The 72,089-nt window shown below is 36.2% G+C and overlaps 1 protein-coding gene and 1 long non-coding RNA gene across 4 annotated transcripts; one reads left to right on the forward strand and one right to left on the reverse strand.

Annotated features, from left to right (window-relative positions):
- Positions 1-45,417: 45,417 nt before the first annotated feature.
- LOC144340860 (uncharacterized) lies at positions 45,418-47,340 on the reverse strand. Its single transcript, XR_013417356.1, has 4 exons — positions 47,142-47,340; positions 46,460-46,621; positions 46,205-46,358; positions 45,418-45,997 (listed from the first exon to the last, which is right to left on the reverse strand). It is a non-coding gene; the product is annotated as an uncharacterized LOC144340860 (long non-coding RNA).
- Positions 45,993-55,258, forward strand: NPY2R (neuropeptide Y receptor Y2). Of its 3 annotated transcripts, none has more exons than XM_028847921.2 (2): positions 45,993-47,250; positions 51,983-55,258. In XM_028847921.2, the coding sequence occupies exon 2, from the start codon at positions 52,031-52,033 to the stop codon at positions 53,174-53,176; it is 1,146 nt and encodes a 381-aa protein (XP_028703754.1). In that variant the 5' UTR covers positions 45,993-47,250; positions 51,983-52,030; the 3' UTR covers positions 53,177-55,258.
- The last annotated feature ends 16,831 nt before the right edge of the window (positions 55,259-72,089 follow it).

A 72,089-nucleotide genomic window follows, 5' to 3' on the forward strand; every position in this document is an offset into this window, starting at 1 on the left:
AGATTTAAGGGTACAAGTGGTTTTTGGTCACAGGGGTAAATGGTATAGTGGGAATTCTGGGCTTCTGGTGTACCCATCACCCAAATAGTGTACATTGTACCCCATAGGTAATTTCTCACCCCTCACCCCCGTCATCATCCCCACTAGGGTTGAGAGCCAACTTCATATGGTTCTATGACATGCAGCTTGCTTTAGTAAAACCAGGATTAGGAGCACTTGCTGTATATGAGGCAGATCCAGCCAATCAATATTTATAATGCTGTTGTCATTGTGTATGTGTGTTTAAAATGTGTCTTTTCATTAAATTCCTTTTTTCTCTGAGGACAAATAAGTTAATCACACAACAGGAGTAGAAAAAAATCAATTGTCATTGATTTGGCATAGTCCAAATATTGCTGTCTGGCATAGTCCAGGTCAATTCAGCATTTCCCTCACAATTCTGATTTCCAATTTAATTAGAAAAAAATACTCTTTAGGGTGAACATTGCAAATATTAAATTTCAAATTGTTTTTATTGTTTGTGACTTTATTTTTTCGTGTAGTACCCTTTGTGTGTGTTTGTGTGTGTGTGTATTATATATTTCTTTATGTGTATATATACATTTTATTTTATTTATATATATATATATATATTTCCTTAAATGATTTTTAAAAGTACAGATTTTATTTTCTTCATTCTGCTCTAGAAACTGGCAAGCTTGAATAACATGTTTAGGGGGAAAAAAGCAATTAGAGACTAAATGTAAAGATGCTCTAGACTCAAAAGGGGTTAGGTCCTAGTTCTTCACTCACTAACTTTGTGAGTTGAGGTGGTTATCTACATTTTTGGACTCTAGTCAACCTGATGGATTGACTGGGTTCTCCACCAACACCTATAAAATGGCCTATCACTCATTCTCATCCTCCTTCCTCTCACACAACAGTTTTTAATCTTTAGTTCTCCACCAACACTATAAAATGGCCTATCACTCATACTCATCCTCCTTTCTCTCACACAATATTTTTAATCTTTAAAAAGTTACATGTAGTCTGTGCAGAGAGAGGTAATATCATTACAAGAACTAGAGAGTTTATAGTAAATTTAAAAAAGAGTTAAGACAGGAAAAAAGAGATTAAATTTCTGACTGATTTATATTTTCCCCTAAATCTAAATAAGGAAAAGTACCAACTTCTTGACCTTTGAAGGGAGAGTGTGCCCTGTGACCACTTTCCTTATTCCTGTCCTCACACCCTGCCTTAAGTTCATGTTCTTTCTCCAACAATCCCTCCTTCTTAAATCTCTTTGATCTTGTCTTAAGCTTCTTTTCACTGCAAAGTTCTACTTTTCCCCACAACAGTGGTTCTAAGTCACTCACTCCATCATAATGCACCATGAGTCAAGCGGAATCAGGAACAGCACAAGACTTTAGCCCCACGGTCTCTAAGCTTTGCAGAAAACTAAGGTGGAGTGGGGATAGTCAGCAGATGGTTGTGGGAAGGGGATTTGTTCTGTCCCATGAGCAAATAGTGGCACGGGTTCTCAAATCTAAATGTCTTTTAGTGCTACTCTCAGTGTGTGCTCTCCTAAGGAAGGATAACCATTTATATTTTTTTTCCCTGGGGGAAGCATGGAAAAACCCATATGATAAGAAAATTTAGCAATATCTTTCCCACTGTTGTGCAGAAAAAATGGTTTTCTTTTTTTGGATTTTTCTTTTTTTTCCCCCCCTTTTTGGCAGGGGGAAAGTGACAAGGGGAGGAGGAAGGGTGCTGCAGGAACTGGAGACTTCGACAGCTGCTGTCTTTGTGGCTCTGGGAAGGGTTTCAGTTTTAATTACATTGTTAGAATTCAGAATCTTTTTCTCATAGAAAGCAAGGAGTTTGAATATGGTACTTTTAGCTACTTAAATGTAAGTTTGGTATAGTTATTAATTAAGACTACAACTATACAGTATTTTGCGGTCTGTAAATCCTGTTTTAGAATACATTCAAGGTTTTTGAGTGGTTAGAGAGATCTTTATGTTGTTCAGATTATACTTTTTCATCAATTTAGTGGCTATTACTGCATTTTAGGATAGAACATATTTAAATGCCAAATAAGGCTGTATATGGTTGAAAGTCTATGCAATATAAATATCTTAAGTAAAAATTAACAACCTTGTAATTTTTTTTCTATAATTATACCATTTGATTATTGGCTTCCAATTGGAAAATGTAAATTCTAATGACAAGAAGCATTATGAAAAGTACAGAGAAATATTTTATAATAATAAACAGTTCCACTCATCAGGTATCTAAAACATATTCAATTTGTATGAACCTAATAACTTGAGCTTAAACTATAAGTCAAAATGTGACTGAACTAAGGGAAAAAATGTACATCCAAATTCCTGTTGGAGATTTTGACACATTTGTCTCAGTTCCTGATGCAGTAAGCAAGGAAAAAAAAATGGAAAAGGGTTTTTTCAAATAGGAAAAAATAGCCAGGATTATGGTTAAATTTGGTGGTACAAGGGGACTTTTGGTATTCTAGTAATGTTGTATGTGTAGACATCAGTGATGATTACCAGAGCTATCACCAATTTGTGATAATTCATTGAGTTGTACCACTAAAATTGATGCTTTTTAATAGACGTTTTCATTTGATTAAAAATTAATCTTTCAAAACAGAGAAGCGTCACCTCCCAAATCCCCCTTCTCCTACCTACATTTTCTTAGATAGATACATGTATTTTGGGTTTTTTTTTGTATACTGTATAGGAAGAAACTAACATTCATTGACTGTATGCTGTACACCTAGAGGCATGAACTGCACCTTGTTTTCCTCTAGTCAAAAGTATTTGGACTCCAAATATAAATTTTGAAAGGGAAAGGAATCTGTACCTGTAATCATCTCCTCACATCTCAGTGTGAAAAATAATTTGGAGAAAAAAACAAAAGTTGGTGAGTAAATAGCATGTTTGTTCATAGAAACAAATAGAAAGTTAAGTAGCAAAATCACAACCTCAAAAGCTTTAGTAAAAATAAGAAATGTAATCTTCATTAGCCCATAAAGTAATCAAAATTAAATGTGAATTAAGATTTCTACAATTGGCAATAACAATTATTATAGCAATATAATGATTATATTATAATATTAGCTATTAAGAATATATTAACAAAATAAAAATGCAGCCACATATGATTAATACAGTGCATTGCATATAGTAAACGTTCAAATATTAACAATATAATAGATAATATATTTGAACATTTATTATGCATCATGCACTGTGTTAATCATACGTGGGTGCATAATAATATTACCACAGACTTAGAGGCTTAAAAAAGCAAACATGTATTATCTCAGTTTCTGGGGATCAGACTCTAGGCATAGCTTAACTGGATTTTTTGCTTCAGGGTCTCCCAAAGCCATAATCAAGGTGTCAGCTGGGATTGCAGTCTCATCTGAGGATCAACTGGGGAAGAATTTGCTTCCAAGCTCATATGGTTTTTGGCATTGTTCAGTTCCTCATAGGCTGCCAAAAGGAGGACCTTAGTTTCTTGCCGGCTGCTGGCTAGATGCCATCCTTAGTTGCCATGTGGGCTTCCCCAACATGGCTGCTTGCTTCCTCAAGGGCAGCAAAAGAGAGAGAGAGAGTCTCCTCCCAAGATGGATATTATGATCTCATGCAATGTAATCATTTATATGTAATCGCATGTACTTCATTGCCTCGACTAGCCAGAGGCAAGACATAGGCCCTACCTATACTAAATGGAAATACATGATACAAAGCCATGAATACCTTGTTAGGGATTATGAGGGCTACATTGGAGTCTGTCCTTCACATGCACAATACACATTTACATGGTTTATCTCATATATTGCCCACAATAGTTCTAGGAGGTAAGTACCAAAAATGCTTCTATTTTACAGATGAGAAACTCTGGTCACAGAAAGGTTAAATTACTTGTTCATTAATATATACTGGATTGTGTTTCAAGGCGGGACATGTAGAAATTGAGGTTATTTGCCTTTATTGGGTTATGGCTTATTATTTTATAATTAATAAAAATGTTATAAAGAAGCAGATTGCAAAAAAGTAAAAATATTTTCCAGTATTATAGAAGAATCTACTTCAATGGATTATTAAAACACTTATTCCATATTATTCTTATGTATTTCAATAGGTAGCAAATCCCCTCTGGAGATTCAAAAAATATTGAACCTGAAATTACATTTTGTTAGGCTATTCCACTATGTTGATGAAAAGTACAGATTTCTAGTATTTTATTCATATGTTCATATTGGATGCTAGATTGCATATTTTAGTGATACTGTTCCACATATTGAAGATATATTTAAGCCCAGATATGGAACTTAATTAAAATTCTCATTAATCTGTTTCAGCATGATTTAGAAATATTTTTTTTTATCACATTTCTAAAAGGAAAATAAGAGGAAGAGAAGGAGAGAACTGATGTGACCCTAAACATTGTTAGTAATTAGCTGCAGGTGAGCTTTAAAGTGATATGGTGCCACATGTTGGTCACAGGGTTCACAAGTGACTTCTTACCATGTTCAACACAAAGAGCAGCAGCATGATGAGGCTACCGAGGCCACTTGTGGGTTGGGCAGCTGCACCATGCCTCACTGTTTTAAAGCAATGTGGAACCCGACTCCCTCCCGTCTGAGGTAAACAGGAGCAAGGCTCTTCTCTATGACAGAGATCAGCCACCAGAGCAGACATTTTCCATACATTTCCCAAAGCATAGCCGTAGAGCACAACTTTCACACAATTTTAATAGGTGTTCCATAAAATAAAGGGTATTATAGTCAAATGTGTTTGGGGAATATGAGAATGAGTGTAATTCGTTAAGTTTTCACACAGGGTTTCCCTGGAGATTTATGCTGTCCTGTACTGTAATAAAAGGGGTGTACTATAAAAAAATTCCTATAGTTCTTCAATCATTGAATGTGGCCAGAGTTTTCCTCTAAACACAGTTGGGAGAAATGTTCCTGGAATTAGAACCCTTTTATTGTAGTAAGTAATATATATTTTATATAATTTTTAAACATTCATTTGAAAATTTACTAGACGTGTTTCTAGTGAAGAGATTTCAGAAAGTCACAGTGTTGAGTCAGCACTGACAATTGCACAGCATTTCATTAGTGACAATGAACATGATAAGAATAGTGATGATGATTATTAATATTAATCAAGAGTTTGTGATGGATACTGTCGTAGGAATTTACATAGGTTATCCCATGTGATCATTTTATAGATAGGAAACTGTGATTAAGAAACTTGTCAATATCACTTAACTAGTAAACCACAGAACCATGATTTAAATCCGCACTGCTTGAGTCCAGGCAGAGAAGCTCCAAAACTACCAGCCACATGTGGCTAATGGAACATCTTAAACCCTTTATTTTATGGAATATCTATTAAAAGATGTGACTGGTTTAAAGTGAGATATTCTGTGAGATTTTGAAGACCTCGTATTAAAAAAAAAAAAAAGCCCTAAGTATCCCATAAATAATTTTTTTTAGTTACATACTTTGGAAGCACTTTTTGTACTATTAGTAGCTTTGTTATCCAGCATGAGTTCTGTGAATCATAAAATAAATAGCATAAAGTGAGGCCTTAGAGGAGTAGATAACACCTGTTTCAAAACACTCAACCTTACCACAGCACAGCACACTTTTGTGGATGGTTTCTAGTAGTTCGGCCAAATAATCAACAGCAAAGAGTGGTGACCTCTGTCTCTAATGCTAGCTTTCACTGCATAAGAGTATCCAGTGGCACTCAGAGCATGCGGAAGATATATGTTGACAGGGCGCAGTAGAAGATTTTCTGTTTAAATATTTATAGTAAAATATTTCGTAAATAAGTAGCACTACAAAACGTCAGCTCTATGCCAGGCAGTGAATAATAAATTATGTGTCATAGAAACTAAATCTTGGATTGGTTAAATAATTTACTTAAGCATAAACAGCAAGTAAAAAATAGAGCAAGGATTTAAACCCAGGCAATTACACCCAGGAAAATCTTCATCCAGTGCTTCTGATCCCTGGTACTCATTAGAATCACCTGGATAACTTTGAAAATGTATAAATATTTTGGCCACATATGAGATTAATTAAATCACAATCCCAGGAATTGGGTCTCAGGCTTATTTATTCATTTATTTGTTGTTTTTCACCATTGTTTATATCTCCATGATCAAAATTACCCCAATCAGAACATAATTTATCTGAGGTCCACTGGATTCTAAACATCTGTTACCCCTCACCACCAGCCCCAGCGAAAGCCTTCTTTCTGTCAGAATAAGATGTGTAAACCATGATCCCAGCTGGCCTTCTTAAATCTACTCCCTGCCTTTTCAACTCCACCCACATTATTTTAAATTTATTTTATCCTTTCTTTTTTTCTCTTTGCTTTTTAAATTTCATTAGGTTTTTGGAGAACAGGTGGTGTTTGGTTACGTGAGCAAGTTCTTTAGTGGTGATTTCTGAGATTTTGGTGCACCCATCCCCTGAGCAGTGTACACTGTACCTAATGTGTTGTCTTTTATCCCTCACTCCCCTCCCATCCTTTCTCCTAAGTTTCCAAAGTCCATTGTATCATTCTTATGCCTCTGAGTCCTCATATCTTAGCTCCCACTTATGAGTGAGAACATATGACGTTTGGCTTTCCATTCCTGAGTTGCTTCACTTAGAATAATGGTCTTCAACTCCACCCAAGTTGCTGCAAATATCATTTTTTTCCTTTTTATGGCTGAGTAGCATTCCATGGTGTGTACATATATATATACATTTTCTTTATCCACTTGTTGATTGATGGGCATTTGGGCTGATTCCATATTTTTGCAATTGTGAATTGTGCTGTTATAAACAGGCATGTGTAAATGACATTTTTTTCCTCTGGGTAGATACCCAGTAATGGGATTGCTGGATCAAGTGGTAGATCTACTTTTAGTTCTTTAAGGAAGCACTATACTATTTTCCACAGTGGTTGTACTAGTTTACATTCCCACTAGCAGTATAAAAGTGTCCCTTTTCACCACATCCATGACAACATCTATTATGTTTTGATTTTTTGATTATGACCATCATTGCAGCAGTAAGGTGGCATCACACTGTGGTTTTGATTTGCATTTCCTGCAGGCATTTTTAAAGCACTCCAGAGGATACTAATGTGCAATGAGGATGGAAAAGCATGGCTTTATGCCATATATTGTCTCACTTATACCACAAAATTTTGGTACACCTCCAAATTCTCTTAGCTATGTTCCTTTTTCTCTGTTTTTCTTTTTTCTTTTTTTCATGGTTAAGAAGGCATACAGATTACGTATTGAGGAACCATATTCATTCAGATAAAGCCACAGACACGAATTCTCATGGAAGCCTGTCAAACATAAACAGGTAATCCTTAAATGTGCTTTTCTCTTTTTTAAGCAGTATCTTTTTAGTTTTCATTAATTTGGTTTTACTTCCTTTGTGTTGCTTAAAAGAAAGATTTTATTTCTCCTGCAGTCTAAATTCATGCATGAAAATGTTTCTAGCTCCAGGGCTTATGTACTTTAATACATGATTTAATGCTTCAATAAATAGGCATTTAAACTGTTTAAATCATTTTGGGATTAAGTTCAACTTAATCATTTGTTCGAATGTCAGTATGAACTGCAGTTTTTGGACATCTGTAGGTGATTCATTTACTCCATTTCTGAGCATTAGATAACTGGAGTTTTCTGGCTTTCTGATCAGAGTTTTTGCATTGATCTTTTTCAGAAAGACTCTGGAATTATAACATGGAAATAATGAATTTCTGACTGCAATTGGTGTCCAAAAAGCTAAGAACCAAGTTTCCCTTAAGTAATTAGCTCCATATTCAAAAGAATTAAAGTGTATGTACCAGGTACGATTATAGGTACCTAAATGTTGTCTCATTTATTTCTCATAAATATTCTATTCACATTTGCCAAATGCTATGATTTCCATTGCAGTAAAATGGGTGAGAAGAAGGTCCCCTGGATGGTAAGTGACAGAGCTCAGATATTTGAACAAGGAAATTTGGCATATCATTGACTGAACTTTGTATATATATATATTAAATCCCTACTTTGAAATCTGTTTTAAGTATTTGGATCAGGATATATTTCACTCAGTAAACAGCCTAAGAAGATAACTTTTACTATATAAGGCATAAAGGAAGACTGTAGATTTAAAAATTACATTTTGGGAACTAAAATTATACATCCCCATTCTGGGAAGATAGTTCTCTTCCATCCCTAATAACTCTGAGACATAGCCATGATATAAAAGAATTTTGGGAACAAGTGTAAAAAGTCTGAAAGTACATTTGAGGAAGTGCAATTTGGAGAGTTCAGGAGAATATAAATTTTCTGATATAAATTTTCTGATATTCAGGCATTGCCATGATTCAAATAATTACTTTTGATAACATAAAAATTATTACACAATACTAAATTTGACCATACTCATTTTTATTCATTATGACTATTTTACTACAAGGATGTAAAATTGCACTTAATAAACCTGAGTTATTCTGAAACTATTCTCTAATAGATAGAAAATTTTAAAATCTTTAAAAACGGATTTGGATCTTAATCTTCTACATGAAAGGGAAAAGATAATTCATTTGTGAAGCCTGAGGACCCACCTTGCTCTTCTATCATAATTTTCCATAGTTAGTTTGAAAGGGTCTTGCACAAAATATGACTGAAACGTGAAGCAGCAATTTTAGTGTATCATTAAGACAAATTTCGCCAACCGAGTACCATTTGCAATAAAACAAGATTCAGTTTTGCCATTATGATTTCAAGGAGTATGAAGAAAGAAAAAGAAATGATGCAAGTTCAGTATAATCTGCCAAAGCATTTGTAAATAACACAGAGGAGATACAATCAGTAAAAATGCATGTATTTAAAGTTTTTAAAAGGAGAAGAGGAAATCAGGTCTACTTACCTGAACATCAGTTAAACCCCAATGAAGAAAGAAAGTTCTATCTGTACTCTCTGTATTAAAACCAACCTCACTTCTGCTGTCTGGTCGTGTTTTTCAATATCCAAATTTTAGGCTAGTCTTTAGTCCTGTTGTTTTTCTTGGTATTGCTATGAAAATGGAAAGATGATTTTGCTTTATGTGTAACCAGCAGATTTTAATGTTGATAAAAGCAGCTAGTTGCAATATTCATATAATAGTGATTTGTCAGTTTTTATGTATAATTTTTTCAAAAGCCTATTCTCAAGTGTAGTATCAAACAAAAATGACAAGATACTAATCTACTAGCTCATCTTTGCTCACATGTCTGAGAAAGTGATGTGTACTAATTTTCTCTTTGTTCCAAGTGATGGTGGTTAAACTCTGATCAGTTCAAGCAAAATATAAAAATAAAGAAAACAGAAAAGAAATAAAGAAAGAAGGAAAGAAAGAAAAGAAAAGAAAAGAAAAAAGAAAAAAAAGAGAGGGAGGGAGGGAGAGAAAGAGAATTTAATGGGTCGCACACACCTAAGAAGGGCCAAAGGTCATGCCATTGAAACGGGCCCAATTGTCCCATAGAACTGATATTTATGGGATTTTTTGAATCCCATAATCCCAAATTAACCTTCCTGATTTTAAAACTTGAAATGTACATCTGTCTCATCTGAGTTCCTACCTCAGGAAAACAAACTTCAGACAAAGAACTGAAACTTATCAGATCACCACATCCAGAAAATGAGATGTCAGACGTCTTATCCATCATGTTTGCTTCCTTACCCCCTCTAATTCCTGTTTTCCCTGCTCTAAAAACCTCCCAATTTTAGTAGGTTGGTGAGATGGATTTGAGACTGAATATCCCTTCTCTTGGCTGTAGCACCCTATTAAAGCCTTGTCTCAGTGATTGGAAGTCTTTGCAGTGAGCAGCAGGACCTAGTGAAGCTCTGGCATTTCGCTAACACCAGCAGCACTGCCTCTTTCCCTCCATCTCTCAGTCTCGCATTGAACTCTGTTGGCTTTCTTCTTGGGCAGGGTCTTTCTATGTGGTAGATGGCCACTGGCAGATCAAGGAATATAATGCTCCCATAGTGACCATACAGCTTTGTTTTCTCAGGATAGTACGGGGTTGTGCCCAATGTGTTAAACTATTAAAAGTTTCCCCTTTTCCTTTTAGAATTCTTCTGTTTACATGATAAATTAGGTGGTTATCCTGCCTGATAGCTGGTGCAGCCACCATGTTAGGATACATAAACACAACTTCAGTTTTGTGTCCCCACAGATCTTTACCATTTACTCAGCAAGGGTAGTTTCTTCTTCCCTTGTGTGGCGGTCTATTCATGCTGCTTTGGCAAACCTGCACATACTAGGTAACTTACAGACAATGGGAATTGATTTCTCACAGTTGTGATGGCTGTGAAGTCCAAGACCAATGCACTGGCAGATGTGGTATCTGGTGGGGACCCAGTGTCCCTTCCAAAATGGTGCCTTGTTGCCACATCCTCCAGAGGGGGTGAGCTCTACCTTCACATGGCAGAAGGGACAAAGCGGGAGGAGGATGAATACCGTGTTCCCATTGTGGGAAAGAAAAAAGGGACTAAGCTAGTTCCCTCCAGCCCTTTTTATCACATAATCACTTCCTAGAAGGCCCCACTTCTTAATACCACCAGAAGAGAAATTAAGTTTTAACACATGCATTTTGGAGAGGACACATTCAAACCATAAGATTCTGACACTGGTTCCCCAAATTCATATCCTTCTCACATACAAACTGCATTCATTCCATCCCAATAGTTCCAAAATCTTAACTCATTCCAGCATCCACTCAAAAGTGTTAAGTCCATGTTCTCACCTAAATGTCATCAAGTCAGAGATAGGTTAAACTCAAAGGTGTGTTTCACTCTGAGGCAAATTGCTCTTTAGCTGTTAATTTGTGAAATCAAACAATTTATATGCTCCCCAAATACAAATGGCTAGGCAGAAACAGGACCCACACTTCCATTCTAAAAGAGAGAAATAAGCCAGAAGAAAGGGTTAACAGATACCAAGTAAGTCCAAAACTCAACAAGGTGAACAACATTAACTTTTGAAGCTTGACAATAATATTTGACTCCATGTCCCACCTGTGGACACACTGGGGTGGAGGTTGGCCCCCCAGGCCCTGTGCAGTCCCAGAGCTCATGTTTCAGCTCTCACGCATTTAAGTCCCCTGCCTACAGTTTTCCCAGGCTGATGCAGCATGCTGGAGGCTCAATAGTTCTGGGAGTTCAGGCATAGCCCTGGTCCCATGGCTCCAATGGGCATTGCCCCAGTGGGGTGTCTTTGTGGTAGCCCCACCCCTGTGGTAGTTTTCTGCTGTGCTCTCTGAGGGATCCTTTGAAAGTTAGGTGAAGGCAGTCATGCCTCCCCAGCTTGTGCACCCTACACACCCATAGAGTTAGCACCACATGTATGCCATCAAAGTTTACAGCCTGTATCTTCCAGAGCAGCAGCCTTAGCCACACCTAGGTCTGCTTGAGCCACCACACCAAAAGCCCCTGCCTTTTATCACCACCACAGTGGGAGTTAAGTTTCACCATAAATTTTGGAGGGAACCTACCTTCAAACCATAGCACCTGGTTGGAAACTTACCTCGCATGGCATTTCTACTTACTCTGAAGTTATAAGCAGGTCTATGGTTCTGTGTAGTCACAAAACAGTCTAATTTTACTTATAAGAATACGTCTAGTCTAAGAATTTAATTGCTTGCTTTAAAGTTTCTTCAAATATTATTCCTCCCCTCCCACCAAGCTAAGGCCAGAGGTTGGCAGCTGCCTACCTTTGAAATACTGTGAGGTTATCTGCTCTTGTTCCTCATTCACACCTTTCCTTGTATCTTAACTACTGTTTTAAAACCACCAAGATGAATGTCAGGGGAAGATGGAGCTATGTCAGTTTAACACCTCTCCTGGAAGAGGCAGTACCCAAAAAGTGTGAGTTTCAAGGCAGCAAAAAAGTGGCAGTAAATATTTATCTTGTTATCAGTTTAACTACATGTTTGTTCAAGATTATTTTAATTCTTTTAATTTTATTGAGACATTTTATTGCTTAGCATATGCACTAGCTTGACATATGTTTCATGTACTTCTGAAAATATGTACATGAAGTTATAAAGTAAATTTTTATATAAATGTCAATGAGGAGGAATTCATTGATACTGCTGTTTAAGTCTTCTATAACATTTTGGTTTTCTGTCTACTTGTTCTGTAAGTACTGAGAGAAGAGGTTGAAATAGGTAACTATATTTGTGTATTTGTTTCTTTATCATTTTATTATTTGTTTTTTTCATATATTTTGAAAGTGATTTGAAGCATATGAAGTGTGTGTGCATTTAGAATTGTCAAATCTGGATAAGTAGAAACCTTCATCTTTATTAATGAAGTCCCCCTTTGTCTATGATAAAATTTCTTGTTCTGAAATCTGTGTTGTCTGATATTAGTTTTCATTAAACTTGGAAACCCTGCAGATATTTCTTCAAGTATTTTTGCTGTTTCTCCCTTTCCTCCTTTTGAAACTCCCATTGCCCAAATGTTAGACAACTTGATATTTCTTCACAGGTCACCGAGTAATTGTGTATAATTAGTCCTTTTTCGCCATATTCTTCATTTTTGCTAGTTTCTATTTCTTTATCTTTAAACTCACTATACTTCTTATTTCCTGCAAAGACCAATTTTCTGGTAATTTGATTTAGTGACATTTTTATTTTTTAGTACTGTATTTTTCATATCTCAAAGTTATCTTTTTCATACATGCCATTTTTTTCTCTTGATTATGAACATTAATGTTTCCAATGGCAATCCTGATAATATTCAACATAATTGGAATAGCTTTGTTAATGTTCTTGTGTGATAATTCTATTATATCTTTATTTCTGTGTTTATGTCTGTTATCTGATATTTTCTTGATTATGGGCCATATTTTCCTGCTTCATTGTATGTCTACTTATTTTTGACTGGATGCCAGATATTGTGGATTTTTCTTGTGTGTGCCAGATTGTATTGTATTCCTTTAAGTAATGTTGAAATTTTTGTGGCAAGCTGTCAAGTTACTTGAGGGACAGTTTGATTCATTTGAGTTTTTTTTTTTTTAAATTATACTTTAAGTTTTAGGGTACATGTGCACAACATGCAGGTTTGTTACATATGTATACATGTGCCATGTTGGTGTGCTGCACCCATTAATTTGTCATTTACATTAGGTATATCTCCTAATGCTATCCCTCCCCAATACCCCCTCCCCACAATATGAACTGGTGTGTGATGTTCCCCTTCCTGTGTCCAAGTGATCTCATTGTTCAATTCCCACCTTTAGTCAGAACATGCGGTATTTGGTTTTCTGTTCCTGCGATAGTTTGCTGAGAATGATGGTTTCCAGCTGCATCCATGTCCCTACAAAGGACACAAACTCATCCTTTTTTATGGCTGCATAGTATTCCATGGTGTATATGTGCCACATTTTGTTAATCCAGTCTGTCACGGATGGACATTTGGGTTGATTCCAAGTTTTTGCTATTGTGAATAGTGCCGCAATAAACATATGTGTGCATGTGTCTTTATAGCAGCATGATTTATAATCCTTTGGGTATATCCCCAGTAATGGGATGGCTGGGTCAAATGGTATTTCTAGTTCTAGATCCTTGAGGAATCGCCACACTGTTTTCCACAATGGTTGAACTAGTTTACAGTCCCACCAACAGTGTAAAAGTGTTCCTATTTCTCCACATCCTCTCCAGCACCTGTTGTTTCCTGATTTTTTAATGATTGCCATTCTAACTGGTGTGAGATGGTACCTCATTGTGGTTTTGATTTGCATTTCTCTGATGGCCAGTGATGATGAGCATTTTTTCATGTGTCTGTTGGCTATATGAATGACTTCTTTTGAGAAATGTCTGTTCATATGCTTTGCCACTTTTTGATGGGGTTGTTTTTTTCTTGTAAATTTGATTGAGTTCTTTATAGGTTCTGGATGTTAGCCCTTTGTCAGATGAGTAGATTGCAAAATTTTCTCCCATTCTGTAGGTTGCCTGTTCACTCTGATGGTAGTTTCTTTTGCTGTGCAGAAGCTCTTTAGTTTAATTAGATCCCATTTGTCAATTTTGGCTTTTGTTGCCGTTGCTTTTGGTGTTTTAGACATGAAGGAGTAAGGAAAGGATCCAGTTTCAACTTTCTACTTATGGCTAGCCAATTTTCCCAGCACCATTTATTAAATAGGGAATCTTTTCCCCATTTCTTGTTTTTGTCAGGTTTGTCAAAGATCAGATGGCTGTAGATGTGTGGTATTGTTTCTGAGGGCTCTGTTCTGTTCATTGGTCTATATCTCTGTTTTGGTACCAGTACCATGCTGTTTTGGTTACTGCAGCCTTGTACTAAAGTTTGAAGTCAGGTAGCGTGATGCCTCCAGCTTTGTTCTTTTGGCTTAGGATTGTCTTGGCAATGCGGGGGTCTTTTTTGATTCCATATGAACTTTAAAGCAGTTTTTTTTCCAATTCTGTGAAGAAAGTCATTGGTAGCTTAATGGGGATGGCATTGAATTTTTAAATTACCTTGGGCAGTATGGCCATTTTCACAATATTGATTCTTCCTATCCATGAGCATGGTATGTTCTTCCATTTGTTTGTGCCCTCTTTTATTTCACTGAGCAGTGGTTTGTAGTTCTCCTTGAAGAGGTCCTTTACATCCCTTGTAAGTTGGATTCCTAGGTATTTTATTCTCTTTGAAGCTATTTTGAATGGGAGTTCTTTCATGATTTGGCTCTCTGTTTGTCTGTTACTGGTGTATAAGAATGCTTGTGATTTTTGCACATAGATTTTGTATCCTGAGACTTTGCTGAAGTTGCTTATCAGCTTAAGGAGATTTTGGCCTGAGGCAATGGGATTTGCTAAATATACAATCATGTCATCTGCAAACAGGGACAATTTGACTTCTTCTTTTCCTAACCAAATACCCTTTATTTCTTTCTCTTGCCTGATTACCCTAGTCAGAACTTCCAACACTATGTTGAATAAGAGTGGTGAGAGAGGGCATCCCTGTCTTGTGCCAGTAAACTGGATCTTTTCCTTAATCCTTATATGAAAATTAATTCAAGATGGATTAGAGACTTAAATGTTAGACCTAAAACCATAAAAATCCTAGAAGAAAACCTAGGTAATACCATTCAGGACGTAGGCATGGGCAAGGACTTCATGTCTGAGGCTTGCTTTTAAAGCCTTTTAGAAGGCTTGTTTATAGTAGTCACTACCCTTGGGTTTATTTAGCCCCCACTTCTAAGATATGACCAATTTAGGATCTTCACTGACTGCCCTGTGTATACAGTGAATCTTTTCAACTCTGGTTAGTGGCAACTCATATATTTTCAGCCCCAGCATGAACTCTTGGGAGTTTTCTTCTTTAGCAACTGCTGTTTCCAAGGAATTTGTCTTTTGCTGGCTCATGCAATCTCACTTTTTGAATATACAAGTTGGTTTTTAGTCAAGACCCAACAGGACCCCATGCAGATTTTGTAGCTTTAACTGCAAAGTTTCCTCTTTTTTGATACTCTATCCCACAAATTCTAGACTGCTTGATCTGTCTAAGCTCTGGTCTCCATCTCCTCAAGTCAGTAAGACCAGTGGAGGAATCTCACTCTCTCTTCCATCATCTTGAAATTTTCTGCTGGAAGAAAGCTGATGAGATCATAGTGTTCATTTCAGTGGTTTGTCTGAGAGACAAGTCCCATAGTTTCTATTGTCTAGTATATAAAGATAGTTTTTTCTATATATAATTTTTTTTTCATTGCTTACAACAGAGGGGTGATTCCAGACACCATTACTTTCTTTTCCGATTTTTTTTCTTTTTCTTTATTTTTTCTTAAGATGGGGTCTTGCCATGTTGTCCAGGCTGTTCTTAAACTCCTAGGCTCAGGCAATCCTCCCGCCTTGGCCTCCCAAAGGGCCAGGATTACAGGCGTGAACTGCTGCACCTGGCCTGAAATTGTTACTTTCACATGGAAGCAAAAATGCTACCATCAGTAATTTTAAAAATAACATTCCTGCTATGAATTTTTTATTTTTTATAAACTTTAGATGTGTAGTTACAGAAAACTTTTTTCTTTTAACACAAAGAGTGCTAACATCCACTTGTCATGAAAATTTGCTTGAATGCAGTTCATTACACAGATGATTTCCTACATCTTTCCTCAACTTGAAACAATATGATTGCTCAGTGGAATACATGGAATTATTTTTTTAGATATTCTTTCATCATTATACTTCTTATACAAGTTGACATGATAATTTTTTACCAACTTGTATGGTTTACACATTTTGTGATTCTGTTATTTTGTAATAAACAATAGTTTTTATCCTTCTATTTTTTTCTAACATTCCAGGGAAAAATTGAGGTTTCGTAAGTCTTCCCTTAAATCTTGGAACTCTAATACATGTATTTGATGACTATTTTTTCTTTGTGAAGTCTTCCAATTAGGCTTCATGTTTTTTACAGTTTTTGTATTAGAGTAGGCATGTTAATAAGTGTCTATTTGTATGAGAAATAAGAACACCCAATTTTAAATATTGTCTTGATTATTGACATTTTTATTTACATTTGACATTTTAAAACATATTTATTATATATAAATAGATTATATGTGATAGTAATGTCTATACATTTGAACTGATGAAATTACGTTTTATTGGTGATTCAAGTAAAATAAGTAGTCTAAAATTCAGTGATGAGATTTTATCAAAATGGTGAGCAACTGTTAGTAAAGTTGAAGACATAAACAAATTATAGTTTTCCTTTCTTTGTATTACTAGAAAAGTCAGAATGATTGAAACTGTGCAAACATACTTTGTACTTTTTACATGACATGGAGGTCATTTCCAGGATCAGCTATAGGGTAATTGTAAGCTCTTCACATGCACAATTACCCAGTAGTGCATTCGAACGTTACATAGTACATGGATAACTTCTTATAGTGAGGAACTGCCCTGACACTTCAGGATATCTAGATTCTTTTGATCTCATTTACTAAATGATTGTGGTACCCTCCAATCCGCCCATCACTGTGGCTTCCGAAAAACCCTCACAAATTTCTGAAGCACAGAATTCAGGATGTTATTATCAGTGGTGTAAAATATTTAAAGAGTTAGAGAGAAATAAATGTTGGAATACATATAGAATATGCCAACCATTCATCTATCTCCTTAAGGATCTTCTGTAAAAGAGCATTAAAAAAACCCTTACTATGGTCTGAATGTGTCCCCTCAAAATTCATATATTGAAATCCTACCTTTAAAGGTGATGGTATTAAGAGGAGGAACTTTTGGGAGACGATTAGATCATAAATGAGATTAGTACCCTTATAAAACAGGTCTAAGGGAGTTTTTTGCCCCTTCCACCAAGAGAAGCCACAGTGAGTTGGTGTCACCTACACACCAGAAAGTGGGTCCTCACCAGACACTGAATCTGCTGGCACCTTCATCTTGGACTTCCTAGCCCCCCAGAACAGTGAGAAATAAAGTTTTGTTTTCTACAGACTACCCAGTTTATGGTGTTTTGTTTTGGTAACCAAAACAGACTAAGACGTTCCACACCAAGGCATTGACAAATACATTGGTGGGACTAGCACAAACTTCCTTAACACACATGGTAGTGGGTTTTCTTTGTAGAGGAAGGATGAATATGAACAGGTTGCCATTAAAATGGGCTCTCTGAATTCAATAGGGATGATGGAATGTCCCAATTGAAGGAATCCAAAAAAATACAACTTGACTGTCAGGTGCAAGGTGAGTGTGGTTTCCCCAGTAAGCAGTAGAACTAAAGGAATAAGCAGAATGGTTTGTTGCACAGAGAGAATAACTAAAGGCTAATTAATCATGGACTCCTTAAGACCAAAAGAGTTATCAACCATTTAAGTTATTATCTAAGTTACATTATATAACTCCTTGATTCCAACCACATTGCTCCATCGTACCCCTCACACCACCACCAAAACGAAAAGAAAACTGTGTATAATTTGAGTTAGTTACCATGTTTCTGGAGTCCACTGGTCTTAGTTGTATACATATTTATCCTCTTCAGAATTTAAGACAAATTGCACTAACTACCCCTAAAAGCAATATGCATCTGTCACTTGTGGGTGTCTTTGGATTTCAGAGGTAACACAAAACTGCATTTGGTCATGTTTCCCAAACTAATTTAGTGATAATTCAGAAATCTGAAATGGGGACCAGAGAAAGAAAAGTTTTGGTGGCTGCATCACGGAATACTGTAAGCTGATGTCACTCAGTTCTTTTGAGTCAACAGAGTGAATGATGTTTTAAGTGTCTGTGCTATGCAGAGCCTCTCCCAGGCCACAACAGGAGAGTCACAATGAAGTTCTCTTGGGTTTTAAAGCAAACTCCTCTTCATCGAAAAATATTATTTTAAAGTAATAGATTCTGACCAAGAATTATTATTCTTGGTTTTAAACAGGAACTTGGAAGATAGTAACCACGTGAACATGGACACAGGGAGAACATTCAACCCAAGCTCCTCATCATGAGCTGTTCTAGGTTTTGTTTGTTTGTTTGTTTGTTTTTTGAGATGGACTCTCACTGTTTCACCCAGGCTGGAGTGCAATGGTGAGATCTCAGCTCACTGCAACCTCCGCCTCCTGGGTTCAAGCGATTCTCATGCCTCAGCTTCCCAAGTAGCTGAGATTACAGGTGCCCATCACCATGCCCGGCTAATTTTTGTACTTTTGGTAGAGATGGGGTTTCACCATGTTGGCCAAGCTGGTTTCGAACTCCTGACCTCGGGCAATCCACCTGCCTTGGCCTCCCAAAGTGCTGGGATTACAAGTGTGAGCCACCAAGCCCGGCCGAGCTGTTCTAGTTTTATTAATCTGTTAAACCATAAGTTCAGGTATTCTTCGGAGCACTCCATCATCAAATAAATGTGTTAAAAGCAATTCTGTGGCCTGACCAAGTAATGAATATACAAGTTGTATAAGCAATCAACTCACACTCTCTCTGTGTGGTGCCTACTTTGCTAAACAAATGCCTCTATTTCAGAGCACATTTATGACCTCATAGGAGAGTTCCCTATGACCTCAGGGCTGAGGAGGAAATATAGGAGTTTTATTTCCAAATGACTTTGCATAATAATCTGGTTCCATCCAGAAATGAAATGCTGTCATTTTCAACAACTAAGGAAGACTTTAAGAGATAGCCTGGAAGGGAATACCCTCCAAGTTGAGCAGAACTTCAAGTGAAACATCTGTTTTTCACTGTTTGTTTGCTTGCTTGCTTGCTTGCTTGCTTTTCTGGAAGATGAGACGGCCAGAGGCATGGATCTACATACATTTATGGGCAATTTGTAACGATTTTGTTAAAAGGATTAGAGAAATGGGGATAAGGAGACTTGCAAGAAGAAGGCATCAGCAGATGTTTTACAAAGAGCCTAGAGTGTGAGAAAATGAGTGAACTATTGGAATCACTGGAATGCTTGCTCCAAGATAGAAAACATCCAGCAATTAGGTTGACAAGACCTTCTGCTCTGCAAAGTGGTTGCTTACTGGATTCACGAATAAAATGACAATAGTTGTAGGGATTACACATGGATTCAACAACATGGAATGCCATGCAAAACACTATACCCTCAAATCCCCTAACCAAATCCCAAACCTATATGCTAAGCAAATCAACAAGTCATTTACTTCACAGTGAAAATAACAACTATAAGTTCCATCCTTAGTGAACTCCATCCCCTCTCTTATTTAAAAATGTATCATTGTCACCCTTCTTCCTCCTGTCCCCCTTTAGAGTCAGAATCGGAGCTGTACACCCAGTTTAGGGATAATACCTCTCCTTTACTCTTGATGATATCTTGTTCCATTTTATTCAAGGCTTAGCTATTATTCCTTTTACCCTTTCTATAGGTCATTTTCAGGTACAGCGAAGTTCCATCTTATTTAAGAAGAACGATCTCTTGACACTGAACTCCACCTGTAGCCTCAAACAATATTTCTCCTTTCATGCCCAGATAAGTCCCTTGACAGTCTGGCCTACCCTGGTTGTCTCTACTTTCCCAACTTGCTTTTACCCTGAAAATCCAAAGTTCATCTTGTACCTATTCTTACTAGATTAGAAACATATAATATCGAGTAATTGTTAAACTCAGAGAAATAATTTCTACTTGGAAATGTTTTAAGGTATCTCACATTAGACTTTGAGAAGCCCATACTACTTGTATTTATTCCAAGGCTAAAAAACAAAGCTAAGTATACTCTCTCCACCCGTAAGTAAATTTGGGTCAATTTCTCAGTCCTAGAGATCCTCCAAAGTACACATTCTCTCTGCCAGGAATGACCTATGAAGCTGGGGCTCCCTGAGCCATAAAAAAGATCTGAGACCTATTTTCTTCCATTGACTTTGCAGGCAGTGGTTTCATATACCAAGTACAATCATTATTTCTTAGTGTTTTATTTGTCATATCTTAAAAACTGAGAATCATTCTCAAATATTGTGCTGCATGATAGCCTTTACTGCATAATTTATTTGTCTAATTTGTGTTTGGCAAAATGTAATACAAATTATTATTAAACGTATGCAACTAACCGTATTGCCATGAAAAGTAAGGGAAAGCAGTCAAAATATTTGTTTCTGAATTCTGTCAGTGAAAATCAGATACTATGGAAAAGATATATTCCATTTTATTTTTAAATACATAGTCAGCTAAATCAAAGACTAGACATAGATTAAGAATAAAGAAACATAGCTTCCACATATTTTCCTTGAAAGACAAAATCTTTGAAAAAATATCAATATTCCCAATAAATAAACAAAATTAAATGTCCCTTCTCAGTTTATTTAGTCCTATGCAGTTAATGTTTGTTCCACTGGATCCTGGGTCAGCCCTCTGCTTTCATGAAGTCATCTGCCTCTGGACTCAAAAGAGCCCCAGAAATCCTGACTCAGTTCCCTGGCACAATTTCGAAGATACACAAGGCAAGTCTGCCTGGGAATCCGTGTGCAAGAGTTTATTCTTTGAATTATCCATTATTAAGAGTTTCTATTACAGTCCCTTCCTTGAGACTCTGAGACTGTTCTTGGCCAAAAGCAAAAATTCTGGTCTGAGTTAATAGCAGGGTTATAAGCCTCAAAGTAAAGCTTATAACTGCAGATGAGACAGACTAGTATAGTTAATTTATTGCAATAACCAGCAATATTGGAATGAGAAAGAGTAAAAATCCTGTTAGGTACAACTATATATACATATTACATATATACATATACATATATATATATATATATATATATATTTTTTTTTTTTTTTTTTTTTTTTTTTCTGAGACGGATTCTCACTCTGTTGCCCAGGCTGGAGTACAATGGCATGATCTCAGCTCACTGCAAACTCCACCTCCCAGTTTCAAACGATTCTCCTGCCTCAGCCTCCCGAGTAGATGGGGCTGCAGGCGCCTGCCACCATGCATGGCTAATTTTTGTATTTTTAGTAGAGACGGAGTTTCACCATATTGGCCAGGCTGGTCTCAAACTCCTGATGTTGTGATCTGCCTGCCTCGGCCTCCTAAAGTGATGGGATTGCAGGTGTGAGCCACTGTACCCGGCCAACATATATTTTTAATAAAAATTCCTTCAATCTTTCCTCAAACATAAAGACATATTATGATAGTGAGGTCATTAAAACACCTCCAAGGTCTTCCAGTCTATTCTGTAGTCCCTGAAAAATTTATAGTAGCAACAATTTACCTGTACAAAATTATCCTTTGATTTAACATTTTTCCCCATGGAGTTCTTATAATACTGTTAGTACCAATTAAGAAATATGGAGCATAAAAAAACTAGTTATTTCTATGTCCCTCTCTTCATAATGCAAATAAATAATTTTTTGACTCCCTGGAGAATATCTCTAAGTTAGTTTTAAATATTAAAGAAATGCTTTTTTGTTTTGTTTTGTTTTTGTTTTCGTTTTGTAAATGGAGGATCTAATTTTGGCACAACAAAAAATCAAACAAGTTTTTGAAAGTTTCTTGTCATTTGATTAAGAGAGAATCATGTGTGCCTGGTGAATAATAACTGCCTATCTATTTAATCAGTGTGGATTATAGTTTTTTAAGTAAGCATAAAAGAGAGTCACACCATCTATTGCAAGAAATATTTGCTTTTTAAGAGGTGAGTGAAATGTGTCTTCTTTTGTTTTGTAAATAAAGGACATGATAAAACACATACATCATTTTTACACCTCCGAAAAGTGAAAAGAGCAACAGTACACATTCATTAACAAGAACCAAAGTATCGCCACTCTGTAACATACCATGACTAAGAATCAAAGTGACATGTGTTAACAACTACGCCTTATGATCAAGGTGTCAGTGTTCTTTCCTACTTAAAAATTATCCAGGGATCCAAAGATTATTTACTAACTAGACTTAATATTAGTCCAAGTTTATACAGTTAATTAAGAATCTTGGATGTCATGTTTTAAACTAACACATTAGAAAACATGATTCTGCCTATATAAAACAATTTGTCAGACTTGTAACTCAATTTAGTTTAACACAACTTTATATTAACCATAATGATAAATCATATTTTAGGTTATTTGATTAGTAAAGCAGTGTAAGAAATTTAGTAAGTTCAGATGAACTAGTGTCAACTAATGTGAAAAACACAAATCTGAAAATCACATCAAGAAAAAGCCATATAGCTGTGTGCATTTATTTTTTGTTTATATTTTTAAATTGACAAATTAAAATTGTATAGATTTATGGTGTACAACATATTTTAATACATGTTTGCATTGTGGATTGGCTAAATCAAGCCAATTAACATATGAATTACCTGATATGCTTGCTATTTTTTGGTGTGTATGGCAAGAACACTGAAAATCTACTCTCTTAATAATTTTCAGGTGTGCAATATAATGTTAGTAACTAAACTCATCATGATACACAGTAGATCTTTAAAATGTATTCCTACTAACTGAAATTTTGTGTCCTTTGACCAACATCCTCCTGACCACTCCCAGCCTTGGTAACCACTGTTTTACTCCCTGTTTCTATTAGTTCAAATATAGCTGTGTTTTTAAATCAAACTCATTCAAGTAATGTGATTTATCTAAGAATTTACCTGGACTGTGTAAACTTCGATTCTTATATAAAAATATTTCTTGGCTATCAGTAAAAAGGAAAAAATTCCTTAAAAGTCTAACACATATAAGTATGAAAAGTTCAGCTTCTTTATTTTCTACAATTTTGGAGAAATATGAGATTTATGTTATTCTTATTATTCTCTATGAAGTAATTAGAACAGAGCTCCTTTAATTAGAGGAACTTCAAAATCTAATTAATTGGAACCTAATGGAAGTAGGAAATAGTTTATACTGATGCAACAGACAAAGGTTTTTCTCAGTTACAGATGTGCAGGCATACAACTTGCAACTCCACTCTCAGCTGTGGGTAAATTAATCACAGAAACTCACTACGCCAGACCTCAGAGAGAGGTCCTGCTTTCTAGTGGCCACAGAATGATTCCTTAATTGATCTGTGTGCACAGATAGAACAAAATATTAAGAAAGTAAGCTCTCTACTATTTAGCATGCGACAGGAATAGATCCCCATCATCTTGGCAGGAATCACCCAAAGGTCAAATCGTAAGACTGGTTTTATGGTCATTGTTGCCATTATTGAGGAATAGCATTTTCTATGTGCAAATGGAATGAGACTCTAAGAAAGACAAGAACCAAAAACACAAAGAAACAAACCGGTAGATATAAAACTTAGAGAACTGGAGAGTCAGCAAAGATCAAGTTTGATTGCTACTTCAGGAGCAGCATGAAAAAGAGAGAGAGAGAGAGAGAGAAAGAGAGAGTCTTGCCCTTAGGCAGTGCAGTTTAATTGGCTTCATTAAATGAATTCACTTGGGCATCTTGGCAGTGCCTCCCAAAGAAAATTCTCAAAATGTAAAAATAAAATAAAAGCAGGATTCATACAAATACAAACAGCATGTGTCAAATATTTTCTTCATTTTATTGAGGAAAGAGTGAAATGGTAAGGTGAGTTCAGAAACTCTTCATGGCTCTGGTCATTAGTAGTTAATTTCATTGCAAATAAGATTGCCAGTGTAGTTGCAAAAAATGTTTAATGTCATATGGAAAAATAAGCCACTACCTTTATCTTTTCCACTGAAAAGAAATTGCAACTACAGTGGACAAAAATACGTAAGTTAGTATGTAACCTAAATCTAGGACCTTTAATCCATTGTCAACAGTGAGCAGAATGAAGAACTTTCTCCTAGATAATGAAATAAACCTTTGGTGGGCCTGGCAAACGATGCTTCTGAATATCATTGAAAAGACATGCCATCCACTTTTTTTAAGGCCTTATTCCAACGTTGTAAATATTTTCACATAACACACCCCGTAGGCACTTTGACTACAACAGATCTAAAACTAAAACCATGATTATTTTTCAAAATATGTTTCTCCTTTTTACTTCCTCTTTTGGTTAGTGGCTTCACTATACATTCAATGACCATGTACAAAGCTTGATAATCAGGCTGTCTCCTCCCTAACCTCATTCCCCACACAAAAGAATCACCTGTTCTATATACATTATATCCCCACATCCCTCCCTCCCACAAAACATTTACATTGCTACCAAAATGTTCTTACTAAATCTCAAAGTTTTTGAGATCTTCTCTCTAAGCTTAATCCTTGTCAAATTTTTGCATCCTAACGTCTCTGATTCGGTGTTTTCAGACTTCTGTGTGCATCAGAATCACATGAGGCGCATTGTCTGTAGACTCTAAGGTGGTTCCTGATTTCCCCTGTCTCCCAGTATTCAAGCCCTTGTATAAATTCTGCATCTTGAGTATAGACACTACGTGAATTGCTTCAAAACAGTAGAAAGTGGCAAAGGTGATGGGAGGTCTCTTCCATGATTGTGTTATATACGAGTATAACTTTCCTCTTACTAGCAGATTCTTTCCCTTGCTGACTTTAATGAGGTAAACCTCCACTTAGAGAGACCTATGTGACAAGGGACAGAAGAAGTTTCCAGGCAACAGCTAGCAAGGAGATGAAGCTCTCAGTCTGACAACCCACAAGAAACTGAATCCTGCTAGCAGCCATCTGACCTTAGAAGCTGATCCTTTCCCGGTCAAACCTCAGATGGGACCCCATATTTGTCCAACATATTGACTGTAGCCTTGTGAGATATCCTGAAGTAGAAGACCTGGATAAACCATGTCCTAATTCCAGAAACTCTGAGACAACAAGTGCTTGTTTTGGCTGCAAAATTTGTGGTGTGTTTTATGTAGTAATAAATAACTAATAAGGGAACTTTTAAAAAATATAGATTTTCAGGCCTCTTTAAATGTGGAATGGGGACCTGAAATCTGCAGAGCTTTTTTAAGGCTCTTCATGTAATTCTAATGTTACAATATGCCTGATTTGTGAATCATTGTTGTAAGCCACATCCCTCCCTCCCACAAAACTTTTACATTGCTACCAGAATGTTCTTACTAAATCTCAAAAATGACCACACTTTTTGTGTGCTTTCAACCTCTCAATGACTATACATTATCAATACAATAATGCAACTAGCTGGCATAGAGTACACCACCTTCAATTACGCAGATACTATGAACCTCCTCAGTATAATCTTTCATCGTTTCACCAAAGGCATCCTATACTATACGGAGCCGGTCCCCGTGTCAGCACTAAACTACATCTCCATGAATTGGCCAGAGTGTTTCCTCTGCTTAGAATTCCTGTCCTCTGTCTTAGCCCCCATCTGTTTGTATCTAGTAGATACAAATAAAATGTTAAATCTTCTGTGAATCATATGTGTATCATAGGACTTATCACCTTGTGACATAATTATTTTTTAAAATGTATCTCTTGTCCACTAGATGGTGGACTTTTGCATGGGCTAGACTCAAACTTATGAATCTTTTAGAGTAGCATTGTTAGAAGTTATATATCTATCGCATGCATAGAGCAAAATTCATACCACAAAGTTATTGTTCAGTATAATATAAAATGAATAAAAAATGTGTTCAGCCCTAATTGCTTATAAAATGCCATATATACCATCTTGCAGGGGTCCTACTTCTATGTTTCCTAATTCAATTTTTTATAAATCTAATAATATAGGCGGCTTTCATTATTTATGGGAATTCTTCAGTAATTACATTGGAAAGCGAAGAATCCTTTTGAGAGCATGTTACAATGTTCCTTTTGCATATCCTTACTCTTCCTTTTCTTTAAGTTATATTGAGATGTTTGTCTTTTAAAGTTCATCTTTATTCAGTGATATCAAATTATTCATTTGAACAAATGCTTTTCTCTCTCTGGAAGTCACTGAATGTACATCAGGGCTAATGCTTAGATTTTCAAATCCTGGGAGAAAGAAAATGCAGCTCAGGCCCACACATAAATAGACATTTAAATGTTTTTAAAACCAGTGCAATGACTCTGCAAGAATTGCATGGGCAACATTTGAATTTGAGTAAAATTTTAAAAATCTACGTTTCACATTAAATAAAAGGTATACCTTTCTCATGCTCTTATAACTGCTAGGGAAAATGCTAAGATTAAAGAATGACTCTATTAGTTGAGAGTGAGTTAGATACCCGTTTTCAAGTATTGTATCATTTCCTTGGAAAGGTCAAGAATATAGCTATTTAGAGTTTTGAGTTTTTAAGAACGGAGTATAGAAAACATATTTTGTAATCAAAAAGTAGATTAAATAAATGATCAACCACTCAAAAGAAAACAGGCAACACAGTTTCACAACCACCTTTCTCTTATTTTTGGCTTTCTCCAGCCTCCACTTCCTACACTACATTAGTGAGTAAGGGACAGATAGAGTAAAATAAAAGGAGGATGTTCATTATATATTCTTGTTCTGTTCTCGAGTACTGTCATGTTTTAAATTAAATACTTGAAATGTACATTTTCTGTACAAATAGCAAATGCAGTTTAAGAACTGGGACAAAATACATGACAAGAATTAGCTCAGAAGTTCATTCAATGATGTAAACCAGAATTGCCAAATATCAATAGCAATTTACCTTGAATTTACCTGGGTGCACATTCAGAACTTTAGTGTATGAGGTTATGTCTATATTGGTCAAATGAAAAGGCAGGCGATTCAATATCCACACATCTTTCTTACTCAGGGGAAAATAAGCAAATTTGTAGTTTTTCTATGTTGGCTCTCTCACTGTTACACAAAAAAGCATTTAAATGATTACTGTTTGTGTTTCTCACTATATGTTTCCCATTCACACACTTAATTATATTTTCAGAATTTAAATTTCATTTGTCAAAAAATAACTATGGTTTTTTAATTATCACAGAATTTTATTGCTGGAAGAGAGTTTTAAAGTTATCTATTTCATTGTTTCGCAACTAGATAATTACATGTTCAACTGGTAAAAATAAAGTGCCTTTGTGTTTTTGGAAACCCCTAAACTAAGGGAGCAGAGAAGAGGCAGAATAGAAAGAGGTAAAGAAGAGAATGGAGATGCATTCCCCTGAAGGCTGTGGGTAAAGAAAAAGACACAGGCCCTCAATACTTTGCTGAGTGGATCTTTGTTTGGTTAATGCGAACCTAGATCCACATCTCATTTTCAGGTGAAGTGAGGACCATAAAATCTCATATTCTTTGTCCAATAGGAAGTACAAAAGCACAGGCATTTCCTAGCCAAGCAAGCTTGCCACCTTACCACCTAAATGTAATGCTCATAATCTTGGCACTATAGCCTAACCGGAAGACTTTTCTTTCTTTCTCTTTGCACTTTTCTAAACTTATGTGAAAACTTTCCCATTTTTTTCAGATGTCTGGCAAATGCATAGTGAGGTACACTGAACTACCATACAGCTAGATGGCAAAACACATTTCACATTAATGTTTTCTACTTCTAATGGGAAAATAAAATTTATTAGAGGTAGATACTTATGTTTTCTCCTTTCGTAACTAAGTGGCAAACACTTATTCATCTTTTTTTTTTTTTTTTTTTTTTTTGAGACGGAGTCTCGCTCTGCCGCCCAGGCTGGAGTGCAGTGGCCGGATCTCAGCACGCTGCAGGCTCCGCCTCCCGGGTTTACCCCATTCTTGTGCCTCAGCCTCCCAAGTAGCTGGGACTACAGGCGCCCGCCTCGTCGCCTGGCTAGTTTTTTGTATTTTTTAGTAGAGACGGGGTTTCACCGTATTAGCCAGGATGGTCTCGATCTCCTGACCTCGTGATCTGCCCGTCTCGGCCTCCCAAAGTGCTGGGATTACAGGCTTGAGCCACTGCGCTCGGCCTATTCATCTTTCAACCATTGCCTGAACTTCATCTCTACATTCTCAGTTTTCCCAGAGAAAATTAACCATTCATTTTACTTTGCTGGACTAAAATTTATGGCTTGTGGACTTTCTAATGTTGCATTTATAACATTGCAACTTATTTTTCACTTGTCAACACTTTACCTAGACTTTAAGCCTTTTGGAGCAAGAACTGTCATTCTTATTTCAGGGACTGGTAAAGTGGCTGTCACATACTGCATACTCTATAAATATTTTATTTTAAAAGGTTGTTTGATTATTTGTAGGGCAATATGGATTCTAGAAATCATTTATGTTTGATGAATTTTAAAGTCACCACTTTATACATCACTTTATGCAAAATATCATTCTCTGAGTGAGTTTTCTGGTGATACTTTCATCTTATCTTTCTGTGTTCCAGTATTTATAGCATTTTTCTGTAAGGAAGGGGCATCAGTGTTCTCTCAAGTCCATTTGCTTTAATCCTGAAACTGCAAAGTAATTCTGGATCACGCGTACTGTCTTTCAATACAGGATTATTATAGTATTCAAGACAGCTGCAAGAGATGAATGCCCTTGCTTTGTTTTGTAAGCTGACCTGTTGATGTAACCTGTGGTTTTATATTTAAGAAGGCATAAACAGTTTGCAATTTTGTATCTGTTAGAACCAACTCCAAGAGGTTGGCAAATAGAAAATAATTTCTGTTTGAAATATGTCACCTGTCTGATTTGAGGTGAGGATATATTAGTGAAGACATTGTGAAAAAAAATCCTGGTAGCTTGCTTATGACCATTCTAATCATTCCACGGGATAATTTGTAATGCTCAATTTACGTTCTTGATCTAGGTATTTATGATAATTTTTTTAAAATCAAAAAGAGTCCATTTTCACTCTGCATAATATGTGATTTTCTATAGACATATCTTGTTCTTAATAAATATATTTAATATCTCACACACAGTTTTAAAATTTTCAAAATTAATTGTTTAATAGTTTTCAATTTCTACACTCTATCATTGGTTCAAATACCCAACAATGAGTAACCAAGAGTTTAGTAAATGTAACTTGAAAATACACAAGACTTCAAGAGAGGCACCACTCTTATGACTAAAATTATTGTGAGAATAAACCATTTTCTCAGCTCCAAACCTCAGGACAGCTGGTGTTTTCTAGACCCAGTCTCTGGAAGTGAGGAAGAAGAGAAGGAATCATTGCTGTGTAAGCTGTAGAAGGACAAGGCCCAGCGCTGCCTGTTGTGGGTAATAACCCATTTAGATTTCCATTCACCTGGAATATCTTTTCTGGTATGAGTGTCCATTTTAAGTAGGCAAGAATGCAGTAGTAAGGGAGGCCACAATAGTTTTAAAGAAATCTGGTGTTTGAGAGTAAAGATATTATGAGAAGGGATTATAGGATCAAGCAAAGGTATTTAGCTGAAAACTGATGAATAGAGGAAGGAAGCAAGATGTCCATTGGATAATAATAACAAGTATTTTTAAAGAGCTTACTCTGAGCCATATGTGGAACTCTTTAATCCTAGAGACTCTACATATACTGTCCCATAGAATCTTTACAACAGCTTTATAGGTTCAATACTATTACCCCTCTTTCACAGATAAGGAATATGAAGCCCAGAGAACTTGTCCAAGTAATCTGCCCAGAAGCCTAATGGCTAATGGGTGGCCTAACAAATATTTAAATCCAAGCAGGCTAAGTCCTCAGCCCATTTACACATGATCATGAGGCCACAGCTATCTCTGTTAGATGTGTGAGCCATTATTTATCCAAGGTGCAAGCAGAAATTAACTTCAGAAATAAGGGCTCACCTGAGAAATGGGATTCAAGGAGAAATGGAAGGATTTGTGTCCTTGAGTCAAAGGGAAATCTACTTTCCTTAGATGGTGGGGTGGATAACTTGTACCTAGAAAAGGAGGTGAAAGCAAGAAGGAGAGACTTGTTCAGTATTCTCTCTAAGAGATGTGAGGTCCACCTAGGCATGGCACTGATGGAACAGAGACTAGGACATTAAGAGGGATGAATTGTTCATGCCTCCATAGTTTTACCTGTTAATAGGAGGAATATTTGGGACATTCACTACCTTTTCCTACCTCTCTAGTACATACAAATATGTGAGAAACATTTATCGACATCTGTGTTTAAGAGGCACCATGCTAGATGCTGATGATACAGTGGTGGATGAAACAAAACAAGGAACCAAACGCAGATGAAACAAACACAGAACCTGTCTCATGTTCTCAAGGTCTAGCTGGGAAATAGGTATTCATCAAGGTGTAAAATAATCATATAAAAATGTGAAATTGAAAGTGCTACAAGTGTCAAAGAGAGACACACAGGGCTAAGAGCTCTCTGATAAGGAAATTTAACCTGCTTAGCATATTAATGGACTGTTTCTCTAGGGAAGTGAGTCTCTGACTTTTTAAAAAATATACATACACTGTTTGTCAACTGTACCTCGACAAAGCTAGAAAAATGGAAGTAAATGGCACATATTTTCTTTCATGCAAGATAAATAATTCCTAGAGGTGTACTGTACAGCATAGTCTTTATAGGAAATAATATTGTTTTATATATTTTTTTCTTTTTTAAGTTTCATTTTAGGTTCAGGAGGTACATATGCAGATTTGTTTCATGGGTAAACTTCATGTTGCTGGGGTTTGGTGTACAAATCATTTCATCACCCAGGCAGTCAGCATAGTACAGGTAGTTTGTTGACTCTCACCCTCCTGTCACCCTCCATCCTCAAGTAGGCCCCAGTGTGTTTTGTCTCCTTCTTTGTGTCCATGTGTACTCAATGTTTAGCTCCCACTTGTAAGTGAGAAGATGCAGTATTTGGCTCTCTGTACCTGCATTAATTTACTTAGGAGAATGGACTCCAGCTACATTCACTGCTACAAAGGACATGATTACATTCTTTTTTATGGCTGTGTAGCATTCCATGGTGCATATGTACCACATTTTCTTTATCCACCACTAATGGGCATCTTGGTTGATTCCATATCTTTGCTATTGTGAGTAGTGCTGCAATAAACGCATAAATACATGTGTCTCTTTGGTAGACAATTTATATTCCTTTGAGTATATACCCAGTAATGAGATTTCTGGCTGAATGGCAGTTTTGTTTTAAGTTCTTTGAGAAATCTCCATACTGCTTTCCACAGTGGCTGAATCAATTTACATTTCCACCATCAGTATATAAGCATTCCCTTTGCTCTGCAACCTTTGCAGCTCCTGCTATTTTCTGACTTTTTTGTAATAGCCTTTCTGACTCATGTGAGATGGTATCTCATTGTGGTTTTGGTTTGTATTTCTCTGGTGATTAGTGATATTGGGAATTTTTTTCACATGTTTTTTGGTCACGTGTATGTCTTCTAACTACAAAGTTAATTAAGCAAAGAGATATATCTCCAACAATTTACAATGGACAACTTATAGCTACAAAGAATTGTATCAATGGAAACTAAATGTATTTTAACATTAAATCTGTACAAGCAACAGGAAATAAAGAACTCTGCAGCAACTTCTGAAGAACATAACATGTCAACCTGAATAATTTAGATTACATTCTCTCTCTCTCTCTCTCTCTCACTCTCACTCTCTCTCCCCTTCGTATGTATTTATCCCTTTATTTATTGGCCTATTCACAAGATATTCACCAATTAAGTGCTTCTTAAAAGTAGATATAAATGAAAAAATATTTGGGGAGTTTAATAATTGCAGATTGCGTCTCTCATGCCAAGAGATTCTTTGACCTTAGTGTCCGGGGCAGAGTCCGGGAATCTGCATTATTGTGAGGAACACCAGACAATTTTGATGAAGGGAGCCAAATCCTAGCACCACAGTTGAATAAATACAGCCGTAGTTTTTTTTTTATAATCTCTTCCATATTTGTATTTTATCCACTATGCTTATTTAAATATAATCTTAGTATTATAATATAACCTATATTTTATTCCATCTATTAATAGTACCCGCGTAGTGGTATATAATATAACATACAATCCACTTAACAGAAGGCAATATTTACATTTTCTGTATGCTTTCCCTGTTTCAGGTAAACTCAATTAGGTAATTTGAATCTCCAAACAAAACGATTTCTTTATCAAATTTAGATGTGCTAGCAGACCAAGAGCAAGATGAATGAACCAGTCAGAAGCTTTACTACAGCTATTTTTAAAAACTGCCATGAAATAGAAGAAGTCACAAAAAGATGCAAGAAGACAGTTGTTAGAAGATTATAAGATGGTATAACATTTGTTATTAGTTATTAGTGTTAAGAAAATAACTCAGTGATGATAAAGAAAGTGTAGAATGGATTCCAAAAAATGAAAGTTTTATTCAAGTGTCATCTACATGTTAAAGGATTAAATTGAAGGTCTTAGTAATTATTTTTAAGAATAAAAAAAATCATAAATGCATTGCCCTTGCGTGATAATACTTAGCAGATCTTGCTGCTAAAATCCAAAAATGTAACTAAACCAAAATTACACTCCTTTTACATCCTGGTCAGTGTCTAACATTTTATAGTTACAGCATTCTTCTCTCAGCTTCACTTTTTCTGCTTCATCTTTTTTTCCCCACTATGGGTTGCTGACACCTCAGCATGAATTACCTTAGAGGCTTTCCTGAGAGTAGGTTATCATGGAAGGAGGGAGAGGATAAAGCACTAAAAAGAAAATTCACATACTTTACCTTTTAAACTTTGAAAGAGTCATGAATGGTGGAAAGAAAGATGCTGAAGATAATGGCCAAATGCTAATATAATTATCTTGAACAGAATGATATAATCATGGGCTCAATGGGACTGAAATTGAGATTATAGATTGAAGTCAAGGCAGTATGGAATGGCAGGAGTGACTGAAAGTAACTAGGGCTCAGAAAGATGGTCCATGTCTTTTTGTGCATAGGATTTGAATTATGTCTGGAATTCTTTTGAGTAGTAGTTTGAATTAGAGAAGAGAAAAAGATAACCAAAAAGCATTTTAATAAGGGAATAGGGAAGACGTGCAGGTGCTTGAAGGAGAGAGTCATAGTCAAGAGTGGTGAAGCTGCAGTAACAGAATTTCCTGTGGTCCCGTGGTGCCTTCCAGATGTACCAAAGAGGACTCTCTGGGGCCAGGGGGGGATCCCATAATCTGTATACTTATAAAGTACCTCCAGTGATTCTTGTTCCAGGAAATCAGGGACCCTGAACAGAGGGACCAGCTGAAGCCACAGAAGAAGAACATAAATTGTGATTAATACTTTTATAATTTCTTACACCTGTCTTTACTGCAATCTCTGAACATAAATTGTGAAGATTTCATGGACATTATCACTTCCCCAATCAATACTCTTATAATTTCCTATCCCTGTCTTTACTTTAATCTCTTAATCCTGTCATCTTCATAAACCGAGGATGTATATCACCTCATGACCCTGTGATGATTGCATTACCTGCACAAATTGTTTGTAACGCATGTGTGTTTGAACAATATGAAATCTGGGCACCTTGAAAAGAGCAGGATAAGAGTGATTTTCAGGGAACAAGGGAGATAACCACAAGGTCTGACTGCCTGTGGGGCCAGGCAGAACAGAGTCATATTTCTCTTCTTACAGAAAGCGAATAGAAGAAAAATCACTGAATTCTTTTTCTCAGAATGGAATAGCCCTGGGAAAAGAATGCATTCCCAGGGGAAGGTCTTTAAAATGGCCGCTCTGGGAGTGTCTGTCTTATGCAGTTGAAGATAAGGGATGAAATATGCCCTGGTCTCCTGCAGCACCCTCAGGCTTGCTAGGATTAGGAAATTCCAGCCTGGCGAATTCTAGTCAGACTGGTTGTCTGCTCTCGAATCCTGTTTCCTGTTAAGATGTTTATCAATGACAATATGTGCCCAGTGGGACATGGACCTTCATCAGTAATTCTAGTTTTGCCCTGGCCTTGTGATCTCGCTCTGCCTCCCTGCCCTTGTGAGCTTTTATTGCCCTCTGAAGCATATGATCTCTGTGACCCACTCCCTATTCGTACCCCCCTCCCCTTTTGAAAAAAAACTTGCTGGTTTTGCAGCTCAATGGACTTCCGTCAGCAGACAGAACCTGCTGACGTGTGATGTCACCCCAGAGTACCAGCTGTAAAATTTCTCTCTTTTGTACTCTTTCTCTTTATTTCTCAGACCGGCCAACACTTAGGGAAAATAGAAAAGAACCTATGTTGAAATACGGGGGGCTGATTTCCCTGATAATTCTAATGTGGGCCTTCAGTTCAAAGGAGCTCATCTAGGCTATAGAGTTTGAGGGAAAGAATTGTGTGGATGAGACAGTAAAATTCTTATTCATTTTAAGAGATGTCATGAATTAAATAGCTAATAGGTTGAGTTCCACACTTCACTTTTCCAGAACTAGCTCTGTTAAAAGAAATTTTACTCTCTCTCTCTATATATATAATTTTAATTGCTCAAAATAATAAAGTTCATTTAGGAAAATTCAAAAAGAAAGATGAAGAAAGAATTAATATAGCACTCATGGCATAAATATAGTTAACTTTTGTATATATTTACTCTGCTTTTTTTCATTCTCATGTTTAAAAATATGTGATTATAATGTACATCCAACTTCATATCTTGCATTTAAAATAAATACTACTTTTGTGGTAAACATTTTTCATTTTATATCGTTTTTCAGTAATGAGTTTAGTAGTGATGTCATATTTGAATGACTATTAAATTATGTATAGGTATCATATTTCTGAATAAACCTAAGTTCACAAATGGGAGTGTAAACGTGCTTATAATTTATGCTATTGTGTGACTTCTCTACTTTTCCTTATGTGCCTGTATGTCCCTTCTCCCACTTCTTTCTTCCTTCCTTCTTTCCTGCCTGCTTTCCTTCCTTCTTACTTCCTTCCCTTCTTTCCTGACTGGGAGGAACTCTCTGTCATCCTTGCTAGAGTGGGATGAAGCAGAACAATTGAAAGAACTCCATAAAATACTGATGTATGCATGCTTGCACTTATGTACAAGTTTTTATTAAACCCTCTCTATAAGTGAAAAAAAAAAATAGCTTCCTCATAGTGACTTTCACTGAAAAACATCTTTGTGGGGTAGTCATATGTTAAGGAACTAACATGAATAGCTAAATTAAATTTATGTTTTATTCATATGTGAACAAAATATAATATTCATAGGCATGGTCTGAGAGCAAAAACTTCATGGTGTCCCCAGGCCAAAAGAAACACCTAAGACTACAACTTACTAAGTAGATATGCCCAGTTGAAAAACATACATATGAATTGAAGAAAACTGTATTATTTTATTCTTAAATAGACACAACTACATACTAATGAGATATATGTGTGCCTGGTGGGCTCTGTGCAACTTCTCATACCACTTCTACTCTCATTTCCTGGTCCTCACTGACTTTCCACATGGTAATTTCTTTTGATCACAGCAACTATTTCTTAAACTAAGCTTCATAAAAATATGTCATCAAAAGGTGTGCATCACAATTTCATACTGACCCTGTGAAATATCTCAAGCTCTACTTTGTGCAGTACCTAGTGGATATTAAATATTGGTATCTAACCAGTATTGAGCATGTCTGTGCTTTCCTCTGAAATGTCAAATACCCCATTAGCACTCATGTGAATTTGCTGTGGTGGCCTGGATTACATCAGGGCAAAACTGGGAACCATGCACTTAGCATCATCTGAAAATTTTAATATGTTCTACGTGTTTCATAGTTATGTGCCTGATGAAAGCATTAAATAGCATGAATATGAATAAATAACCCTTTTTCAATGGAGTCAAACCAAATACCAAATTAGTAAATTTCACAATTAGTCATATATAAATACATGTACATAAGATATATACAATTTTTAAAATTAAACAATTTCAAAAATTAAACAATATCCCTATGATATAAAGTACTACATATTTTTTATATATTTTATATATATATATATTTTTTTTTTTCATTTGGGGAAAGCTAAGTGATTTTACTGACTTTCAGAGTCAGATGCCCTTGTCAAATTTAATATATCCCTCTTATTTTACAGTGGAGAAATCCGAGGTTCAGATAGATTAAATGACACTTACAAATCACATAGCAGGTGAATCACATATTCAAGACAGTGCTCAGATCTTCCAAGACCAACTTCTATGCATTACTCAGCAATCAGGTCATGTATAGAGTACAGGGAGTTCTCCACAGTTCCTTCCTCCTGGGCTATGCTCCTCAATGAAGGTAGTGTTGAGAATGTGGCAGTTAAATATTGAAATTGGCTACCAGGAAACCTTGTGTTGTCTTCTTGCCTAGAGTTTTAACAAGTTTAAATGCCATTCAGTTAAAGAAAACAAATACAAGGTAAATCTACATAAACCTACAGTCTGGAAGTAGAAATTGCCTCTCGGTGTAACCTTTCCTTTTTGCAAATTGTTTATGTGTACTGAACACCATGTTCATCTAAGTGCACACATTGCAAATATCCCTTCTATTTTCATTGTGTGTTCTTACCTATTGGGCTTCTATTGGCAGATAAAATTTTAGATTTTGCAGTCTCTGGCTCTGATAATCACATTAACTGCAAGCCAAAGAGTAAAACTGTCATTGTGGAACTTTAGAGGCTGCCCTTCCTTTCCCAGAAAGTTGCTCTTTAATGCATGTATTGAACAAGCAAATAGCATCTAAAATATACTATAAGGCCCTAGGAATACAGCTAACAAGGGACATGAAAGACTTCTTCAAAGAGAAATACAAACTACTGTGCAAGGAAATGAGAGAACACAAACAAATGAAAAAACATTCCATCCTCACAGATAGAAAGAATCAATATCATTAAAATGGCCATACTGTCCAAAGTAATTTATAGATAAGATGCTATTCCCATCAAACTACTATTGATATTCTTCAGAGAATTAGAAAAAACTACTTTAAAATTTATATGGAACTGAAAAAGAGCCCATATAGCCAAGACTGTCCTAAGCAAAAAGAACAAAACTGGAGGCATCATACTACCTGATTTCAAACTATATACAAGGTTACAGTAACCAAAACAGTGTGGTACTGGTACCAAAACAGAAATATAGACCAATGGAACAGAACAGAGACCTCAGAAGTAACACGATAAATCTACAACCATCTGATCTTTGACAAACCAGACAAAAACAAGCTATGGGGAAAGGTTTCCTCATTTAATAAATGGTGCCAGGAAAACTGGCTAGCCATATGCAGAAAACTGAAACTGGACCCTTTCCTTGCACCTTATACAAAAATTAACTTAAGATGGATTAAAGACTTAAGTGTAAAACCCAAAACCATAAAAACCCTAGAGAAAATCTAAGCAGTACCATTAACAACACAGACATGGGCAAAGCCTTCCTGACTACAACACCAAAAGCAGTTCCAACAAAAGCCAAAATTGACAATAAACTGAAGAGCTTCTGCACAGCAAAATAAACTGCCATCAGAGTGAACAGGCAACTTATACAATGTGAGACAATTTTGCAATCTACCCATTTGACAAAGGTCTAATATTCATAATCTACAAAGAACTTAAATTTACAAGAAAAAACAAACAACCCCATCAAAAAGTGGGCAAAGGATGTGAACAGACACTTCTCAAAAGAAGACATTACGTGGTCAACAAACATATGGGGGAAAAAAAAGCTCAACATCACTGATCATTAAAGAAATGCAAATGAAAACCACAATGAGATACCATCTCATGTCAGTCAGATGGTGATTATTAAAAAGTCAAGAAAAAATAGATGCTGGAGAAGCTGTGGAAAAATACGAACGTTTTAACATGGTTGGTGGGAATGTAAATTAGTATCAAACATTGTGGAAGACAGTGTGGGGATTCCTCAAGGATCTAGAACCAGAAATACCATTTGACCCAGCAATCCCATTACTGGGTATATACTCAAAGGAATGTAAATCGTTCTACTTTAAAGACACATGTACATGTATGTTTACTGCTGCACTATTTACAATAGTAAAGACATGGAACCAACCCAAATGCCCATGAATGATAGACTAGATAAAGCAAATGTGGTACATATACATCATGGAATACTATGCAGCCATAAAAAGGGATGAAATCATGTCCTTTGCAGGTTCATGGATGAAGCTGGGAGCCATCATCCTCAGCAAACTAATGTAGGAACAGAAAATCAAACACTGCAGGTTCTCGCTCATAAGTGGGAGTTGAACAACGAGAACACATGGACACAGGGAGGGGAACAACACACACTAGGGCCAGTCGGTGGTTTGGGGGTGAGGGGAGGGAGATCATTAAGACAAATAGCTAATGCATGTGGGGCTTAAAACCTAGATGACGGGTTGATAGGTGCAGCAAATCATCACGGCATAAGTATACCTATGTAACAAACCTACACGTTCTGCACTTGTATCCTGGAACTTAAAGTAAAATAAAACAAAATAAAATAAAAAAAAATAAAATAAAAAACTACAAATGCAAAAAGTATATATACTATAAGGCAAAGGGATGGGTAATGATATTTCTCTTAGACTATCACCATTTTATTCCCTCCTTTGTATATACATGCCCTTTTCCCATTCACAGGTAGAGTATACTCCTCTTCCCCCTTTGTATATAATGTATCTTAGAGACTTGTTTCCCCAAAAGATCAGCAGGACAGATGCTCTGGGCTTTGGGAGGTCATAATAAGCCTTATAGTTTCTGCCTGGGTCACATAGAACACTCTTTTAGAAGCTTCTCTCTTTCGAAAGCTAAAATCCATGTAATAAGTCTAAATACTCTGAGATTGTCATGTGTAAACAGGGGGAAGCATGAGCCTCCAGGTACTATCACCAACTCAACCCAGGAGCCAGGACATGTGAGTCAAGTTACCATCACTCTTCAGTTGATGCCACATGGATCAGAGATGAACCGCCTAATTGGGCCTTTCCTGAACTTCTGATACACAAAAAACAACATAAAATAACTGTTTTAAGCCACTGAGTTTTGGGGTAGTTTGTTAGGTTGCAATAAGAAGGCAGAGTAAGATGATCGCATGCCCTCTTAATGTCACATTGGAGCATCATCTTAAGTCTGTAAAGGTCAGTTGACTTGCTAGGTTAAAGTGACCTATTTAGTTTGACTTATTGTGTGCCATATTGTCCAGCCTCATAAAGTTTGATGCAAACTTATAGAAAATTGTGATATTTTGTTTTTCCTAGCAGAGATGCAAATAATTTCTGCCTGGTGAAAAATATAAGTCCAAAAGTTATGACTTTATAGCACAGGAGGATATCTACCACTTTTGCATTAATGCATCAGTCTTACCCAGGATTCTTTCTTTCACTGACTATATATGCATTCACTTTTGGGATCCTACTTTGAATCAGCTTTGTTGTTGTGCAGGTTTTCTTTAATTTAATCAATTAAATAGATCTTTGACATATACTCACCATATATTTTGTTTGAGAATAATGTCCTTAACTTTGGAAACTATACTTTGACATATGTAAAAGATTGTTCTTCACTACTGGGTTCTACATTGACTCAGTATCACATATCCCAGTTAAATGCACTGGAGAAATATATTTCATAAAGAAGACAGTATCCCAATGCTGGTGAAAGCCAAGAAGTATTTCTATCTAGGTTTACAAAGGGTTGGGGGTACCTCCTCCATAAAGCATTTCTCTAATTCTTCCCATACACAAGATTCATTAAAAAAAGCAACAACAACAAATGGCCATTCCTCTTTGGGGTCTCAAAGCTTCTGTCAGAGTCCACTCACAAATTTCAATCTGTTCAGTGTATTTCTTTATTTAAAAACCTGTGTACCCTTAACAGACTAGAGACAATCAATAGCAGGTCTGTGTGCAATTCCTGACCAGTGTCTAGCATACAGCCTCAACAAAGATTTGTTTACAGGAGTGGTGGGTAGTAGAATCGTTTATGGATTTTATATAATTCTTTTGTATAATAAAAGAGTAACTCTTAGGCAGGAATCTAGACCCAACATGGTGGCGTTACCCGCGTAGCAGACCTTTTGTTAAAGACTCCCTTCACCCTTGTACACACCCGCAGACTTACATGCGTCAGAGTTCCGGCTGGGCAACCACACTCCCCCATCACCTGCAGCTCACCTGCATTCCACAAGTTCGTAAACAGTAGTTTCGGTTAACAGTTTCCAAAGACCCCTTCCTCGTGACCCTTACTCAACTCCTGCCCTAGTAGTTTCAAGACCCCCCAGACCCTGTTTGCACAACCAGCTTCCCTACCTCTCAGGCTATAAGAAGCCCCTACCCTCCTCCCTCAGCACGACTTCCTCCGCCCGCACCTTTGGACCAAGGAACCTCGCCTGCGAGTTCTAATGAAGGCTATTCTCACCGCCATTTGCCTTGTGTCTTCATTCCCGATTCGGCTCCAGCCTCAGTTTACCTTTACAGTAATGAGTCATGAATTAAATGCTACTTGCTTTATTCATTTCATGTTCTGAAATTTTTATTTTGAATAAGACATTTCACCATCTCCAAAACGCTATGTGAAAACCGTATATAAATCTTTGACTTCCCCTTTCTTGGGAGATATCAATAGTAGTTTAGCATGAGAAAGAGCTTTGATTTTACTTGTACTCTTTTGAAAAAAAAATTAAAACTTAAATTTGTTTTGAGTGTATGATTCAAAAATATGTATCAAATTATGTTTCTATATGCTACAAGGATAAACACTTATTAAATAAAATTGAAATTTCTAAAAGGGTGCATGTTTCCTCTTTAGCCATGGGTCTTCTGTGCATGTTTCAGATAATCAAATGAAAATTTGCATTGATTAAATTCTGAATTCCACTTAAAAATGTCCCTTCCTTTGTTCTTAGTTAAAATTCAAACTGTGAATCATTTGCATTTAAATACCCTTTTAGATTTGGTTCCTTACCAGTATCAATATCCATTTGGTTGATTGCTAAAAAGTAAAAATCTCAGCAACGTGCTGCATATGTTGCTTATAATCCTGCTTAATTGCTTTGAATCTGCAATTAAAAACTCAAAACAAAAATAAAAAGCCAAATCCAAAGAAATAAAAATCATAGCAAATGATATGCCCAATTTAGGAAGTAGCATACATTTTACTTTGAATGACTACTTGCTTTTCTTGAATAAGACACCTGCCTTATTCATATTGCATATGAACATTTTAAGAAATTTAGCCTACCAGATTTGTGAAGTTCACTATTTGATGACCATTTCTTGTCCATTCAAACTTTACTGGACCATTCACTACAAATGAAGGTCAGAGAAGGAAGTCAGTTTTTCATCAGAACAAACACAGTTAGATTTACTAGTTTTTCAGAAAATGGAGTTTTTTTAAAAAAAAAGACTACTTTAAAATAGTACATTTGTGTAGACTTTTTTATATGTGTATTTGATGCAGCCCCAATTATGTCTGTTCAGGTATTAACTCCTTCTGCTCCTTCTCCTCCCTGAAAGGAAAAGCAGGCATAGATCCAAACAGAAATATACGTATGACCTATTGAGAATCTATATTATAACCAAATGGCCATTAGGATATCTAAGTTTCATAATTTTTGCTACAAGGCAGTTATTGAAAGTTTAAATACTATTTCTATAAGAGGGACTTAATAAGCTTAAAAATAATCACTTAATGTATTGAGCATTTAAACAAAGCAAGACAATTAGTTTTAAATATGCTAAACAGCATAACTACGTGTTCACCTAGTTTGATTATTAATATTTCCTAACTAGGAACTTATTAGGCTTTGTTTGTTTAACCTAGGAAGTTAAGTACATGACTTTATTAGCTTCTCTGAGCTTTTCTTACATTACTGGAGTTAAGAGAATTCTTCCATTTGAGCTGGCTGTCCTCACTCTTTGGTCCTGTGCTCTTCTTCCCTTCCTCAAATTTCTTCCTTTTGGCCAGTAGCCTGATTTGTGGGTTTACTTCTTTTCTTCAGGAATCAGCTTCCACATTTCAGCCGAACTTCACTACTTTGTTCTGTCTGGGGTTTAAGTCAGGTTGATATGGCTTGAAAGTTATTCAATAATCTCTCAGGAAACCCTGATGTTAAGGTTGGAAAAAAAAAATAAAAAAATAAAAATAAAATAAAACAAAAAAGAAAACAAACTAGCTTTCTGGCAGAGTGAAACAAGGAAACCTTGGAATCCAAAGAAACTTACTCTCGTGTGCTTTTTTATTCTTCCTAATTGAGTTTCCCCATATCCAAAAAGTCACCACTTCAATCTTCCCCACCTGGGGTCACTGAAATTTTATACTGAACACTTTATGTAGACTCCATGTTACCTGAAGTATTTGCCTTTTCATGGAATAAGCTTCTTGGTTTTCCCATCATTCAATTTAACCTTTGTGGTTAAGGTTTATGTAATGTGAACTTGGCTTAAGGAAAAAATTGTAAAATGCCTCGCTCTTACTCCCTGCTGCATTTATGTGAAAGAAATAACTGGACAAGGGTACTGCAAATATATCCAAGATCATTTCTCATGGTTTTGTCCACAACAACAATAACTCATGAGAATATAATCATACAGTTTATGACTAGGCAACCATTAAAGGAAGGATGTTTATTTATATTAAGGAAATGGAAATATGTTTTTGACATATTTTTAAGCTTAAAAGTTGAGAAAGCAGGCTAAAGTTAATTAAAAGTAGAGATTTTCCACCAATATGCTGATGATGGTCATGCTGGATGATGAAAGTTTAGACTTTATACAGTCCACCACTTACGCTCCCTATGTGGCTACAGTTGTCATTCTGCATACTGGGGTGGGGGGTGGGGAGTGAAACGATTGGTTTCAGAAACCCTGCATATGCCAAAACCCAGGCATATTCATGTCTGGCAGTCGGCCCTGCAGAACCACATATATGAAAAATGGACCTTCTGTAAAGGCCATTTCACATCCGCAAACACTGTATTTTCCATTTGTGTTTGGTTGAAAAAGATCTGAGTATAAGTGGACCTGTGCAGTTCAAACTGTGTTGTTTGAGGGTAAACTATATTTAGTTTTACATTCAAATTAACTACAATTTAATACAATTTAAAATTTCAGTTCTTCCGTTGCACTAGCCACATGTGAAGTGCTCAATAGTCACATATATCCAGTGGCTACTGTACTGCACAGCACAGGTACAGAACATTTCCATTATTGCAGAAAGTTCTGTGGGACTGCATTGTTTGAGATAATGTCTATTTCTTCTTTGCTGTTTTTGTTTATTCTCACTTTTTACAATGATTATAAATAACTTTTATAATCAAAATAACAATGAAATTCTTTATACCCTGGGGGAAGCATCTTTGCTGTTAAAATGAAATTACACTGAAGGAAATCTACATCATGATTTTCTTTATCTAATAAGTATGTATCACAAGTGGTCCTCAATACTGATATTATTGAACTTTTTCTTTTGTAATGAAGAGCTTTTCTGAAATTTCATCCAGCTATCTAAAATATTTGGATTGTTCAGTTATTCAACAAATCCCTTACTGTAGAATTTCCTTGGGAATATCTATTCAACCAGATATGGAAAAGAACATTACTTATTTGGCAACTAATCTTTGGTTGTATTCCTCTTGTATTTCTGTGCATTGAGAAATGGTCAATGGGGTAGGGGAAATGGTAGTAGAAGTATGTTTTAAATATTTTAGGAGATTTGTCAAACATCAAATACTAATATCACAGGTTACAATATTGGAGGCCCAGGATGAGTCAGGCTGCTATCTATCTATCTATCTATCTATCTATCTATCTATCTATTATTTCTTATTTATTTTGGCCTGTCCACTAGGAGTTTTGAATTTTTAAAAATTAATTTTGCTTATTTAAAATTCAGAAGATTTTTAACAATATGGATTTTGCTTCTCTTAAAAATCAGATCTGACAATACTGAATCGAGATTTTTGCAGGCCAGCTGAGTGTAATCTGAGAAGCAATCTCCCCATTCAGCTATAGCATGTGCTTTTGTGCTCTTCAAGGTGTTATAGCAATCACCATTTTCCACAATCTCCTACAACCTAGCTTGCTGGTCCATTTATGTCATTGGCCCTAACCATGCAGGCATGTGAGTTTGAGTCTGTTCTCTATTTGAAGAGCAGTCACAGCACATATTCTGGTTAGAAATGGAATTTCCTGAGCAACTAAATGATTTGATACAAAAGAAATCAAGCATCAATAATCTTATCCTATTTCAATTTGGATTAATCGATATTTCACCACCAATTCCACAAACTCCCAATCTCCTGTCAGTGTCATAATTGGGTTTATGGACATTCATCACAGTGGTTTGTTGTTACTACAATACACAGGATATGCATGCACATTTAAGGATATTAATTAGACTGTGATGCACAAAAGTGTCATAAGCTAATTCCCACAGCTATCCTTGATAACATGATACACTATAAAGTGACTTTAATTTCAGTTTATCAGTTTCTCATCCAATTCTAAACTTTATTAAAGGACATTAATCATAGAGATCATTTACTCTTTCGAGGTTGCTGACTAGATGTCTGTGGAACTATATGAATCTACTAAGACAAATACACATCTATAAGGGAGTGAGACAAATAGTTGTTTATGGCTGCTAATATGCTTCTGAAAGGCAATTTCAAAGAAGATAAAAAATGTTTTGTGCAATCAATATCACTGAAATCAGTTGAATTTTCCAAAGCAAGTGCTCTGAAAGACAACACTCATCTGTTTTGCTGGATATTTGATTTGTTTGTGTGGTTGTTGTTTAAATCCATTTCTACTCTTTCAATAATATACCTTATTGGTATATAGTTCATTCTTCACCAGTGTAGATATATTAAGAAGAATGGACCCCGTCACATAGAACACATATTTGGGCAAAGAGTACTTTCTTAAGGAAAAAAAAAAAAAATCTACAAAAAGACTTTCAGTGGAACTGTGTAGAACACGTTGTATATTTCCAGTTCTGTTTACCTTTGTTTCTAGGTATTTGAAAAGCCTGGACTGCTTTGTTTTATAAACAATTCCTATACTCCTATGGGCATAATTCTATATTAACTGAAGATTAATCAGATTACACTGTAAAAATGCCTTACAGTTGCAATACTATTAGGGTGTGGAAAAACCCTGAAGGAATTGAAAATCCAATCCATTTGAGAGAAGCCTTTAATTAACATCTTGGAGAACATGTATTGCCTTTTTTTTTTTTTAACAGATAAATATATATTTTTTCCTTTTAAAGTAGCAGAATCTGATTTTTAGTCTAATCATTTAGGGGTATATTTCAGAGAAATTCCAAGCACACCAGCATAACCATCCTTATTTCAGAAATGCCAATGCATAGAGGAAAAGTAATGTGTGCAAAGCCTCCAAACAGGATGGTTAAGTAAAGACTTAGGTTATCAGTATCAGGCTTTGGTTTTTTAAATGTAGGTAGCTCTACTGCCTCCTCTAAAAACGAACAAAGGAAAGAGAGACTGGCTGCAAACTTTTAGAAGGAATGGCTTCGAATAGTGTTCCTGGGAGGAATCCCGAGGAAACAGACGCTGCTGCTCTGCTGATCGTCTCCACCATCCTGTTTTGCTCCTACCCACTAATTCAGCCTGGGAGACTCTGGGCATCAGCGGAAGGCTTCACCACAAGGAGACAGGAGCGAGTATTCCAGAGGCATGCGCTCCTGGTGGCAAGAGTGGCTTGGGTCAGGATCAAAGAGTGAAGGATCCAGAAGTCAGCTATCAGGAGAGAGAGAGATTGTGTTTTATTCGTGTCCCATAGCTTTCATATCCTATGTCTATCCTAGCTTTTGCCCTGAGCCAGAGCTCATAACACAGGTTCCTGGCTATCGAGTCTGAATCCGCACTACCCAACTTATAATCTGTCTGCAGACACCTGTTAGGGAAATTGCTGATCATGGGCAGCAGGATCTGAACTTGCTTTACCTTCTTGTTTGGAGCACGGGGACCGCCCAGCTCCAGAGGAGCACCAGCGCGCTGCGCCCCAGCCCTGGGCGAGGGAGCGGAGGATTTGTTCTCGGTGCAGTCCTGCTGGCGCTTTTCCGGGGTTCTGCGCAGATCCAGCTCCCCATCTCTGCTCCTTACACACAAAAGAAAACAACTCTCGATTGGAAGTTGTGGAATTTTCTCAGCCCCTACGAGGCGCGGGGATTCTCCAGCCCCGGCCCTCCTCCCGCCAACCTGAGTTCTCCTGCGCTCGTCTGCCCTGCTCGGGACCTCAGCCACTCAGCCGCAGCTGGGTCGGTCCACCCCGCCTTTGCCCTCGCCTTTCCCCGGGGCGGATTTGGTGAACTCGGCCTTAAGTCCAGGAGGTCTGTCTTCGCCGGGCCATCTCTCGCGGAACTGGGGGGGAGAGAGCAAAGGGAGAAATTCGTGGAAGGAAAGGGAGGTAGGGGTGGTGCAAAAGCCCAGAGTATCAAACTTGGGGGTGGCACAGTAGGTGACAGCAGCAGCTGCAGGTGGTGGCTGGGGACCCGCGAGGGGGCGCCCCTCTGGGTAGGGTCTGGCTGCGCGGGCTTGCAAGCCCGGAAGGCGGCGGAGAGACCCTGGACACTGTTCCTGCTCGCTCGCCACCAAAACTTCTCCTCCATTCTCCTCCCCTGCAGGACTATCGCCCGCAGCCTCTGCACCTGTTTTGTTGTCTTTAAGGGTGGGGTTTGCCCCGCTCCCCAAGCTCCCATCTCTGATCCTCCCACCCTCACCCCCCACCCCGCGAGTGAGTGCGGTGCCCAGGCACGCTTGGCCTGAGAGGTCGGCAGCAGACCCTGCAGCGCCAACCGCCCAGCCGCTCTCACTGCTCCGGCTGCCCGCCCGCGCGGCGCGGGCTGACCTGGACCCTAGGAGCGGACGGAACCGGACTTGCCTTTGGGGACCTTCCAGGGCCCTCTCCAGGTCGGCTGGCTTATCATCGGACAGACGGACTGCACACGTCTTGTTTCCCGCGTCTCCGCAGAAACGCGAGGTCCGGGTCAGTAAGTGTAATTCCTAACTCTGATTCAGCTCCTGGGAACAAGAATATTCCTAGAGGAGAGCTCGGTTCCTATGAAGAGGGACATGAGGAGGTCCTCATGAGTGTATGGACTTTTTCCTCCTCCCTTAGGCGGGAGGTGGAGGTTTGGAGGATGTAATACCATCCCCATTTTCTACTTTCGCTAGATTTTCCCTTTTCTGTTGAAGATTATTTACTATTTCCTCGACCCTTCTTTGAGATAAGTCATTATCTTTCCAGAACAGTAAGTTGTTATTGTTCCTGCCTCTTTAAAAATCAAACACTTGTCTAAAGCAGAAGGTCCTATTGGATTCTCCAAAGCTGTTCAAGAGGAGACACATTCATTTAAGCGTTTGCTCATTTTCCATCAGAAAGGCTCACCCACTGGCAGGAGCTTTTGGTGATGGGGAAAGAGGCAAAACTAAAAGCTTTAAGACATTTTGCAATAGGTACACATCATTTAAAATTCAGTGACATGAAATGGAGATGCTGCTTCCAAAGAAAGGCTTCCCACACCCTTTGGTGAATATTTTCAACTTTCTACTGATTACTCAAACAATCATGTCATGTATGTAGCATTCTTGAAACTTCCCTTCTTCCCCCTCCCCCGCCCCCATTCCTAGAACTAATTAGTGTAGGCAAATGCAGTGCTTTTGATTTCTGAGATTGATTTTTGAGATATTTTTTCCCTGGGAAAAATGTTCTGGAAGATATTGTGCTTGATAAGATGTGCAGCTTTACTAAGGCCAACTGTGGCAATATTGTTGCAAAAAGCCCCCAGAGATTTAAATATCTCCTCAAAGCATGAACTGGTCTCTGACTCAAATAATTTGAAGTTCTTTGAATCTTGGGTGGTGGGGTTTCAGGGGAAGCCCTGAAACTCTTTTCCTATTCTGCAAAGAAATGTTTCTATAACAAAGTTTCTAAGGATTCCCTTATTCAGGATAATTGTACTGGTAAAATTCTCTTTAAATGTCTTAAATAATGTAAATATCTCATTTTGCCTTATTTCAAAGAAAGGTTATTCCCTTGTCTTCTTGCTGTTTCCTTTGTGTGCTTTTGGTGGCAACTTCCTGTGTGTACCATTTTCCTTTTCCACTTTTCCAGAAGTGCTGTCATGAAATGATGCATTTTCTGCTCTGGGTAATGCTTGACCTGGCTAAAGGCCAGTAACCTGCTTAAGCACAGCTAACACTGTGTATATTCCAATAGCTTGTAGATCAATAACCATTCCTTCAGAGGAGTTGTAAATAAAAGCGTTTCAAAATTTATAAAACAAGACTGAGAAGAAAAAGCAAAGCAAGTCAATAAATCAAGTATACTCCTCCTCCTAGTATCCTTCAATCTCATGCTTCCCCTCAATTTAGTCAGGTATAACCTCCAAACTCCAGCCTCTTGGAGTCTCTTTAATTCTGTAAATGGCTTGTCAGGACTGAGTAACCATACTCTGAAACCAGTCTCTTTCTTAGTCTAGGGTAAATGGTGTGGCCTATCAAATATACAGTTCAAGATTTGAATGGTTTGTTTCAAGTTACTCTAATTAGTAAGGAATGGAAGGCACATGTGAAAAGAGGCTGGAGCTCCTTGGAACATTCTATGTGAAATTTATGAAGAGGGAGCTGGAATATATCAATACAGCAAACACTTGAGTACATGGAAACTCCCATGTCTCTCCACATAGTAAGGCTCCTGTGGAAGGGGGAGTGGTGATAGACAGAGAGACAGGGAATGAGGGGGAAAGAAAAAAAAAAGCGAGAGAAATGGAGAAGGGGAGAGAGAGTTGGGGGAGCAGAAATCCTTGAAATAGAAAGTTTTCTTTATGGGGTATACTGACAATTTAAAATGTTATAATCAGAAATTAATTTAACAGGGTCTCAGGACAATTTTTTTTTTTTGTATAAGCAGTTATTTGGTTAAGAATAAGAAAATAAGCGTATGGATGTTATGTCACAGGAAAGAACCCTACATAGGCAGTTGTCTTCAGTAAAGGAAAGGTTCAAAATTATACTTCCCATTTTGCTGACATTGATTATTCAGTAAAATTGTGCTTTCCTTTAACTTTATGTTTGTTCTGTCAAATTGCTGAGTGTCTTTAATGTACTAGATAGTGTGTTAGAGATTAAGCAATGGAGGAAGAAGGTCCAGGTTCTGTCTTCAAAGAGATTGCTGTGGTGAGTAAACGAAGGAAAACAGTCACAATGTGGCATGTGGTACATGCAGCATTAGAAGTGAGCACAGGGGCTTGGGGTAACTGAAAGGCTTCCCAGTTTAAAATGGTGAGGGCAGAGAGGGATGAAAAAGGCTCAGGTGTTACTGGAATTGGAAGTAAGGCAGTATGACAGAAGTGGACAGTATATATTGGGCTGTCAGGAGAGATGAGGCCAGAGGGATATGCAGGGATGAGTTCAAGAAAAGCCTCGAATGTCAGACTAAGGAGTTGGGATTTTCTTCTATAGGCCAGTGTTGTCAACCTGTGGGTGCAGATCCTTTGGTGGGAGAGCAAATTAATGAAAGCATATATATATGTTATTATCAGATCATGCAAAACAGAATCTATTTAAGAATGTAAAAAAGGAGGAATTTAATGCAGACAGTTGATTAAACAAATGATATAAGCCAAACAAGGGATGTTGAGACTACCTAGAGATTACCGAGAGCAGGGAGTCATTACTGCTTCCAGCTGGATGGATATGAGGAAGAGGTAGTGTGACCAAGGCCCCCGGACCAGGGACATCCTCTGGAATCAGAATCACAATAGGTTTGTCCTTTGAAAACCAGAGCTACAGAACTGCTGCAGAGGCACTGCCCAGAGCAGAGAGGGAGGAAGAAGAATATAGTGGCTTCTGCCTTCCTCCTGCCTGCCAGTGCCTCCCACTGACCAAACCCAGCCAGAACACCAAGGACTTGGAGCCTGAAAATGTAGTCTGCAGGAGTCAGCCCTCCTGTGGTACAGAGCAGAACAGAGCAGAGGAAGGGTAAGGGAAGGAGCTGGGGGGCCCACAGGTCCAGCCAGGCATTATCTATGGGCTTAATAAATATATGACTCTCCTACCAATGGCATTAGAGGCTATTAATTACAAACACATTCATTGAAAGGTTCATAAAAACAAATTCATAAAAGAAGCTCTGAATGAAGAGCGGCAGCCTTCTGTGATTATGAATACATTTGAAAGGTACTACCACTAGGGTGTTGGGCTCTGAATGCTTTAACAGAGTGAAAAAATGAAACTTATATTAGAAAACAATACATTATACTGTTTCAAACAATCTGGAGACATTGAGGAAAACAATATGATCACATTTGAATTTCAGAGAAAAAAAAAAACATTTTAATGAGTAGGTACTGTCCAGTAAAATGTGAGAGCCTTGGAATAGAGGTACTATCCTCTTGTCTTCACCTGGCAAAAACCCTACTTCAAGACAGGTTTTTAAATGCATGATGAATGCAGGTTTGAAGAAGTATAGGCACCAGGATAGTAAAGCCACCCTGGCATTGAGTGGACACTCGATTATTTCTGTTAGGTGAATGAATTAATTAATAAATAAAAGCAAAAGAGGATGGGAGGTAAGTTAGAAGATGATTAGAGTAATTATACTAAGAGATTAAGAAGAATAAAACCAATGTTGTAGAAATGATGAGAAAATAACAGGTGGAAGAGATATGTAACATACTAGTCTGTGGGTTCTCTTAAATGTGGGGGCTAACGGAGATTTCGAGAAAGCATGAAATGCTATATGTTAGTTTATTTAAGATCATTCAAAAAAGCAACTATTCCAACCCAAGCGTCCTTAGACCACTGAGTGGATTTAAAAACAAACAAACAAACAAAAAAACCTGTGGTATGTAATACACCATGGAATACTACTCAGCCATAAAAAAGAATGATACTATGTCTTTTGCAGCAAGTTGGATGGAGCTGGAGACCGTTATTCTAAGTGAAGTAACTAAGATGGAAAATCAAATACCATAGGTTCTCATTCATAAGTAGGAGCTAATCTGTGGGTACACAAAAGCTTACAGAGTAGAATAATGGACTTTGGAGACTAAAATCTGATTTTACTGCTATACAATTCATCCATGCAACCAAAAAACATTTGTACCCCAAAAGCTATTGAAATTAAATTTTTAAAAGGTAGCTCTTCTACACATTTTAATACTATTTTTAATACTAAATCCTGCACCAGGAACTGAATCTGCTTGATTCATCTCAGATAATTCATAGTCCCAAGGTTCAGGTACCAGACGAATAGTTTTAATATGTTCCCCTTTCTTACACAATTTGTTGCTGTATATTTATAAGTTTGAAACAGTCAAGATATTGAGAGAAACTTTACTTTTTTATCTACCTGAAAATTAATTCAATGAATTTATAGTGGTTATAAAATTCATAAAGTTTATAATGTTCATCCCACTTAAAATGAAATTAATCCATTTGGTAGCATTCACTTTGGAATTGTGTCTATACTATAGGTATTATACTTTATCATCATAGTATATATTTCAGAGACCTGATTTAATTGATCTAATTTGACAATAGACTTATTAAAAGGTCTGTTTCATTCAAATGTTTTGCTACGCACAATTTTAGAGAGTAGAGGATATTTTGATTCCCAATCAAAATTAAACCAGTCCATTTGTGAAATTTATTTGCTTCACCTTTGTGTTTTCCTCGTTCCATTCGTGTTGTTGTTGTTGTTGTTGTTTTTCTTTTTAGGTTGTAGACTCTTGTGCTGGTTGCAGGCCAAGTGGAACTGTACTGAAAATGGGTCCAATAGGTACAGAGGCTGATGAGAACCAGACAGTGGAAGAAATGAAGGTGGAACAATATGGGCCACAAACCACTCCTAGAGGTGAACTGGTCCCTGATCCTGAGCCAGAGCTTATAGATAGTACCAAGCTGATTGAGGTACAAGTTGTCCTCATATTGGCCTATTGCTCCATCATCTTGCTTGGGGTAATTGGCAACTCCTTGGTGATCCACGTGGTGATCAAATTCAAGAGCATGCGCACAGTAACCAACTTTTTCATCGCCAATCTGGCTGTGGCAGATCTTTTGGTGAATACTCTGTGTCTACCATTCACTCTTACCTACACCTTAATGGGGGAGTGGAAAATGGGTCCTGTCCTGTGCCACCTGGTGCCCTATGCACAGGGCCTGGCAGTACAAGTATCCACAATCACCTTGACAGTAATTGCCCTGGACCGGCACAGGTGCATCGTCTACCACCTGGAGAGCAAGATCTCCAAGCGTATCAGCTTCCTGATTATTGGCTTGGCCTGGGGCATCAGTGCCCTGCTAGCAAGTCCCCTGGCCATCTTCCGGGAGTATTCACTGATTGAGATCATTCCGGATTTTGAGATTGTGGCCTGTACTGAAAAATGGCCTGGCGAGGAAAAGAGCATCTATGGCACTGTCTACAGTCTTTCTTCCTTGTTGATCCTGTACGTTTTGCCTCTGGGCATAATATCATTTTCCTACACTCGCATTTGGAGTAAATTGAAGAGCCATGTCAGTCCTGGAGCTGCAAATGACCACTACCATCAGCGAAGGCAAAAAACCACCAAAATGCTGGTGTGCGTGGTGGTGGTGTTTGCGGTCAGCTGGCTGCCTCTCCATGCCTTCCAGCTTGCCGTTGACATTGACAGCCATGTCCTGGACCTGAAGGAGTACAAACTCATCTTCACAGTGTTCCACATCATCGCCATGTGCTCCACTTTTGCCAATCCCCTTCTCTATGGCTGGATGAACAGCAACTATAGAAAGGCTTTCCTCTCTGCCTTCCGCTGTGAGCAGCGGTTGGATGCCATTCACTCTGAGGTGTCCGTGACATTCAAGGCTAAAAAGAACCTGGAGGTCAGAAAAAATAGTGGCCCCAATGACTCTTTCACAGAAGCTACCAATGTCTAAGGAAGCTAGGGTGTGAAAATGTATGAATGAATTCTGACCAGAGCTATAAATCTGGTTGATGGCGGCTCACAAGTGATAATTGATTTCCCATTTTAAGGAAGAAGAGGATCTAAATGGAAGCATCTGCTGTTTAGTTCCGGAAAACTGGCTGGGAAGAGCCTGTGTGAAAATACTTGAATTCAAAGATAAGGCAGCAAAATGGTTTACTTAACAGTTGGTAGGGTAGTAGGTTGAATTAGGAGTAAAAGCAGAGAGAGGTACTTTTGACTATTTTCCTGGAGTGAAGTAAACTTGAACAAGGAATTGGTATTATCAGCATTGCAAAGAGACGGTGGGTAAATAAGTTGATTTTCAGATTTCATTAGGACCTGGATTGGGGAGCTGTGTAGTTCACGGTTCCCTGCTTGGCTGATGAAAACGTCGCTGAACAAAAATTTCTCCAGGGAGCCACAGGCTCTCCTTCATCACGTTTTGATTTTTTTTGTTAATTCTCTAGACAAAATCCATCAAGGAATGCTGCAGGAAAAGATTGCCAGCTATATGAATGGCTTCAAGGAACTAAACTGAAACTTGCTATATAATTAATATTTTGGCAGACGATAGGGGAACTCCTCAACACTCAGTGAGCCAATTGTTCTTAAAACCGGTTGCACGTTTGGTGAAAGTTTCTTCAACTCTGAATCAAAAGCTGAAATTCTCAGAATTGCAGGAAATGCAAACCATCATTTAATTTGTAATTTCAAGTTACATCTGCTTTATGGAGATATTTAGATAACAAGCATACAACTTGATAGTTTTATTGTTATACCTTTTTGAACATGTATGATTTATGTTATTATTCCTATTGGAGCTAAGTTTGTCTACACTAAAATTTAAATCAGAATAAAGAATAATTTTTGTGGCATGCTGTAACATTTCCCAGTATTTATAAGCAATTTTCGCACAGGTACATAGCTCTCATGTATTTAAAGAACATTGCAGTGTTATTTTCTTTGAAATTCATCCTCCTTGGACCCATTCATACTAAATAAAACAATGTAATTACATTAAAATGGACACGTCTGGTAAGAGGTAAACATTGGATTCCCTTCATCTTGCAAATGTTGTATTTCAATCAATTTCACATAAGTTATTTATCTTCTTTTCAAAATAATTAGCTATATTTTTATATAACATGAATATACACATAATAAAATTGTTCCTGTAAATTGTAGAACATAGATGCTACAGTATTTTTATTTAATTATTTTATGAATAAAATTGTTATTTCAATAGTACCCAACCAAAGATGCTTAAAAGCCTTCTATGTTCATAAAAAATAACAACTGAGATGTTAAAGTAGTCATACGTCTTTAGATGGTTTTAAGTTTCATTACAGTCATATTTTTGTAAATATGACAGAATTTGTGAATATATTTTTTAAAGCAAAATCCTCAACTTGCATATTATATATAGTTACGACATTAATTTTATGAACTGGAGAGCTTCACTTTATGGATATATTTAAAATTCATACTATAGCTCGTATTAAATTCCTTCCATGATAGATATAAAAGACTGGTTTTTAAGTGCACTGCACTTCTGGAATACTGGAAAAGAATGAAAACAATATGTAGATTAGGTAGAATTCTTTAAGAAGTGAACAAAAGGTAATGTATATCTGTAATATATAATCAAATGATTAATTTTTCTGTTAGACTCAGCAAATTGTTCAAAAATAACTTTTTGTCTTTTAAGTAGCAGTTACTTTGCCTAAGATGCTAATAGGAAACTATGGTCAAAGATGTACCCTCCCCCTTGGTGAATTATTACACTGTAAGAAATGTATATGCTACTGTGTTACATGTTGTATTAGTAAATTATTAGAATCTAATTAATGATTTAATTAACACATATCTTATCCAATTCATTATGTGAATTCATTAATAAAATACTTTTTATGTAATGGCTTTATGTTGAAATTAAAAAGTTGGGAAAATTAGAGAAATTGTGTGGAATTTTATATCAGAGTGCTTGTCTAAGACAAGACTATAAGACTAATGCAACTAAAAAAGAAAAATAAAGGCGGCTGTTCCACAGTTAGTCAAGCTCTCTTTCCATTCTGTACCTGAACCTGAGTCAATGGATCCACTCCCATGACTACAATTACAATACATAATATGAGGATATGTGGGTCTTCATTTTTCAGACAAGACGTTTCTTCTTAACTTCAAATCTGTATCTTTACCGGCGAACAGACCATGTTCACATGGGTGTCTCATCAGCAAATCAAATCCAACATGTCTCAATCAGAACCTGCCATTTCAATGCACACCTCATCCCTACTCACCTCCACGTTGTCCTCCTGTATTCCCTGTCTCGTTCATGACACTACTATGTACCTATTTCCCAAAAGCCTTACATTTTGGAATCACCCTTTACAAGTCTCTTTATCACATGTATCTAATTAATTCCCACACCTTGTTTTAATTCCTACATATTTCTTTAATCAACTTACTTTTTTCCATTCCCTTGGTCCAGGTTATTGTCTCCCCAGACTGCTATTATGTTTCATCTGGATTAACATAGGTGCTTCCTAATTGGTCTCTATATCTTGTTTTCTTCCCATCCAATCCGACTTTAACCCATTAGCCATAGTGATTTTTCAAAAACTCGGATTGTATCAAATCACTCTTCTGATGAAAACACTTTAACATCTCCTCATAATTCTTATGATAAACTCAGAATCTTTTTACGACATGGAAGGTTGTTTAGAACCTGACTGTGCCTGTGTTTTTTATCTTATATACTTTTTATCCACTAATATTTGCTGCTAGATTTTAAGCATCATGAGGGCCAGGACAGGGACTGTCTTAACCATTGCGGTTATCACAGGTACTTGCAATTGTTGACACCAAGTTAGTAGTCAATAAATATCCTTCAAGGAAATTGAGTTTATGAAGTGAAGTATATTTATTAAAGCCAAGACTTGAAAATAGATCTGCAAGGTTGTAAACCATAAATGTTTCCCATTTTAGTATATGTCTTCTAGGAAAAGAAGGTTTTTAGCTACACAAGAGTCCAGGGAAGATGCATATTTGTTCAGAATCAAGTTGGTTTTCTTTTGTTTTTTGAAGGCCATTAAACATAAAAATATGCAAAGTATAAAGGGCTCTATACATAGATTTCATCCATGGCTCACTCAAAATTAGCTAGAACTTTGTCACCAGGAAAGAATGGAGGAGCAGTCATGATTTAGATAGCTAGAGAAGTCATTGCAGATATTTCTAGCAGAAAGTTATTTAATTGAAGAAATTAAAATCTTATAAAACCACTAGAAGAGCTATGGAATTTAAAATTAGGAAAAGTATCCACTAGTATTGAAGAAACCAGGAAGTGCAAAATTACAAGAAACTGCTATTAATGTGAACAGTGCGAAAGTGGATGATGTACAGGAAAAGTGCAGATTTATCTGTAAAATCTTATTGCCTCCCGCTAAGCCCACACACCTGCCCATCTCTACTGTAGATCCACTAATGCCTTTGGCTTCTCTTCTGTTTTCCAAAATTTATACAACTCTAACTTTACTGGCATGGATCTAGGGAAATGTTCTTAGGTTTCAAATCCATAAGATACAGGGGAGAGCATGGAGGGGAGGATATGGCACTCAGTTGCTATCAGACTGTCTGGCAATCTTGGGGTGTAATTTCTAGTTTCAACCTCATCCTCTCCTTAGTACCTGCTTAGGTTCTCCAGAGTTACAGTGATGCAAATTGACTACATCTTTTCCTTTTCTCTTAACAAGGCTCCTGTGTCAAAAATACTCTTTAAAACTGCCCCACTTGTACAGGTAGACTGAGGAGTAAAGTATAAATAAAGGCCATTTTTCCTACAATGGGCTGATTAGAATGGAGGAAGAAAGGATAAATCCTATATAATTATACCAATACCGGAACAATGATCTAAAAACTACAGAAGAACCTAATTTCTGGATTAGCTTCCTAGGATGAGCAAAAGGAAATAATAATAATGTCTCAGGGAGAGAAGAGTCTTCAAAATTTTGAAATTGATAAGAGATGAAATATTAATATATATGGCAGCAAAAGATAAAAATGTTATTTTTTCTTAAGAAAACAAAAAAAAATTAAAGAAACAACACAAAGATAGTAGAGAATGCAAACAACTCAATGATTTTATCCCATGACATTAAACATAGGTAAGAATTTTGTTAAGGAGTTTCTAAGGACTGATTTGAGGATTTATAAAGATAACTGTCTGTTAGACCATTGACATTTTTCTGCCTTAGTACACTTGAAAGATGTCCACAGACTCCACAGGTTCTCATAGATATGGAAGAGGTTATAAAAAGAATAGTCTGCAGGTTATAACAATTCACATTCATGTTATCTGTAACTCCAGTTAGATTGTGTAACTGAATGGAAGTAAGTGAAAATGGCTAACCCCGAATCTACTCTCCTTTATAAACAAATAACTGGCAATTTTAAACACTTTAACAAATTACTTGCAAAACAGCACATGGCTGATCATGACAAAGGATTAAGTTATAAGAGTAAAATTAAAAAGCTCTATATCTTTACAATAAATGAAGGAAAACAATAACAAGTCAATAAGTATTTTTAAATTAATTTTGCCCTTGTCATAGAAAATTAACTAACTATAAAAAAGAAAGTACATATGTATATACATACTTACATTTAATGACAAATGTATCTCCTTGATGTACACTATCATCTAATATCACATATTATCTGTGTATAGAACATCTAACTATCTAAAAGTGGTGACTAGCCTTTTTCCAAATGACCTATTTATTTCCACCATTGTCCCTACAGGAGTAACTACCACTGGGCTGTGGGTGGAGTAGGGTGAAGAGGAAAGGAGAATGCACTCTGGAATGTGAACACAATAATTTGTACACACGCAGTTTGAAAAAGCTCCTTGGTGAGTGTAGCCTAGTTTCCCAAAGATGACAGATATCAAACTGGTGCTTATCATTTTGAACACCGACACATTTTTAAATGATTAGTACCCATTAGGATACACAAGCTACAATCTGCCTCCAACGACTTGTGAATTTTTGGAGGGCACCTATTGTGCAATCATTTCTGTTCTCTGGTTTAAGCAAATCAGAACTTGTTTCCAGAATGCAACTGAGAAGGGAGAAGCAAAAGACTTCGAGGGACATACTTAATGTTAGCACTACTGCATGCATTGTGCGTAAGTTGAAGCCAAATATCATCAGTCTAAATACATCTACAATAATATCTGGATCCCATCAGACGTAACCGTATTGAGGGATGTAACAACAAGATCTAGGGGAACATAGATAATGTAATTTTATGTTCACTGAAGTAGTAATAAAGGTTTGACCCTGAAGGATTGTTTCTGCCTTTTTATTCCAGGAAAAATAAATTACTGAAAATAAGAACTTCCCACTTACTTACAGAGATAATCCCATCTAAACAGTTGCCTCAATAGTTTTCTGACAGATATGGTATGTCTCCAAGATACGGATTTTATATTTACTTTCTGAGATTTAGCTTAAAAGTCTAAAATTAGATGGAGGCATTCCTTACCTACGAGGACCCTCATGAGAATTGCTTGTAATTGTCATTATATCCCAAGACAGCACAAAGCAGTTTATTATAGTCATGAGTATTAGAATGTTTTTTAAAGAACAGGCCCCCCCCAACAGATAATTTTTAGTGGATATAATTAGGAAATATGAATGAAATTTTGGAACTGTCAATATTGTGATGTGGTGCTAATCTTATTCAAAACACGGTTGAACATACACCTTGAGCAGTTTTGCTACTAGTGATAATCATTTGTCCTGATATAGTCACCATCTGCTGTGGTTTGTATATTTCCTTCAAAATTCAGGTGATGAAACTTAATGGCCAATGTAATGGTATTAAGAGGTAGGGCTTTTAAGACGTGACTAAATTATGAAGGCTCCTTCCATCGTGAATGATGTTAAATCCCTTATAAAAGGGGCTTCATGCAAATTTGGCTGTCTTGCCTTTCCACCTTTCACCATATAAAAACACAGTGATATCCCTTCCGGAGGTGGTAGCAATAAGGCGCCATCTTGGAAGCAGAGGATAGTCTTCAACAGGCAACCAAACCTGCCGGCATCCTGATCTTGGACTTCCTCATCTCCAGAATGGTAAGAAATGAATTTTACAAGTTATCCAGTCTCAGGTATTTTGTTATAACATTGAATACATTTTATCCACCAACACATTCTTAAAGATAGTTGCATGATGGTGCAACAGAATTATGTCATCCTCGCAGAAAATACATGGCTTTAAACAAATTAACATCATCATGCACAGAAAGCAAGTGGGTGAATCTGCTTTAGGCAAGGCTCAAAGCTGAAGCTAGAAAATCCAAAGCAACAGCCAAATCCAAGATAGCAGACTCTTAAAGGGACATGGAACTAAGTGTCAGCACCTGGGCAGGAACTGGCTCAAATCAGGACCAGATGAGGGGAGAGAGAAAAGGCTGCACCAGTGTGGCTATGCAATGCTGAGGGAAAGGTCCTGGGCCAAGGTGGGAAAAATCTTTGATATGCCTCTTCTTCTGTGAACTGAGTAAGCTTATGACACCAACACTATTTTTGTTAAAATCACCTAAAAGTTCTCATAATGCTCCAGAGTAACATATTTTAATTTAATTATTTTTAAAATATAACTTAGAGTTCCTTCTTTCAACAGTTATATAATAAGTTTGTTGAGGCTTAAATAGTAAATTACTGTGTTAATTGGCTCCTGATTTTCACCCAGCTGGGGATGAGGGTATGCTGTAGAAGAGTGTGAAGAGTGTGCTGTATGTAGCAAGAGTGTTTATCTTCTGTGGGAGGAGGAAGACATCGAGGGGAAGGTAAGAATGGAAAGGAAAGGGCAGAAAACAGTCTAAAGAAATGGGTCAGAACATTTCCAGTACTTTTCCATTTGCCTAGATTCAGCAAGTCAAATGGGTATCTACTCACTGGAAGGTGATTATTTTAGTCCTCATAATTCACAGAGCATTGGTGGAGTACCTAGAAAGGTTCTTGCCTCAGTAATGCGAAATAATTAGACCCAGACTAAATGCTTATCTAGTTCTTCTCAACAAATCTTAAGGCAGCACTGGAAGGAATCAAACTGTTTCTAAGAAATTTAAAATTACAAAATATAGCTCAAAACATTTATCAGTATGCAAAATATATATAGGATGACGCAGGAAAACATTTACAAATTCTGTCATCTAATCAAATATTACCAGGCATAAAAAAGCAAGAAAATAAGACCTATAGTGAAAAGAGAAATAAATCAATCTAAATTGATCCAGAACTGATACAAGTGTTCAAATCAGCAAAGAGATTAACACATAAAACTATTCTGTATGTTAAAAAATTTAAGTAGATATATGGAAATTATAAAAAGTTTTCAAGACCAAATATCTGGAGATGAAAATTACAATATCTGAGACAAAAACTATATTGGATGGGATTCATGGCAGACTAGAAATTTCAGAAGAAAAGATTAATAAACTTGAAGACACAGCAGTAGAAATTATGCAAAAGGAAACACAGAGAATTTTAAAGAATTTTAAAAATGTAAAGAGATTCAGTGATTATGGCTTTATTAGGTGTAATTGGAGTCACCAAAGGAATTGTGGTGAGGAAGAAACAATATTTTAAAAATCAAGATCACTTACTCCTAATGCCATCAGCAACTATATTGAATATAAATGGAGAGGCAGTAACCAGTGGCACATACCTATGTAATACCAGTGACTTGGGAGGCTGAGGCAGGAGGATCACTTAAGTACAGGGATGTGAGAGCAGCCTGGGCAACATAGTAGGACCCCTTCTCTAAAAGACATTACAAAAAGAAAAAAAAACAAAACAAATAGCCTGGCATGGTGGCTTGCACCTGTAGTCCCAGCTTCTTGGGAGGCTGAGGCAGGAGGATTGCTTGAGCCCAAAAGTTTGAGGCTGCAGTGAGCTATGATCCTGTCACTGCACTCCAGCCTGGGTGACAGAATGATATGCTCTTTCTAAAAATTTTTTTAAAATGTAGATAGTCTAAATGCCTTAATTTAGAAGGCAGAAATTGTCATATCTGATATAAGTTGTTACAAAAGTATTGTGGTTTCTACCCTTACTTTTTTTTTTGAAATGGAGTTTCCCTCTGTCACCCAGGCTGGAGTGCAGTGGCACGATCTCAGCTCACTGCAACCTCCACCTCCCGGTTTCAAGCAATTCTCCTGACTCAGCCTCCCAAGTAGCTGGGATTACAGGCACGTGCCACCACGCCTGGCTAATTTTTGTATTTTTAGTAGAGACGGCATTTCACCATGTTGGCCAGGCTGCTCTTCAACTCCTTATCTCAGGTGATCCACCTGCCTCGGCCTCCCAAAGTGCTGGGATTACAGGTGTGAGCCACCGTGCCCAGCCTCTGCCATTACTTTTAAAAGCAGAAACCGCAATTCCTTTTGCACCAACCTAAATAAAAGACTCAACTATATATCATTAAATTATTTTAAATACAGAAATAATTCTATAAAATATGAAAGTTATGATTAGAATCCAGAATGCACATGTTATAACTTTGTTAATACAGAAATAATACCATGACACCAAAACTGTCAGATTTTGTGAAGGCAAATTGAGAAGAACTGGGAGTGCACATTTTTTAAAAATAATAAGCTAAATTGACAATGTCAAAAGCAGCTAAACCAACTTATAAATTTTAACTATAAAGATTAAATATATATGTGAGAATAGAACAAGCAAGATCAAATTTTAGCATTTATGAAAATCTCTGATACATGTTAAAATGCTTATTCTTTTTTTTTTTTTTTTTTTTTTGAGACGGAGTCTCGCTTTGGAGTGCAGTGGCCGGATCTCAGCTCACTGCAAGCTCCGCCTCCCGGGTTTACGCCATTCTCCTGCCTCAGCCTCCCGAGTAGCTGGGACTACAGGCGCCCACCACCTCGCCCGGCTAGTTTTTTGTATTTTTAGTAGAGACGGGGTTTTGCCATATTAGCCAGGATGGTCTCGATCTCCTGACCTCGTGATCCGCCCGTCTCGGCCTCCCAAAGTGCTGGGATTACAGGCTTGAGCCACCGCGCCCGGCCAAAATGCTTATTCTTAGATCCTATTCTATTCTTACAGATTCTGAATTGAAATTCTCATCTGGGCCCAAGAAACTGCTTGGTAAATAATTACCCTTGGTAATTTGATGTAGATGGTGTCTATGTGTCACATAAAGAAATATTCTGGTTTAATAATTAAACCAGCCAAAATATGATGGTGAGAAAAGATGGAAGGTAAGAGTAAAATTAAGTTCTTTAAAATTACAGATGTATATTCCTCAGAAGCATTATATTAAAGAGAGAATACACCATGACCCAGTGGGATTATTTTGATTTAACATTAGAAAATCTGTAAATGTAACTTATTATATTAACTTAATAAAGAAAAAGCATATAGTTATCACAATAAATATCTGAAAAACATTTATATCAATTTCTGATAAAAATTGATATTACAGAGTCTACAATTTTGATTTTCCATTTTAATTATTTTTACCTACTTTATATTTCATAGATTGAGAGACAAGTTAAACATTTCAGGTGACTATTTTATGATTTATTTTTACCTGTATTCCTTACATTTCTTGTAGACTTTTTTCATAATTAATTTTGATGTTACCTTACTTGGTGCCAAAAAAATATTTCATGACAATTGAATCTTTATTTTTGCCTTGAATTTGACATTATTTGGTAATAATATTACAAACCTTTTTTCACTTAATTTTCATTTCTATGTTACATCTTTACCAATTTTTTTCACTTAAATATCTGTGTTTTGCTTTATGAAGCATATTTCTTTTGTACAACACATTATCTGGCTTTGATTTTAATCTAAGTCTACATTTTTTAATTGACTCATCTCTTTTATATTGATTGATCTGGTAGGAGTGTATACTCCTGAATTCTGACTTTTTTTCTATATTGAATATGGACTTTGTTTTTACTTTAAATATCTAGTCTATGCTTCCCTTAGTTTGGTGGTTGGGGTTACAGTGAAGGTTGTAATGGTAATAATGTGCGTGTTGTATTTTTGATAGTTTCTGAGACTTACATACAGTTTTTATGTCTCCCAATGGTTTTAATACTATTATTTTTTGATTTAGTAATTTTAGAGAATATCTGTTGACATGTTCCCCACCATGAAAGATTAAGCAAATAAAATTTAAATAATGTAATATAACTACACACTACCAAATAGCTAAAAGTAAAATGAAAAAAAAAGTACTAATGTTGATGAAGATTTGAAGCAACGGGAACTCTCATGCACCAAATGAGAGTGTATATTAGTAGGAGTGTATATTAGTAAAGTCACTTCAGAAAACTCTTTGGAAGTGTAGACAATAGATAAATAATTCAGCCCTATTACCAAGGAGTTCCATTTCTAGATGTAGAGCCTACAGAAATGCAAGCATATGTCTGCCAAAACACATGTACTGGAATATTCTTTACTGTACTATTCATAAGAGCTAAAAATTGGAATACAACTTTAGTGTACATTAACAATACATTGGATAAACAAAGTATCAAATTCTATGTTCACAGAGTTAAGTACTATAGAGCAATTAAAAGAAATAAACTATTTTTACATGCAACAACAGTAGTGAATCTTACAAATATTTTGAGGAACATATGCCAAACACAAAGGATTTCATACTTTATTTAATTACTTTTACACAAATTTAACAAGTGGTCCAAGGGAGGCTATGTTATTAGAAGTCATGAGAATGGCTACCTGCGCTAGGAGGAACCACAAGGAAGGCTTTGGTAATGCTTTTAGCATTGTGTTTCCTGATTAGGTGTGTTCATATTGTTAAAGTTTATTAAGCTGTATATTTATGATTTATATACTTTTCTGCATAATAATTCTGCAATAAAATGTTTAAAAGCTGGTAGCATTTGGCTGGGCATGGTGGCTCACGCCTATAATCCCAGCACTTTGGGAGGCCGAGGCGGGTAGATCATGAGTTCAGGAGTTTGAGACCAGCCTGACCAACATGGTGAAACCCTGTCTCTACTAAAAATACAAAAATTAGCTGGGCGTGGTGGCACGCACCTGTAATCCCAGCTACTCAGGAGGCTGAGGCAGGAGAATCACTTGAACCCAGGAGGTGGAGGTTGCAGTGAGCCAAGATTGTGCCACTGCGGTCCGGCCTGGGCAACAGAGCAAGACTCCATCTCAAAAAAAAAAAAAAAAAAAGAAAGAAAAAGAAAAAGTAAACCTGGTAGCATTCAGTGCTGGTGAGATTAGGAAACCTAGGCATATGTTATGTTGCTGATGGAAATGCCAATTAATAAAATAATTTTGAATGCAACCATACAATTACCATTAAAATTTAACATGAATGCATAATTGGAGTCAGCAGTCTACTTTTGGGAAATCTGATCAGTGGAATAAAAGCAGCAAGAAAGAAGGATACATTAAAGAAAATATTTAAAGAAAATTATAAAGAATTTTAATAACTATTATTATGAAAGTATGTAAAATAATTGTAGTACAGTCAGACTGTGATATATTATGCAACTATTAAGTAGAATATGTTTTATACATAACTGATGAACTGGAAGAATTTCTGCAAAGTGTTACTAATTGAGAAATACCTAAAAAATACGTAAACGTATTCAAGTATTCATTTAGCTACATAACTAGATTATTAATGTTGTTTAGCTAATGGGAGTAGGGTGGGAAAGGAGAGGGGAGAAAAGAAAATAATCTATGCATGAAGATATGTGTGTGTGTGTGTGTGTGTGTGTGTTTTTTAATAAAGGCAAAGTCTTGAAAGTAATTGTTTGTTCACATAAAGATTGTAGGAAAACACTTGAACCTGGGAGGCGGAGGCTGCAGTGAGCTGAGATCACGCCATTGCACTCCAGCCTGGGCAACAAGGGTGAAACCCCATCTTAAAAAAAAAAAAAAAAAAAAAAAAAAACACATTGTAGGAAAAAATACAGTTATCTGGTGTCACTAACAATATTGGTCATTTTGGTGTGTGTGTACAAATGTATGTATTTTGAACATAAAATATTTGTTATTTAATTTTTAAGAAAAATTTAAATCTTGGACCAATCTACTTATAATTTTAGATAAGTATAGAAATTTATTTGAGTGATATACCTCAAAACAGTAAAAGTTGATATCTATAGTTGTGGGATGAGTGTTTTACTCATTTATCTCATATGTATTTTCTAGACTTTACTGAATTTACTCAAATTAAAAATTGTAAATGCAAACATAGTAACAGAAAATAAAAAGAAAATAGAAAACAAATAAAAATAAATAATATAAAAATAACACACAAGAAATTGGAAACAAATGTGCCCAAAGTTAACAGAATGATGGCTCTTCCAGAACGTGAAGCAAAGCCAGCATGGCCACATTCTTATTTGAGAGCAGAAGGAAGAAGCAACGTGAGTTTTATGTAAACAGTATCATCTGTCTTTTGCTTTTTTTCCCCTTCAGAAAGCTCATGTTCTATAAGAGTAGGCTTTTTGGAAAAAATAACTTTGCTTGCTGTCTCACTACTTATGCCAAAATATATTTTCACAGAATCAATGTTTTATAAATTAGAAACAATGTAAAAGGAACAGGAGAAAATGTGAGTAATTAGATTAAAAATTTGGGAATAAGACTTTTTGATATAAGAAACAAAATTTAAAAAAAGGAATTTCTCTATTAAAATAGAGTAGTTTAATTGTTTTGCAAGAGAAAAATACCATAGAAAGAATCAAAAGACAAATGATAAACTGGGAAAATGTTCACAGCACATATGATGGACAAAATGTAAGCCAGTAACACTGACTAACAACTTGTTGGAGATACAGAGAGAATTGTGCTAATATAAGTACAGACGTTTAAAAATAGTTCCTTGTTAAAGAAATTCATATTCAAACATAAGATAACGATTTTCACCCACTAGAGTAGCAAATTTCCAAAGCTTTATAGTACATACTTGGATAAACAAAGACTTATACACTGTTTATTATGTTTGTAAATTTGTGTAAATTCTTTGAAATGAAATTTGGCAAGTTTATGTGTATCAGATTTAAAATGCATAAATCTTTTGATCCATTGATTTAAACTGTAGACATTTTATTTGTAATGTAAACAAAAATGGTATCATTACAGCACTTTTTGGATAAAGGTGGAAAATTGGGAAGAGTCTAAACTTTATCAGATATATGCTTTACTAAATTATGGTAAACCTGTACATTGACATACTCTGCATCTTTCAAAAAAAAGTGTAGTGGCACTAAATATGTTGATTTGAAAAGATTATTAGTTATTTAGTTACTTACTTGGCGGAAAAATAGGAGGTAAAACAGTGTTTATAGTATGATCTCATATTATCAAATATTTAAATATTATCAAATATTATTTAAATATACTTTATATGTGTAAACATTTCCAGAAGAATAAGTAAAACATTGACTCTAGACTCTTTTTCAGAATAATGTTGGGAATTTTGCATAGGAAACTAAGTTTCACTGTATAATCATTCTTAGGTGTTTATATGCATGCATTATATGTCAATTAATGACAGGTAAATAACACAATACCAGAAATACAGGCATGGCAAGAGCAGATGAAACGTCACAGAAAACAAGTGAGCAAGAAGATAATAAAGAAAAATTACATGTTTTGAGGGAAAAAATGTCAAGAACAGGGATGGATAATGTTTTATGTTATTTTAGTTTCTGAAATCTAACCATCCTCCTCTGAGCTCTCCCCTAAATCTTTAGGAAAATATGTGGCAAGCAAAAGTCTGTTAAGTTGTTTTATTGTAGTAGCAACCAAGGAAATGAGCTAAGTATAAAACAAATCATAATACTTAATAAAATTAAAAACTAAAATCTGATGGTCCTCAAAATTTGCGTTCATTTCAGAAATAGCATTGAAAGTTTCCAGAAGATGTGAACTAGGGCAACAAACTAATCATATCTAGATTTTAAGAAGCAGGACTCTCCAATGTGCACTTCAGTTACACCTATATTAAAAAGTACATTATTAAATTAATGTCACTTCAATATCAAGGAATATAAAACAGATAAAATTAACTTAAGAGATGGCACTACAAATGGGCAATGAAATAAAGAAGGGCATTTTGGTATTGTAATGGTTGGATTTGTCATGGCAACATTAATTTGAAAAGACATCAAAGAGTGTGAGTAGTGTGTCTTATCTCTTCCTGAGATTATACTCTGCTTGCTGGGAGAAGATTGTGTGTAGAGTTCATTTCTTCTTTGAACCAAAGGGTCTATGATAATATTTTATTAGCCTCAGAAGCCCAAAGGCCTCTAGAGATGCACAGGGCCATTGGGATAGTGCAGGAGCATAGGAGGATCGCTGGAGCCAGTCTCTCAGTGCTCTTGCATTTGTGCTGGATTATTGCTGCTGTTCTGTGGCCTCTGCTTCAGGAATGGGTGAAAAGTACTGGTAGGAGCTCTCATGAGAATTTGCTAAGCTTGGTCTCTTGGATAAATACATCAAGCTCAAAGAAGAGACTTAGGCTCTATACTCTTACTGCATTTGTCGTTAATATTCTTAATAACTACTGGCAAATTAAGATAAGTAAACTGAGTTTTTTTATGTGTACTCGGCCTTATGTGATTTGCCTTTACAGGTATTTTATTTGGGGAGACATAGAGGAAGCATGTTAAATGCATGCAAGTAATTTCTTAACAATTTTTGATGATTTAAATGATAATGGTTTGTTGTTGTTGTTGTTTTTGGCAGAGAGGGAAATGCAATTCCTTATTAGAACTCTAAGTTTGTGTGTCCAAACACTTAACAGTAGGGAAAAACAAAAGCACACCATTCTTCCCCCAGCCTGTGGGGCAGAAATAGGACCTGGAAAAATCAGGCTTTTAGGGAGATTCCAGTTTAACACCTGACTGCTCTCACTCCAGGTCCTGAGATGCCTTCATAATCTGTCTTGTTTGGTTTTTAAAATGATAGGTGTCAGTCATTTGTTTCTTCCAAGCTCTTTAGTGTTGCTTCTGTGACAAGTTTCTGCAATACAATAGATTTATTTTGTTTATCATCTGTCTCCCTCCATCCCTACCGCAATGTGAGTTCTAAGAGAGCAGGGATCGTTGCCCTTTTTTTTTTTTTTTTTTTTTTAAGGATGGGGATCTCACTATATGAGGCTGGTCTCAAACCCCTGGGCTCAAGTGATCCTCCTGCCTTGACTTTCCAAAGTGCTGGGATTACAGGCATGAGCCACTGCACCCATATATGGAAAATGGTTATGGTAGACATTTGTCACTACCATGTTTACTAGTATTCTTTTATACAGCTTAGTTATGTTTGAGTAACATTTCTCAATAGTATAGTAATAAATTAATATACAAATTAAAATTTCATGAAGTATCACCTTTTGTTCTTTAAAAAAAAATCAATCCATACATATACATTATAAAAATGCTTACTCCATAATCTAGGTTATGCCACAAATACTATGTGAAATAATTTTTTAAATTGTTAAACCTTTTTGACATAATTTTTTGTATAACATGGTTATTAATAGATATGTTACTCCTGAAGAGTAATGACCTGACATAGGAAACCATATCTAACTTTTTTGACAGCTTCCTTGTGAAATGAACATATAGTGGTGTTCATTTCATATGGTGATATGAATTGCACCATAGTTAAGAAGAGGAATTTTCATAGCATCAACAATATTGTTTGAGATGCTAAATCTTTTCTTAGCTTCTGTTAAAACAATAACAATTCTATTTAAAAAATTATAATTCCTTATGATACTACAGAAATGTTTACATATTCTATAACTTTCTGAGTAACTGTTTCGTAAATAATTTATTGAAGTAACACTTTAGTTGCAATGATTATATTTAATTTATGTTTACTTTTATTCTTTAAAAAGCTTTGCAAATATTTAGCTGAGTTTTGGGATTCAAAAGTTGAAAGAAATGATCAGTTCACGATATTTTTCATTTTTGCTCTCCAAAAGCAAAGAAAATTTTATGTGATATTTTTGGTGATCTATTTCCTTTCTGAGAATTAAAACTCTATTTTTGTTTTAGTTTCACACGATATAGCCTAGTTTATTTTCCTGTTGGCCACTACTACTCTCTCAAAGTGTCTGTTATTTAGTTTTACATGAGTCATTTTTTTCTTGAAAAATAAGGAAGAGATTGACATCCTAATGATAATATTGCACATTAAAGCTAAATGTTTAAGAGTTTTCATTTTCAAAATGCTTACACTCATTTCTCAACTTTCATAAAAGCAAATGGCTTGAAGTTTTCCAAAGCGTTTTTGCAACTTCAGTAATAAAGCCACAACTTTGAGGACTATTTATTCTTCTAATTTTCATTATTCAAGTTCATATGGAATCTGATATGATTTAATTCTACAGTGTTCATGTAATAGTAATAAATGTAAAATTCACCAAGAAAACATTAAAAGTAATTTAATATATTTACTTTCTTAAGGCAGCATCCAAACATTTAGATTATTACTAATGTAAAATATAGAAATAGTATCTTAAAAATTGGGCTGAAAAAACAGACTTTCTTATTAAAATTACACTAGTACTATTTACATAGAATCAAAAAACAAATAGGATTTTTAAACTTATGTGTTTTCCTTATTGTCCTTTTTCCCTCAGGCATTGATAATAAATTTGATACACAATCTAACTAGTATTTATTTTAGCACTATTGAAGTAGAATTTAAGTTTTTAATACATTATTAAAATTTATTTAGAGGAAACAGTTAAATATATGTTGACAGTAATTGAAGTTTCACCGTCTTAATCACAGTATATTTTAAAATGCTGTTTTCTCATTTCAGTAGGTACATCACTTCTTGCAACAAGATAAACACTAGGGTGCTATAGTCCACCAATTTGGTACTTTAAAAATTCTGTTCAATGTATCATAACTTCTAAATATTTTAGATAATTTTAAGTAAATAAAAAATATTTTTTAAAGTTAATGGCTCTTTAAAATGTTTTTAATTTTTGTTTTTTGACCAATTATTTTTACAAAAGTTATTATTGTTTTAATTACATTGATTCATGGTGTTTAAAAATGTTTTCTTGTTGATGATTAAAACTTTTTGGCATTTCAGTCTTAAGCTTTAACAGAATGGAATTACCATTTTGACAAAGTATTTATATGTTTAACACTTTCAACTTTTAATGATAAAACACCTGAGCATCATTTCATGTACATCGTTAGTCACAGCACAAACACACTTTTGCTGAAGTAGTCAACAAAAATTTTTTTAGTTCCAGAAATAAAAATCTTTTTGTTTTGCTTTGCACTGATTATTACACAGATTCAAGAGATGTTCCAGGATGTAGTGATTTCTGCAGAGCATTAGAAGACTTTACAGGCTGTAGTACATTATTCATACCACTGTTTTATGATATTTGATACTTTAAAAATTCTATTCAGTGTATCATAATGTCTAAACATATCCATTGTTTTCTCTTAATTATGGGTGTTGATTTTTAATATAGTGTTTATACATTTTAGACTTTTTTATATACTGCATATTTACTACTTACATGAGAATTACCCAGAATGGGTTGTATATTACTAATAAGATTCATTTAAAATTAACCTGTTTAGGATAAGAAGCAACTACAGAATTGGCAAATAGTATTAGTTTTTTGCCATTAAAAGTAATGGCAGAAATGCCATTACTTTTGCACCAACCTAATAATAAATTTAGGACTGCCATAAATCATCCAGTGCTTTTTAAGGAATGCGTACTGTTGCTTTACCATCTGTTGTGACTCATGCTAATTTAGCAGAGATTGCTGAAAGGCTTCTCAGAAATTCCCATATCAGGAGGCCCAATTATCAATTATTATTATTATAAAATCTTAAAGCAATTAGCTTGAAACAATTAGTGTATTAATTGACATTAATCAATATTTATACTTATTTCCACTACTATTTATTGACAGGGGTGTAGGAGTTTCACTATTTCTTCTACTGTTGTAGCCGCAGCTGATATCAGCTCCAGAAATTGCCAGATTATTTGTACATTCTCCCCAAAGCAGAAGCAAGAAACTCACTTTCCGTCCTTCCTTGCAGTTTGACTATAGACACGTGGCTTAGAGTCTACCAATAACACACATTCGTGCCAGACTGACTCCAAAGGAAACAATATGAAGAAAAAGATGCCGCAAGTAAATTATTTAGTAGTCCTCAGGTCAAATTTTGAGTTAGGATTTCAGCTCCTTTAACCCTGCAATGGCAATAGATAGGTGTTTCTTTTTCCACAGTCAATAGGAAGATGGTACACGAAGGAACAGAGACAGCCAAATAAAAGCCTTTGAATTCCAGAGACAAAGTGAGTTTGGTTATTATAATAGGCCAAAGACCTGAGCAGTAATCAGAAGGTTTTGACCTGTAGATATTTCTGGTGGTGAGATGGATTTTTATAACTGAAGTATATGGGAGCCACCAATATTCTATACAACCTGTATAACCAAAAATATTCTAGGTATAGTACAACCATCAGAATATAAAACATGTATGAATTATACCTTTTAAATATATGTACTCTAGTCTCAACTTCTAATAATCTATCAAAGGAAATCATATGCATATACAAATTATTTTGGCAAAGGGCATACTATGTCAATGTTGTGAGAAAGGTAGATGTGCTATGTAAACACAGAAAAGACTGAAATTCTAAGTAGGGAGATTAAAGAAGTTTTTGTGAATAATTTCAGTGTCTGTTCTTTGGTGAAACTTGCTGTCCTTCCAGCTACCTACATTTTTTGCAATTCATAGTGACTGCATTTTCTTCAAAATTATCAGTTCCACCCTCATTTTTAAGCTT

This window comes from Macaca mulatta, chromosome 5, assembly GCF_049350105.2.
Source record: "Macaca mulatta isolate MMU2019108-1 chromosome 5, T2T-MMU8v2.0, whole genome shotgun sequence".
In the NCBI taxonomy this organism is placed as follows: Eukaryota; Metazoa; Chordata; class Mammalia; order Primates; family Cercopithecidae; genus Macaca; species Macaca mulatta.

Bases quoted from the DNA above. Each gene is read 5' to 3' on its own strand.
- NPY2R (XM_028847921.2), top strand. From the start codon at position 52,031: ATGGGTCCAATAGGTACAGAGGCTGATGAGAACCAGACAGTGGAAGAA.